Raw genomic sequence first — 61,167 nt, forward strand, 5'->3', positions numbered from 1 at the left:
ACTTAAAGAAGGGTAACCTTGAAGGTATGAGACGTGAATTAGCAAGATAGACTGGCAAATGATACTTCATGGGTTGACAGTGGATATGCAATGGCAAGCATTTAAAGAGCACATGGATGAACTACAACAATTGTTCATCTCAGTTTGGCAAAAGAATAAACCAGGGAAGGTAGTGCACCCGTGGCTGGCAGGGGAAATTAGGAATAGTATCAAGTCCAAAGAAGAAACATATAAATTAGGAAAAAAAAGCGGCACACCTGAGGACTGGGAGAAATTCAGAGACCAGCAGAGGAGGACAAAGGGCTTAATTAGGAAAGGGAAAAAAAGATTATGAGAGAAAGCTGGCAGGGAACATAAAAGCTGACTGTAAAAGCTTTTATAGATACATGAAAAGAAAAAGATTGGGCAAGACAAATGTAGGTCCTTTACAGCCAGAAACAGGCAAATTGATCATAGGGAGCAAAGACATGGCAGACCAATTGAATAACTACTTTGGTTCTGTCTTCACTAAGGAGGACATAAATAATCTTCTGGAAATAGTAAGGGACCGAGGATCTAGTGAGATGGAGGAACTGAGGGAAATACATGTTAGTAGGGAAGTGGTGTTAGGTAAATTGAAGGGATTAAAGGCAGATAAATCCCCAGGGCCAGATGGTCTGCATCCCCGAGTGCTTAAGGAAGTAGCCCAAGAAATAATGGATGCATTAGTGATAATTTTTCAAAACTCCTTAGATTCTGGATTAGTTCCTGAGGATTGGAGGGTGGCTAATGTAACCCCACTTTTTAAAAAAGGAGGGAGAGAGAAACCGGGTAATTATAGATCAGTTAGTCTGACATTGGTGATGGGGAAAATGCTAGAGTGGGTTATCAAAGATGTGATAACAGCACGTTTGGAAAGAGGTGAAATCATCAGACGAAGTCAGCATGGATTAGTGAAAGGAAAATCATGTCTGACAAATCTTATAGAATTTTTTGAAGATGTAACTAGTAGAGTGGATAGGGGAGAGCCAATGGATGTGGTATATTTAGATTTTCAAAAGGCTTTTGACAAGGTCCCACACAGGAGATTAGTGTGCAAACTTAAAGCACACAGTATTGGGGGTATGGTATTGAAGTGGATAGAGAATTGGTTGGCAGACAGGAAGCAAAGAGTGGGAGTAAACGGGACCTTTTCCGAATGGCAGGCAGTGACTAGTGGGGTACCGCAAGGCTCAGTGCTGGGACCCCAGTTGTTTACAATATATATTAATGATTTAGACGAGGGAATTAAATGCAGCATCTCCAAGTTTGTGGATGACACGAAGCTGGGTGGTGGTGTTAGCTGTGAGGAGGATGCTAAGAGGATGCAGGGTGACTTGGATAGGTTAGGTGAGTGGGAAAATTCATGGCAGATGCAATTTAATGTGGATAAATGTGAGGTTATCCACTTTGGTTGCAAGAACAGGAAAACAGATTATTATCTAAACGGTGGCCAATTAGGAAAAGGAGAGATGCAACGAGACCTAGGTGTCATTGTACACCAGTCATTGAAGGTGAGCATGCAGGTACAGCAGGCGGTGAAAAAGGCAAATTGTATGTTGGCATTCATAGCAAAAGGATCTGAGTACAGGAGCAGGGAGGTTCTACTGCAGTTGTACAAGGCCTTGGTGAGACTGCACCTAGAATATTGTGCGCAGTTTTGGTTCCCAAATCTGAGGAAAGACATTCTTGCCATAGAGGGAGTACAGAGAAGGTTCACTAGATTGATTTCTGGGATGGCAGGACTTTCATGTGAAGAAAGACTGGATCGACTAGGCTTATACTCACTGGAATTTAAAAGATTGAGGGGGGGATCTTATTGAAACATACAAAATTCTAAAGGGATTGGACAGGCTAGATGCAGGAAGATTGTTTCCGATGTTGGGGAAGTCCAAAATGAGGGGTCACAGTTTAAGGATAAAGGGGAAGCCTTTTAGGACCAAGATGAGGAAAAACTTCTTCACACAGAGAGTGGTGAATCTGTGGAATTCTCTGCCACAGGAAATAGTTGAGGCCGGTTCATTGGCTATATTTAAGAGGAAGTTAGATATGGCCCTTGTGGCTAAAGGGATCAGGGGGTATGGTGAGAAAGCAGGTACAGGGTTCTGAGTTGGATGATCAGCCATGATCATACTGAATGGTGGTGCAGGCTCGAAGGGCCGAATGACCTACTCCTGCACCTATTTTCTATGTTTCTATGTTTCTATACTAGTTCTATTATAGTGAGCCCACTCGGGGATCAGCTATTCTGTTGTGCAATGAAACATAATTAATTATAGAGCTTAAGGTAAAAGAACTCTTGAGGTAAAGTGATCATAACATGATCAAATTCACCCTGAACTTTGAGAAGGAAAATGTAAAATTCAGATGCATTAGTATTACAGTGGGGTAAAGGGAATTACAGAGGCAAGAGAGAGGAGTTGGTCAGAATTGATTGGAAAAGAACACTGGCTGAACAGCAATGGCAAGAACTTCTGGAAGCAACCCAGAAGGCACAAGATATATAAACCCCAAAGAGGAAGAAGATGACACAACAATGCTAACAAGCGAAGTCAAAGCTAACATAAAAGCCAAAGAGAGGGCATATAATAAAGCAAAAATTAATGGGAAGTTAGGGGATTAATTACCAACAGAAGGCAACTGAAAAAGTAATTAAGAAGGTAAAGATGGAATACGAAAGTAAGCTAGTCAATAATATTAAAAAGGACACCAAAAGTTTCTTCAGATACATAAAGTGTAAAAGAGAGGCTAGAATGGATATCGGACAGCTGGAAAATGACGCTGGGGAAGTAGTAGTAGGTGAAAAGGAAATAGTGGATGAACTGAATAAGTATTTTGCATCAGTCTTCATTGTGGAAGACAGTAGCAGTATGGAGGAAGTTCCGGGTGTCAGGGGTAATAAACAGAGTGAAGTTACCATTACTCGAGAGAAGATTCTTGGGAAACTGAAGGGTCTAAAGGCAAATAAGTCACCTGGACCAGATGGTGAACATCACAGGGTCATGAAGGAAGAGGCTACTGAAGAGATTGTGTTGGCATTAGTAATGATCTTTGAAGAAACGCTAGATTCTGGAATGATTCTGGAAGACTGGAAAATTGCAAATGTCACTCCACCCTTCAAGCAGGGAGAGAGGCAGAAGAATGGAAATTATAGGCCAGTCACTCTGACCTCAGTGATGTTGGAGTCGATTGTTAATGATGTGACTTTGGGGTACTTGGAGGCACATGATAAAACAGGCCCTAGTCAGCATGGTTTCCCCAAGGGAAAATCTTGCCTGACAAATCTGTTGGAATTCTTTGAAGAAATAACAAGTAGGATAGACAAAGGAGAATTGGTTGAGGTTGTGTACTTGGACTTCCAGAAGGCCTTTGACAAGGTGCCACCCATGAAGCTGCTTAACAAGCTACGAGCCCATGGTATTACAGGAAAGATAAAGAAGTGGCTGATTGGCAGGAGGCAAAGATTGGTAATAAAGGGAGCATTTTCTGGTTGGCTGCTGGTAACTAGCGCTGCTCCAGAGGAGTCTGTGTTGGGACTGATTTTTTTTTGCATTATATGCCAATGATTTGGAAGATGAAATTGATGGCTTTATTGCAAAGTTTGCAGACATATGAAGATAGGTAAAGGTACAGGTAATTTTGAGGGAGTAGAGAATCTACAGAAGGACTTCAACATATAAGGAGAATGGGCAAAGAAATGGCAAGTGGAATATAGTGTCAGGAAATATATGATCATGTACTTTGGTAGAAGAAATGAAAGGGTTGACTATTTTCAAAATGGAGGAAAAATACAAAAAAAAACTGAGGTGCAAAGGGATTTGAGTGTTCTTGTGCAGGATTCCCCAAAGGTTAGTTTTCAGATTGAATCTGTGGTGAGGAAGACAAATGCAATGATAGCATTCATTTCAAGAAGACTAGTATATGAAAACAAGGATATAATGTTGAAACTTTATAAAGCACCGCTGAAGCCTCACTTGGAGTACTGTGTGCAGTTGTGGGCCCCTTATCTTAGAAGAGATGCGCTGAAATTTGAGGTGGTTCGAAGGAGGTTCACAAAAGTGATTCCAGGATTAAACAGCTTGTCACACGAAGAGCATTTGATAGACCTGGGCCTGTATTCACTGGAATTTAGAAAAATGAGTGGTGACCTAAATGAAACCTATTGAATGGTAAAAGACCTTGATTGAGTAAAATGTGGAGAAGATGTTTCCTATGGTGGATGAGTCTAAGACCAGAGGATACAGCCTCAAAATAGAGGGATGTCCTTTTAGAATGGAGATGAGGAGGAGTTGCTTCAGCCAGAGAGTGGTGAATCTGTGGAATTCTTTGCCACAGACAGCTGTGGAGGCCAAATCTTTACGTACATCAAAGGCAGAGGTTGGTAGATTCTTGATGGGTTAGGGCATGAAGGGATACAGGGGAAGGGGAAAGCAGGATATTGGGGCTAAGAGGAAAAATGAACCAGCCGTGCAAAGGCCTAATTCTGCTCTATATCAAATGGTCTTCTCTAGCTGCTAAAGTCCCTTTGGAATTTTTCATTTAATCTCTGGAAGTAGTCTAACAAACTGCTGTAGTTTCACCAGGACGTCTACAGTTTTTCTACATTGCAGTACTTGGAATCAGATGCAGTACATCATTTCAAGCCCATCATGAGTTCTAGGCCATTTCACATTAACTTCCAAATTCTTCATTCTAAGATGCTCTGTTGAAAACCTAAGACCCCTTATACCGTTCATCATTAATATCATTGTTGTGTTGTAGAGATTTTTGCTTTTGGATGAGGGTTGCATTATAAAAATATTAAAGTAAATAAGAGTGAAATTATAAAGGGAAAAGAAAACCGGCAGAAATTTTACACAATCCACCCATTTTATTTTGAAGTTACTTAAAAAGAAAATGGTTATTATTAATATTAGTTATTAATTAACTAATTATTATTTTTTCCCCTGATTTTGGCTTCTATATGATTAGGTCTGAATCTGTTTCATAGTACACTTCTTGATTTTAGTTTCATCTTTTGAATATAATCTTTTAGATCAAATTTTGTGCTTTGCTTTAGGCTCAAATGAATGACAGGGAAGCATGAAGTAGATCACAAGGGCGTGAATGCATCGCTTTTAATTAATATAGAATTTCTTATGGAGTTCTTCCATGCATGGCTTTGGGTCCCCAACCAATTTTATGTGATGGACTTCTACCATTAACTGAAGGATCTGTGGACCCAGTTTGGGATCCCCTGCTGCAAGGGAAGGAATGCTTCTGGGGTGAGGCCTGGGCAGTAACAGCCTTGTGGTAATTTCTGGTCAGTCACTGACTCTGCAGAAGTTCTTATAGCTGACAAGTGTGGAAGGTCTGAGCCCTTTCAAAAGTACTCGTAGTTGGAATTTGGGATGAACCCAGTTCAAGTAGATTTCATCATTTCTTAAACTAGAGTGATTGATCCATGAGATAATCTGCAAGGGGGTGGCAGAGTAGACTCCCTGAGAATTCCCTTTCTTTGCAGACCTCCAATGAACTCAGACGTACTGGCAGTTGTGCAGGGAATAGCCTACTTGTCTTTTAGCACTTCCAGATGCAACACCAGTATTATTATTCTTTTCCACCAGGAATAGAAACCCTTCATTCGTATTTTGACAGTCTAACATCTCATAATATGAATATGAACTGAAAAGTAACTTGCATGAAGTAAACACAATTACAACTCAATTACCTCTGAGTTACCACGGCAACTGGACCTTCATCATTGGGGATGAGAGGCAGCATCTTCTTGCGGCTCGTTAACATTCAGGTGCACCTCAAGGATACCCTGCTCTACTTTGTATACACATGTAATTGTGTGGATAAGCACAGCTCCAATACCATCTTCAAATTTGTTGATGACGCTGCGGTTGTTGGATGAAACACAGGCGGCGATGAGTCATCTTGCTAGAGTGATGTATGTTGTATGGTGATTCAACAACTTCTCACTCAATATCGGCAAAACTAAAGAGCTGATTAGTCACTTCAGGAAGGGGAAGGAGGGTGAACATACCCCAATCTAAATTGGAGGATAACCAGTGGAGAGAGTAGACAGCTTTAATTTCTTGGGTGTTAACATATCAGGTGACCTGCCCTGGGTCCAGCAGATAGATAAGGAAAATGCACCAGTGTCTTTACTTTCTTACGGGCTAAGGAGTGTTAGATCAGCACCAAACACTCACCAACCTCTACAGATATAAAGTTGAAGGTATCCTGGTTGCATCGTAGTCTGGTATGACAATTCAAATGAACAGGAATGTGTAAAGCTGCAGAGAGGAGTGGACACTGTCCAATACATCTTAGGCATATCCCTCCCATTATTTGCAGTTCTTGCAGAAGGCAAGAGCCATAATCAAAAATCTCCACCTTCCAGGCTGCTGTTAGCTTTTCTCAGTTTCCATTGGGTAGGAGGTATAGAAACCACTATAGAAACCACTCAAGTCCTGCACCACTTGATTCACGAAATGTTACTTCCTTCAGGCATTTAGTACTTTAACCAAATGGCAAAACTATAGTTTAGCAACTACTCTTTGATCACTTTGTAATAAAACAGACTTCGTTTATTTTTGTTGTAATTGTGTTCTTTCTTGTAAAATTGTGCATCATTTATGTTTAATTTATGGTTCTCTTGTGAATACTGCCTGTGTGATGCTGCTGCAGGTACTGTAAGTTTGATGTGCTGAAACTGGCCAGGGTCCAAATGTGGTTCACGAAAATGATTCCAGGATTGAATGGCTTGTCATATGAACAGCATTTGATGGCTCTGGGACTGTATTCACTAAAATTCAGAAGAATGAGGTGTGACTTCATTGAAACATATCGAATAGTGAAAGGCCTTGGTGGAGTGGGTGTGAAGAGGGTGCTTGCAATGGCAAGAAAGTTTAAGACTAGAGGACACAGCCTCAGAATAGAGGGGTATCCTTTTAGAATGGTGAAGCGGAGAAACTTCTTTAGCCAGAGAGTGATGTATCTGTGGAATTTATTGCCACAGGCAGCCATGGAGGTCATTTTTTCTGCATATTTAAGGCAGAGGTTGATAGATTTTGATTGATCAGGACATGAAGGGATAGAAGGAGAAAGTAGGAGATTGAGGCTGAGAGGAAAATTGGATCAGCCATGATGAAATGGTGCAGCAGATACGATGGGCAAATGGCTTAATTCTGCTCCTTTATCTTATGGTCTTATGAGATCTAGCTCTGCAGTAGAAATACTCATTTGTACAATCTGCCTCCTTATTGGTTTGGCGTGTTGAAAATGTACACAGGTTGCTACAGTGGTTCTGATATATAACAGATTCTCAGTGAGGGAACACAGAGGCAGCAAAACTGAATGTGTTGTGGATAGCAAAGTGAGATGTGATCATGAGATTCAACAACAGGAAATGACTGCAAAAGGAGAAAAGAGAGATGTATTTATTCAGCTTCCTCAGGCCATTCCAGAACATTTTCTTGACAATTTTTTAAAAAGGTTACCAAAAGCATTAGGTTCTTTGAGAAATGCTGAAAATACTCATTTGTGGGAAGAGAAACAGTACTTGTAGATATTTTCTCAGTTTCAGTGATGTTACCTATTCATTTATTTAGTCTAGACATAAAAGCATAAGAAAAATGAGCAGGAGTGGGCCATCCGGTCCTGTGAATCTGCTCTGTCATTCAATAAGATCATGATGGATCTAGCCGTGGACTCAGTTTCACCTTCTTGCCTTTTCCCATAATCCATAATTCCCTGGCTGTGATAAAATCTATTTACCCATACCTTAAATATATTGAATGAGGTAGGCTCTGCTTCTTCCCTGGACAGAGAATTCCATAGATTCACTACTCTGGGAAAAGCAGTTTTCCCCTCATCTCCATCTTAATCCTATTCCCTCAAATCTTGAGGCTATGTCCCCTAGCTCTAGTCTCACTTACCAGTGGACTCAACATTCTGTTTCTTAGATTTTATATTGTCTCTCACAATTGCCCTGATCTTGTCCTTAATTAAGAGCACTACCCAACTTCCCTTATATTCCTACTTATTCTTCCATAGTACCTTATAAACTTGGATTTTTAATTTCCAATCATTTCTACCCTACATTATATTTGTGATGTCCATCAAATCATACACCTTTCTACTAATTTGTACCACAATTCTTTAATCTTGACTCTAACCCTACAGACATTCTATGAATGTTTAGCTATTATTGCCTTTAACAAATCGTGAACTGAAATAACCCAGGATCAGCAGACTTATGCCCAAGTGTGAGTCAGTATCACTTTCTGTAGATTTGTTTTGTCAAGGCCTTTGGTATAAAATGTAGAAGCTGAAAATGAAAGAAGCAAGAAGACTCCAGACCTAAATTGTCAAATTTGAATTTAATTCATTGCAATTGAATCCCTGTGCCTGGTCCAACTCCCAAATCTAATTTCCATATTAGAGTAAACAAAGCACATGCAAGTAGCTCTTTCACTATAAATGAACCCAAATAAAGCACTTAGACAGGGATTTGACAACCAACATCTCCAGAAATGGTGTGCAGTGGGAATTAAGCCAGAGTGGGGGGAGGTACAGTTTTTTCACATTATCCAATAATTCCACTGTAAATTAGTCCAGGAACTTGGCAGTCCTGTTAGCAACAAGAATCTTGAAGAGTAACCAAAGAAAAATACTGCTGACACATTTCACATGCTCGTCTCTCTAAATTCTAGGTCATATTCTAGCAGCAGACTATAGAGTACAATCAAATTCACATTTATTTAGTTTAACAAGATGGTAGACAAGATGTAGAACATGATTAAATCTTATATGGAACTAAACATTCAGGAAAAGCTTCTCTTCTAAATTCAGTAAAATGGCCACAGGTACATGAGCATCAAAAATTGCATGGAACAGAAATAAGAAAGCACCACCTTGTGGCCCAGTTCTGGTTTAATTTTGCTCAGGTATGGGAAAAACACTATTGTTTGTGGTGAAGGGGAAGTGAACTTTCTGCTAGCCTTTTAAGTGCACCTGTTTTGGGGCTACAATTGTGAAGACAAACTCCTTAATTTTCCTCTTGTTTTGCACTGCCTTGTTATTCCTGGTAGCCTTAAAGTTGCATGGGCTCTGACCCAGATGTTTCCAGTTTAATTAGATTATATTTTGATGATGTCACATCATCCAACCCCTCTGCTAATATTACAGGTCATGTGCAAAATAGGAACAACATTCTTTCCCACTAACTCATTTTATAAAAGCAAGGTTAGGAGAGCTTTTAGGAAGTATTTTACAAATCAGTTTTTGATCTCTTTGTAGCCTTGTAAATTTTCTTTTCTAAATTTTAATTTTTGGTACTTTTGGCTCCAGGTGTTAGAGGAGCTAAACAGCCCTTTATCTGCCACCAGGGCAGATATACACTTGGATATCCATTATATGTGTCTTACAGCAATGCAAATGTTTAGAACATGTAGAAAACTCATCTGGGTGGAACAGGGAGAATTAATTCCCGTGGTAAAGGCCATTTTTGGCGCCTACCACAATTGGCTTAATGATAGAACTTTTGCCTCTGTTAGGTTTGGGCTGAACCCCAGCCTCTGAGAATTTGGATACAACAGCTCAGTGTAGCATTGAGGGTTTTCTGGATGATCAGAAATCCTGAACCTGTGTTGATGCACTAAATGGAACCTGGGTCTGCCTGTCTGGAAAGACTTCTCATAGGCTGACTCTCCAGAGTGCAAGGGAGTGATCAATGGCATGGTTGTAGATATTTGTATTGCATTCCAGTTAGACGTGAAGGGATTTGGTCAGCTTCGATCCATATGATACCAACAATTCATTAGACTGCAAATGTTCTTGGGCTCAGACAGTTTATAATTTTGTTACTTTACTTCACCACCATCTTAGTCTTGATTGTGAATGAAGAGTGAAAATTGTAAGCCTCTGAGATCCAAACATTCTCACTGGATCTGTGATCCTTTGCAAGTCCTTGATATACTGTAAACACTGCGCTTGAGAAGTAATGTTTACAGTACTTTATACTATTGACATATATGGACAACATGAATTACTGCAGATCTAAGCTATTTGATTCTTGATCAGTTATTACAGTGACATAAAATTACTGGACTATTAATGCAGAGATACATTCAAATCATATCATGGTGGTGGGATAGGTACTTAAATTTAACTAATCAAATGAATTTTGACTAAAAGGTTTGCCTGAACAAAGGTGATCATAATTCTTGTCTGGTTCACACAGCCCTTTAGGGAAGAAAAACTGCTGTTCTTACTCACATTGGCAATTATTTGTCTCCACTCCCAACAATGTGCTAACTGTCCTCAGAAGTTCAAAAGGTAATTCCAGGATAGACATTTTCAACCAGGAATGAATAACTGAATACAAAAATAACAAATGGCCTTTTATTTTCTTTCTTTGCTGAAGAATGCTTATCCATATTCAACCAGCCAAAGCCAAATTTAATTCTTGGGGAGGAGCACGGGACTGGGAAATGGAAGGGTGCTGGAATATGTTTGGCTACAGAATGCCTTTGGCCATAATGGTCATAGATTGGCATTTCACTTACAGACTTCAGTCTCGCTAAAGATCTCAGTGCTGCTAAACTACAGCAGTTCCTGGAATAATGTAAATTAATTTTGCTGTTAATACACTAAATAAATGCAACACAGGAGTGATGCAATCCTAACTCCATGAGAAGGTGCTAGGCCAAACTTGCCAGCTGAAATGTGGCTGTTTTCTGACCTTCCCTCCTTGCAAGATGTATATACAACTGTGTAACTGTAAAACAAGTTCAAGTTTTACTGTCATGGACACACACAGCCATGGTGTAAATGCCAGGAAAGTTAGTTTTTTTTTGCAGCAGCATAGTACATTACAAACATGACAAACATAAAAATACACAAACTCAGACTGACATAAATTGTACATAACTTACATGGTATAATAAACAAAAATTAGCGCAAGTTGAGGGAAATGTTGTCTAAAGTAGAATTAGGGACTTTCGAGTTGATTCAAGAACCTTATGGTGGCGGGGAAGAAGCTGACTTTGTGTTTACACAGTGCTGTGCTTTCTCTAATTCCGAGTATAAAAATCACATGTAGAAGTACTAGAAATAAAAATGACTTAAGTGAATTTTGGATGTAGGGTACAATGTGCTGACGTGACTAGATAGAAAGCTTATGACAACTGACTGGGTATGCTTTTCTAGGCATGCCTTCCTACTTACATCACTGGGTTTCTGATGTATAATTGCTAGTTAACACAGCAGAACAGACATTCAAACCTTGGCACAGTGCAATATTAGCCACCTGATCTAACAAAGTTCTTGACTAATAAAGTTTCAGGTTATTATTACCCTTTTCTCATGCCTCTCATTAGGATCATTTTGTTGATGAGTGGATTGACAGTGAAGCAGATGGTTTCCTTCCATTAACAAACAGCTTTTTGCTCTCCTGACTGAAGTGACCCATCTGTTACAACTGTAGATCTCTAACCAGAGTGGTGTAACATTGCAAATGAAACTAACTTGCTGACTGTCCAAAATTTTATGATATATTGAAAAGGAAAGTGGATTATTTGATTGAGGGTGGGAAAGCATTGTAATTAAAAGCCCTTCATTCCAAATATCCAACAAATATTTATATACATTAAGGTAAGACAGTCTTCACCTTTCTGTTTTTCATTTACTCAAAATTAAGATTAAAATTTGAAATATCCAACAGATATTTATATTGGGTATGACAGCAGTACAGTCTCTACCTTTTCTGTTTTTGATTTAATCAAAATTAAGATTAAAGTAATAACTTTGGAAAAGGCTGGAAGAATGCTTGATGTTACTCTATGGTTATGGGGGTGGGTTGGAATGGGGAGCCTTCTCTGATTCTGGGATAAGGAACATTGTGGCTAATAACCTGGGGCTATGCACTACATCTGGTAAATGTTCTGCTACACATAATAACACTCGGTGATGCTCGGTGCTGAGCTGGTGTAAACAGAATTAAATAATGAGTGCACAAGTCAACCAACTGAACTGGTTTGTGCATCAATATAAACTTGGATATTCGGATAACTTCAACAGGGCCAGATCATTCCAGATCCATTTGAGATCTTCCTGAATTTAATGTACTGCTTATTGAAAAATATCATATCAACGTTAGGAAAGGGCAAGTACATGAGCACATGTTGTCATTCTTGGGATCCCAACATCATTTTGTGTTCCTGTGTTTGGATGTGGATTTTATGCTTATGTTAAACTGTTAGTAACACCAGCACTTAATATTTGAGATAACCTGTTGTGTATCAGTCTAAATGGGATAATAAAATCACTTCTGACTGCCGACTTTAAAGAAAGTACAAAGGTAATGTCACCTGTTGAAAACCACTCTAGAAATGAGTATAAGTGCACATTGACTTAAAGAGTGATTAACTACATCTAAGTGTCTAACTCTCAGCCCCCTTGGCAGCATTTTGAGTTACATTATCTATTCTCACAGCGTGGCTAAACAATCCATGGGATTCTTTACATCACTCAAATAGCTTCACCAAGCTGAGATGTCGTTTGAATGTGGAGCCCAGGCAGAGTGTACTCCAGCACAAACTTCAGGTTAAAGTGTTGATAGATAGTTGAAGTTGACAAGGTTGTTCGCCCAGAATTTCTCTGACACGTTAGACTAGACATTGGATTGATCAGCTTCCTTCTCTATGTGCAGCACCCACAACGACTGAATTAATCATGTGAATTAATCACTAGCAATCATTTCCTGGTGTAATCATGCCCATTGGAAAATTGAACTGGGTAACTCTATTATTCACCTTGGCAGGTTTGATGTTCTTCTTTCAACAGTTGTATGTTTAATTATATCAGGCTTTGTACAGCATCTATTTCCTAACTTATCATATAAATTGGAACTCATAGCTACAAACTATGAATGTCAGTGGTAGAATAAATCAGAGTGTACTGTCTTACTGACATCAGGAGACATAATTGAGCATTGCAAATTTTTGAAAGACCTTGAAAAGATGAGGAAGTGTGCTACAACCAAGAGAGTCCTTGCTATGGCATTTATGTCTTGAAATAATTATTTCCATTGGTGGATTGGTTGTTAAACTCCACCAGCCCTCAAAGAACAACTTCTCCAGGAGGCGTATTAGACAAGTCTGCAGTAAAGCCAGCAGCTGCCATACAGTCATTCATCTTTTAAAGGTATGATTTGCCCAGGTGAAGATGTTTTCGACCAGAGTTGAGCAGTCAAGCAACAAAAAATGACAAGTAATATAAAAAAAACAGAATTTAGATCTACAGTTTAAATGTATGCAGTTCTCCAAGCTGTGGTCCAACCAGTGTTTTGAACAGTACAAATGTACCTTCACTGTTCTCTGGGAAGTAGTTTTAAGGCAGTAATAATTGGAAGATAATAAACCTGGGCAGAGTCAGCATGGATTTACAGAAGGGATATCCTGTTTGGCAAATCTGTGGAATTTGAGGTTGCAACTAATAGACCAGATAAGGTTAAACCATCTGGCAATGCATTTGGACTTCAGTAAAGTTCCAAACAAGTGATTTTTAAACAAAATTAAACTTTAGAGTAATATGATGATGTGGATTCAAACTTGATTAATGGAGTAAGTATAACTGGGCCATATTTGACATTGGAAGTTCTGACCTGTGGGGATCAAAAGAAATCAGTGTTGGAACCCAGCTGTTCACAAACAATATGCATGATTTGAATGGCCAGGATAAGCGTTATGTATCAAAACTTGTGATAAAACATAAAGTGGCAATGTTAGCTGTGAAGAAAATGAAAAAATTCACCAAGACTATTGACAGGCTAAGTGAATGAGAAAGAAGGTGGCAAGTGGAAAGTGTGGGTTTGTTAGTTTTGCTAGAATGATATAGAAAGGCAGACTTTTTTTTAGCAATTGAAGGGGGTAGATTTTCAATGGGATGTAGGTGTTCTTGTAACTGAAAGTGATATATTGTTTCAATGGGCAATTATGAAGACAAGTGGTGGAAGTGTTGGTGAATTAAGAACTAAATAGCTAGTCATTTAGAGAAAATTAATGTCAGCAGGGTTTTATAGAAGGTAAATTATGTTTGACAAATTTGCTAGAAAAAGGATCTGGTGAGAGAGGTCTTTGAGAAGGGGATTCAGATTTTCAGAAGGCTATTGATAAGGTGCTACATAAAATACTGATTTGCAAGGTAAGAGCTCTTGGTATGAAGGGAAGTGTGTAACTATGAACTGAAGATTTCCTATTGTGTAGAAAATAGAAGTTAGAAAAAAATGGTCCTTTTCAGGTTGAAAGAATGTTGCTATTAAAGTGATCTAATTCATGGCCCTGAATAATTTAATACTTGTGTTAATGACCTGGAGGAGGGGACAGTGTAAAGTATCCAAATTTGCTCATGATAGAAAATGGGTGGGAAGGTATGTTACAATAGTCAAATGAAACAGCAAAACAACAAAAATGAAACAGTTCCATCAGTCACACAAGGCACATTAAACTATGATAGCAGAAAAAGTTACAAAAACATTTAAAATAATAATACAGTCCAAGTCCCTGAGTGTCATGGCCTGAAGATTGATGGTGCATGGATATTGCCCTGGAGCCATGTTACTGCAAGAACAGCCCAGAACAGCAGTCCCAGATGAACAAAATCTAACGTGATTTGCACCAAGTGAACACTAGAGGGCAGCACCGGTAGGAGCAGCCAGTGCCTAACCCAGTGTAGAACCCGATGGCATATAGCCAGCTCCAGCATTCTCTTCCTTGGCAGGTGTAACTGGCAGCACAGAGCATAAATGAAGGCCTGGTCTACACCACAAATGAGGTAACGAACCTTGGTTGTGGCACAGTTAACCACTTTCAATTTGTTGGGAAAACAGGATACTTAGAATTTATTTAAAAAAAATAGTAACTCTAGCTGTTGAAATAATCAGTTTTTACTCAGTGAAGAGAAAGAAGAAAGCCCTTAACTCCAGGTGAAGTCATCGGGACGCTGTCGTGACTTTTTTTTAAGCAGGCTTTCTTGTTTTTACAAGGCCGAGTTGCTTGTTCGACGCTCAACCCAGCAGGGATGGAAAGTGTGCAAGGGGCCTGCTGGATTCAAAGATGGGAGCCTTCGCTCCAAAGTCCAGCGCTGATGCCACTATGCCACCAGCCGGCAAAGTGTAGCAAACGGTCACACTAAATCTTATTATACCGGACTTTTAGAAAACAGCTGAATGGCTGTCAAGTCTTCCTACAATGTCTTGAGTTCCAAACAGGTGTTTTTAAACTGTCAAATTAGCAGCAGTAAACTGGGCAAAGTGAATTAATAACAAAGATCTTTCAGGATTAAATTTAGCTATTTCACTTAGCTCTTTATTCCAAGCTTGTACTGGCCAAGTTTACAAAATAATTGCATTGCATTCAAGGAAATTGAATTACAGTGCCTTTAAGGATCTATCATTTCATTAAGATACTTTCAATACAGGCAGGCCCCCTATTAAGAGCTAATTAAAAACCAGTTACTTGCAAAAGCTGCTCCAGGCTTTCTAATGTTTCAAGCTTAATATTAAGCCATATTCAGTAATCTATATTGAATTACTGCATGATTTGCCAAGACTTCACTTGTGCTACTAGCTTTACAGTTGGGAATATCAGATGCACTAATAGGAAAATTCCATAGCTGCTTGTTGTGAAATGCTAGCTGATTAGTTCATCATGTTACAGAGTAAATTTGATAAAGGGTTTAACTGAGTTTCCAAACTATTGTAACTTCGGGTTACAAAGTATCTTTTTCATATATATGCCTTACTAAGGAGTTTGGAGAGAGGAACCATGTTCTTGTATTGAAAGCAATGGGACTGGCCTTTGTTTATACAATCAATATTTTCCTGTCCATGTAGGCTGATTGATGCAACAGAAACCTTCAATAGTAATAGTGAGATAGCCATCTAGTGGCAGAGAAGAACAAGCACAGTTTAACAAAACAATTACAAAGGATTCAAACAAATCAAACTATTCCCTGTACCTCCAGTTGGGACAGATATTTGCCACATTCTAACTTTGCTAATTTATGAAGATTAAATGTGTTCCAATAATGTTTTCTTAGAATTTACTCCTCTGGATTGAGTGCATATAAATCTACATTTTTGAGTTTTTATTATCATTCAGTTTTGTTTTCATTGTGAATATTATCACTAAATTCCCATGCCTGCATGCAGTGCATATGAGAGATAAAGACCAGAATTATGGTTCAATGCCTGCTTTCCCTGATTGCATTTTATTTTTTTTATTAAAAAGAGGATGTTACATTCTCAGATGTTTGCCTGAAGTACTCTGCACCTATCTGTAAGATATCTGTAACTTTTTCTTTGATATTTTACTTTGCCCTTTGATAACATGCTGAGTGATGAAGCTGGATTTCAATAATGGTAACTAACATAGGAAGATAAAACATTCAGAAATTCTTGTCCAAGTATTGCATTATGACAACTTTGGTAATAAAGATGTGTTTCTCTTTTCACTGTTGCCTGACCTGTTGAGTGTTTGGAGCACTTTCTGTTTTTATTGGCAATATGGGAACCAGCTATGAATTGAATTACTGTCTTTTCTGTTTATCATATTGTCATTGGAGATTTATGAGGCAGATTGTGGTATGTGCTTGGAATGCACTGCCAGGGGAGGTGTTAATGTAGATATGATAGCACCATTTAAGAAGCATTTAGACACATGCAGGGAAAAGAAGGATATGAACTATCTATGGGCAAGTGGGATTAGTTTAGATTTGCATCATGGTCAGCACCGAAAGGGTGGGCTGAAGGGCCTGTTCCTGTGCTGTACTGTTCCATGGTCTATATTCCATGCTCTACATAACTAGAGAAAAATGTCTTGGTTTATACTCAAATCCTTTTCTAATGAAGACCAATATACTATTTACCAGCATATTGCTTGTTGAATTCAAAGTTAATGCTATTGATTCACGTGTAAAAAGGCTCAGGTGTTCAATCCTCAAACTTTTTATTAAAAAAAACACTCCATCTTTGTATTTTCTGAAACAGTTCAAAATTTTAGCCCTTGTACTATTACTGATAGTTTGGCATGTCTAGTCAATATGTAGGTTTGTCCCTCATTGCCGTTATCAACTGCATCTCTAATTACAATATCTGCATTATGCTTTCTATTTCTAGTGCTCTTTGGTGGTCTGCTTGCATCTCCAGCCAGGATTTTTCCACTACTTATTCCTTAAGTCCACTCAAATAGTGACTATTTCTTCCTACTACTTGACTTGCTGAGCCTTTCTCTCTACAACTTTTATCCTATTTTTGTTTTAAATAAGGGCTACCCCATCTTTTTGACTTTTACAATAAGTGATCCAATAATCATTATAATAGAGCAGTTATATGGTGATGAAGATGGTTACCAGATCCATGAATACAAGCACTCTTTTATAATGATTATTGGATTATGCCCAATTACCTCAATGTGCTATTTATTCACCTGCTTTGTTCAGATTGCCATATGCAATCTCGTCTTTGTGTTATTCCCCCCCCCCTCCCCAGAGTATAATTGGGAATATAACTATATTTTTAAGTTTGTATGAGCCTTTCAACGTTGACCAGTTTGCTACCCTGCTTGGTCTTTAAAGTTCTAAATTTCCACTTCATAGAATCCTACAAGTAATGTGTGATTATTCTGCCAATCATTTTTATGAAAGTATTTTCTTCTAAGCTGGTGATGCGTATGCCACAGGTATGTTCAATTGGTGAAGCATATGCCTCCTGGGGAAATAGGACAAACATTTTATGTGTGAACACATTTTTACAAGATTGTAATGGATACTTCTCACCTCAAGAACGACCAGCTCACAGAACCCAGTGGAACCTCTGGACATCTATAATTGAGATCTGAGTATTTTATGAATCAATGAGTATATTTTTAATCCCATGGGGATGTAGAGTTTACAGGCAAGCATAACCACAGAAATATCAACACCATATGTGCTTTATAGTTATGTATACAATATTCTTAAACTAGAGTTCACATATCCATATTAGATTGGAAAAGGATGAGAGAAGAGTTGCATCTAAATGCTTCCTTCCACGTGTACCTCTGTTATAAAGTGGAATAAATACACACTTCAATAAAAGGAATCTATCTTTTTCCCTTATTAATATTGAGAAAGATGTTTGAAAAATTGTTGCAGGGGAAGTTGAATAAATTGCATAAAGATAGAATGCCAATTTTTTTCTTTCAGCACTGGCCTCCCTAGGGTCGCCTCCAACTAACATTTGGACATTTTGTTCTCTTTCAGTCCTGCTGTATGAGTCATAGTCATAGAGCATGATGGCCAGAAATAGGCCCTTCAGCCCATCTGCTCTGTGCCAAACTATTATTTTGCCTCTGTCCCTTTGACCTATAGAGTCATAGAAAATGACGATTTGCAACTGTGTAATTGATAATGGGAATCTTTCTGTGTGCAACACATGGGTAGTTAACTAAAGATGAAGTAAATCCATTTCCAGTGGATGCTAAGCAATCTTGCTCTGAAAGACATTAATTGTTAGGTTATTTTGGTATAATTGAAGCAGAATTGTGCAAGAGAATTGTACTCATTTCAGCAAATGCACTGCATGAGCTAACGGAAAGCAAATGCACAATCCAAAAACACATTTTGTATATACTAAGCTTATATTGATTGCATTTAAATGAAAACAAATGAACAATATTTTTAAGATCTTCTTTCCTTGTTGGACATGCTGTTAACTCTATTGCTACAAACTATAAACTGTTGATTATGGCAAATTCAACAGTTTAAACAACATAATCAGGAATTTGTCCACAGCCATTCACCACTGTTTCTAACTCATGATTAAAGGCAAAAGTTGATGTACTATGCACTAAAGATCTAAATGGTCTCAAAATTGATTCCTGATCTTCTTCAGATCTTCGCTGTTGCCTTTAAGGCAGAGAAGGGAACAGACATGGCTCATGCTTCAGTTCACCATTATTTGATGACTGCAAGAAAGAGACGATCTTCCTTTTTACTAAAGCCACGACAGGCTGGTCAATAAGGTTCCCATGTGGTTTAGTCTGACTGTAATCTGGAATGTACTACTTGAGAGGCAGTGTAGGCAGATAACCTCAAGATTTAAGTATCTGGTAGAACACTTAAATTCCTGAGGCATGGAAGGCTATGGATCAAGTGCTGATTAATAAGTCCATAAGATATAAGAGCAGATTTGGACTACTTGGCCCATCGCGTCTGCTCCACTATTTAATCATGCTGGTTGAATTTTCCTCTCCACCCCAATCCTCTGCCTTCTCCCTGTATTTCCTCATGCCCTGACTAATCAAGAATCTACCAACCTCTGTATTAAATATACATACAGATTTGGTCTCCACAACTGCCTGTGACACAGAATTCAACAAATTGATGGAGAATTCTTTAGCACTCTCTGGTTAAACAAATTCCTTTTCATCTCCATTCTAAAAGGACACCCCTCTATTCTATGCCCTTTGGTCTTAGACTCTCTTACCATAGGAAACATCCCCTACACTATCGAGGCCTTTCAGTATTCAATAGGTTTCAATGAGGTCACCTCTCATTCTTCTGAATTCTAGTGAATACTTGCCCCTCCACTATCTTCATGTCATCTGCAAACTTTGCAACAAAGCCATCAATTTCATTGTACAAATCATTGATATATAACATTAAAAAGAATTGGTCCCAACACAGACCTCTGTGGAACATCACTGGCCACCGGCAGCTAACCAGAAAAGGCTCCCGTTATTCCCACTCTTTGCCTCCTGCAAGTCGGCCACTTCTCTATCCATGTTAAAATATTTTCTGTAATACCATGGGCTCATAGATTGTTAAGTGGCTTCATGTGTCAAAGGTCTTCTGAAAATCCAAGTACCAAACATCAACCAATTCTGTTTTGTCTGTCCTGCTTATTATTACTTCAAAGAAGTCCAAAAGATTTGTCAGGAAAGTTTTTCCCTTGAGGAAACCATGTGACAATGGGCTATTTTATCATGTGGTTCCAAGTACCCTGAAACCACATCTTCCCAAATACTGAGGTCAGACTAACTGGCCTATAGTTTCCTTTCTTCTGCTTCTCTCCCTTCAAGAGTGGAGGGACATCTGCAATTTAAGCCTTCTGTAACCATTCCAGGATTTAATGATTCTTAAAAGATCATTACTAATGCCTCCATGATCTCTTCAGCCACCTCTTTTAGATCCCTGAAGTGTACATTATCTGGTCCAGGTGACTTATCTACCCTCAGATCTTGCAGTTTCCCAAGAACCTTCTCTGGTAATGATAACTTCATAGCCCCTGACACCCGGAACTTCCAACATACTACCACTGTCTTCCACAGTGAAGACTGGTGCAAAATACTTATTTAGTTTGTCTGTCATTTCATTGTCTCCTATTATAACCTCTCCAGCATAGTTTTCCAGCAGTCCAATATCCACTCTCACCTCTTTTATACTTCATGTATCTAAAGAAATTTTTGGTCTCCTTTTTAATATTATTGGCTAGCTTTCTTTTGCCTTCCATCTTTGCCTTGATGAATTTTTAACTGCTTTCTCTTTGCTTTTAAAATCTTCCCAATCCTCTGACTTCTAATTTTTGCTCTATTATATGTCCTCTCTCTGGCTTTTATGTTAGTTTTGACCTCTGGTTAGCTAAGGCTGTGTCATCTTTTAAATCCAGCTTCCTCTTTGTGATGTATATATTCTGTGCCTTTCGAATTGCTTCCAGAAATTCCAGTCGTTGCTACTCTGCTATCATTCCTGCCAGTGCTCTTTTAAAGTCAGTTCTGTCCAACTCCTCTCTCATGCCTCTGTAAATCCCTTTACTCCACTTTAATACTGATTACTGATACAGTTGACTTTAGCTTCTCCTTCTCAAAGTTCAGGGTGAATTTGATTATATTATGATCACTGTCCCTTAAGGATTCTTCTACCTTAAGCTCTCTAATCAATTCTGGTTCATTGCACAGCAGACTAGCTGATCCCCTCGTGGGCTCACTATAATAGGACTAGCGTAGATGGATTTTAGATGGTTATTGTCCACATGGTGAGCTTAAAGCTCATTGATCATAGTCATGAGTACTGCAGCATAGAAATAATCCCTTTGGCCCATCTAGTCGCTGCTAGCCTGGTCTTTTACCTATTCCCATCTACCTACATACAGATCATAGCCCTCTATTCTCTCTCATCCATGTACTTAACCAAGTGTCTCTTAAATGTTAGAATTGAACCTGCATCTATCACTTCCAGAGGCAGCTCATTCCATGCCTGAACCACCCTCTGAGTGAAGAGCTTCCCCCACAGATCTCCCTCAAATATTTCACCTTTCACCCTAAACGTATGACCTCTAGTTCTAGTCTCACCCAAACTGAGGGGAAACATCCGCAAGCATTCACCCTAAGTCTCTCTTGATCTTATAGAGGAATACAAAATTATCTCTCATTCTTCTGCACTCCACTGAGTACAATCCTAACGTGTTCAACCTTTCCCTACAGCTCAGGTCCTCAAGTTATGCTAATATCCTTGCAACTTTTTTTTCTGTAGTCCTTCAAGCTTAGCTGCATCTTTAATGTAGGTAGGTGACCACAATTCTGAGATGAAAGAGGACCACTTGTGGACCTGAACTCTACTAAAAAATATGTATTCTCATGCTAGTCAAGCACAAGCAACTGTACTTCTCAGCAAGTGCTGATGTTAGCTGACATTGACAAATGCACTGTTTCTAAGAGTCTTGGTAAATTTAACATCTCAGTTCAGGAAGGAATAAGGATGATAGTGTTAAATGTTCTCCAGCCTGAAAGTCAGAAACAATTACCTTGATGTTGCCCTTTGCATTCATATGTAAGCAACTGATTCTAAATTCTGTCCCTTATTGCTAAAGGCAACTGTAAATAACTCATTATTGAAAATGGGCTTGGTTTCTATTTAAAATGTTCAGTTATTTGACAGAAATGAATTGAACAAGACAAATAAATGGAAAGAAAAACAAGCAGTGAAACTGAAAACAGAACTGTGTCAAATAGCTAAATATTCCATTTAGAGGAAAGCAAGACCTTATATGGCGTATAATCTTTTTTTTCGGAAGGAATCAAAAGACTATCCAGTTGCCAAGTACATATATTCATCTATAAATCACATTTTCTTCAAAGTTCGACAAACAACACAGTGTGACCTTGTTCATATATTGTTCATCCAGAACATGCTAAGATGATATGCAATGCTCTTTGCTGTCAATGACTATTTCAACATTAGCCAGCAATAATTTGTCATGCTACCTCAGCTGTTTAACTAATTTCAACGCAGTCCGGCCTAACCTTCCTTATTCCACCCTTCATAAAACTGTAATTAACCAAAATTTAGAAAAAGTTGTAATTTACACCAAATTCAATCTGCCCACCATTCTTTGATGGTCTACACTAACTCAATGTTGTTTTCAACTCCATTATGATTCTAATGTTCCCTACCTCTGTCAACTGGAGGGACATCAATATTGTCCAATCCAAAAAGCCTAGGATATTGATGATCCTCCAATTGTTCCCTCTTTGGAACTTGAATTTAATTACACTTGTGGTCCTAATCTCAGAAAGTTGTTCATTCACCCATCTTTCCTCCCTTTTATCTGTTCTGGTATTTAATGTGGCTGTACTCTATGGCTTGAGACCTAAAGTGAATTTTACACTAAATGTTTTGAGAGGCCTAGTTGGGTTGGAGGACTGTTTGTGGGTGTGAGGGAGGAAAGGGGCCTGCTTTTGTTATTTTGTTGCCTGTTGTGTTCTGTTTTTTCTGTGTTCTGAGTTCTTCTCCTGAACATTGTGGGGATGCGATGTTGGCACTGGAACATTACACCACTTGCAGGCTGCCCCCAGCAAACCCTTGGGTTTCATTGGTTGTCTATGGGGTGGGGGGGGGGAAAGCATTTCAGTGTATGTTTTGATGTACATGTGATAAATGAATGAATCTGATAAAGCTGTTGTGATTTGAACAGAACAGGTGCATACAAGCTATCAAATCCAGATTTGATGAGATTTGTGATAGTGTTAAGTGTGGGAGAATGTATTTAAATTTAGAGTGCTCAGTATAATTTCTGACAGTGATTGCTAGTAGTTAGGGATGGGAATGTGGTGCACTGAGCTATTGTGAAGGCAAGGAAATTCCTTGGAAGGTGCATTCACTAACCTTAAGCACTCGTACACTGGAGCTGAACACAAGAACATAATCTCAATACCTTTCCACTCGCTCCTGTCCCACTTGTACCTCTGGATGTTATATTCACCCAACTAATTACAACAGGCTTTTTGACAATTTCCATCCTCCTTCAGTGGACACTTATTTGGAGGGACAAATATTTAGATCTGCAACTGTGCCTTAGTCATGAGCCAAATGTAAAGGAAAACAAAAGCTAGGTGTTGTAGTGGTAAGGTAAATACTTATGATATTGGAGAATGAATAAATGGATGGATTTGATGAGACCAAGGTTAATAATAATAAAAGTTTATAGGACTAAATATATCCTTTCTGATAGGGTAAGCATATAAAAATATATTATCTCTGTTCAAGTTTTGTCTGGATGAGTGCTAACATTGTGCTTTGCGGCTTCAAAGAATCAGTGCTTTACAATATTAACACATCTGGATTTCAAACTCCTTGCAGTTGGTTTCTTCTAGTTGCATTGATTTGTGCAGAATACTCAAGATTAAAGGTTCATTTTGCAATGAAGTATGCTAAGCTCATTGTGTTTCTAAAAACGCATCAATGAGTTGAAAGCATATTCTTGATAATGCATTTATAGTTCATAATGAATCACATGTGCATTTATGTTTAGAACCTGGAACAGTCCCACCTCCCTACACAATGTCCATATCCCTTTACTTAACCTTGTATTCATGTGTGTAACTAAACACCCCTAAACGTCTCTACCTCTACCACTACTCCAGGCAGTGCATCCAGGCACCCACCACTCTCAGTGTAGAAAAAATAAGTTTCTCCACACTTCTGCTTTGAAATTACCCCCTCTCACCTTAAATGCATACCCTCTGGTATTAGATATTTCAATACTGGAAAAAAGATACTGTTTACTCAATCTATGCCTCTCATAAACTTATAAACCTCTATCAGATCTTCCCTCAGCCTCTGCCACTCCAGATAAAACAATCCAAGTTTGTCCACCTCTTGTTTATAGCACATGACTTCTAATCCAGCCAGCATCCTGGTAAACCTCTTCTGCAAACTCTCCAAGCCTCAACATCCTTCTGATAATGGGGCAACCAGAACTGTATGCAATACTCCAGTTGCGGTCTAGCTAGGGTTTATAAAGCTACAATGTAACTTCTTGACTTTTGAACACAACTAGTAAAGGTATGCATACCGTATGCCTTCTTAACCACCCTATCTACCTGTGGAGCCAGTATCAGGGAACTCTACTCATCAACACTGTTAAGGGTCTTGCCCTTATAACCATATAACAATCACAGCACGGAAACAGGCCAGCTCGGCCCTCCTAGTCCACGCCGAACTCTTAATCTCACCTAGTCCCACCTACCCGCACTCAGCCCATAACCCTCCACTCCTTTCCTGTCCATATACCTATCCAATTTTACCTTAAATGACACAACTGAACTGGCCTCTACTACTTCTGCAGGAAGCTCATTCCACACAGCTATCACTCTCTGAGTAAAGAAATACCCCCTCATGTTTCCCTTAAACTTTTGCCCCCTAACTCTCAAATCATGTCCTCTCGTTTGAATCTCCCCTACTCTCAATGGAAGCAGCCTATTCACGTCAACTCTATCTATTCCTCTCAAAATTTTAAATACCTCGATCAAATCCCCCCTCAACCTTTTACGCTCCAATGAATAGAGACCTAACTTATTCAACCTTTCTCTGTAACTTAAGTGCTGAAACCCAGGAAACATCCTAGTAAATCGTCTCTGCACTCTCTCTAATTTATTGATATCTTTCCTATAATTCGGTGATCAGAACTGTACACAATATTCCAAATTTGGCCTTACCAATGCCTTGTACAATTTTAACATTACATCCCAACTTCTGTACTGAATGCTCTGATGTATGAAGGTCAGCATTCCAAAAGCCTTCTTCACCACCCTATCTACATGAGACTTAATAGTGTACTGTCTCATTACTTTGACCTGCCAAGGCAAAACACTTCCCATCTGTTTGGGTTAAACTGCATCTGCCATTTCTCTGCCCATATCTGCAACTGATCTATAACCCACTATTATTTGCCAGTCTTCTATGCTGTCCACAACACCATCAATCCTCATACAAACTTGCTAACCAACCCATCTACAATTTCATCCAGGACAGTTATATAAGTCACAAACAGCAAAGGTCCCAGTACAGATCCCTGAGGATTACCACTAATCATAGACTTCCAGCTAGAAAAAGTCCCTTTGACCACAACTCTCTTTTATGGGCCAGCTAATTTTGTATCCAAATGGCCAATTCACTATGGATCCCATGAATCTTAATCTTCTGGATAAGCCTCTCAAGAGGGACTTGGTCAAATGTTTTACTAAAATCCACCTAGACAACATCCATAGCTCTATGTTCATCAATCATTCTCGTCACCTTGTCAAAAAATTCAATCATTAGTAATAAATGACTTGCCCCACACAAAGCAATGCTAGCTTTTCCTAGTTGGGCCATGGTTTTCCAAATTCTCATTCATCCTGTTCCTAAGAATTCTCTCCAGTAACCTCACTACCACAAATGTAAGACTCGCTAGTCTGTAGTTTCCAGGATTATTCCCATTTCCCTTCTTGAATAATATAACAACATTAGCTAGCTGCCAGTCCTTCAAGACATCACCTGTGACTCATGAGGACACAAAGATATTGGTCAAATCCCCAGCAATCTTTTCTCTTGCTTCTCTTAACAATCTTAGGTGTATCCCATTAGGTCCTGGGACCTTATTTACACTAATGCTGTTTGAGACCCAACACTACCTCTTCCTTACTTCAAAATCCTCTACCATATCAATATTCTTGGCACTGATCTCCCTATCCTCCATATCCTTCTCCTTGGTATATACTCAGTAAAGATCTCACCCACATCCTCTGCATCTAAGTAAATGTTCCCTCCACCCCCATACACTTGAGTAGTCCTACTCTTTCCCTAGTTCTCCTCTTGCTCCTGATATATGTATGGGGTTCTTGTTAATTGTAGTTGCCAAGGAATTTTCATGGTCCCTCCTAGCTTAGCTTAGTCCCTCCAATTCAGCTTAATCAAACCAAAGGTTTGACTGAAAGGTAGTTAAAAGCACCAACAGTTTGAGGTTAGGATATCATTTAATTCATTGTAAATAATTTCCCACAAATGACTAGTCTTTAATGTAACTTAAAATAATCTTCTTTTCCTCAAAGTTTTAGAAAGCTATTTCCTACCATTGCCCACAAATGAACAATGGATGTATTACTAATGCAAGATGACATTAATAATGCAGGGAGAGCTTTACTTTTTTTTCCTCCCCAGAAGATCAGTTCTGTTACATAATATTATTAATAACTGAGTTTGGTATATGAAATCTGTAGGGGGAAAGGATTAATTAATTTGGGAAATGGAAATATTACACTGCTGCAATGCTGAGGGGATTTTATTTTAGTTGTAATTAAAGTGTGTTTCTGGGTGAGAACAGAAACAGATTTACTTCCTAAATGTTCAATTATATTCCTGACCTTGAAAAATAAATGAACCCCAGCAAACTGATGATGACATGTCATTTTTCTGACCTTACGAGAGAGAATGGAAAAACACTCACATTTTTAAAAAGGCAGTTGACAGGAAGCAATAGAAATAAATGGTATAATTCATTCGGACTTTCTTGACTGAATTCTAAAGGACATGTAGTTAATTTTCATGAAGGATCTTCCATTTTTTACAGCAGTTTGTCACATCTTCAGGAAACCATGGTAATTACAATGGGAGAAGTTGTTATATCCTTAATTGCAGAAGATGGAAAGCAACGCACTGGAATAGTAAACCTGCTGTAGCAGAGAGATTTGGTTTCAAAATCAATTTATTGTCTGAAATATTTGTTTATCTGTCATAATTAAAATCACATAATGAAATTTGATGGTATAATATTGCAAATTGACCCTCTAAGATAATCCAATTTTGGACCAATTTTATATAATTTATAATGATTATAAATGCACTGCCAAGGAAGCATGGAAACATTTATTATAAACACTAAAGTGTTCATGGTACATGTTACAACAAATGCTGATATCAAGGGTTCTCAGGACTTTCAGACTCCTAAACATAAATACTAGTATAGGTTGCATATCCCTTATCCTAAATCCAAAAACCTCTGAAATGCGAGTATTTTTTGAGAGGGGACATGATGTCACAAATGGGGAAAATTCCACAAGGTACTGGGAAGGTTCGCAGGAGATGCACACCACAGAGGATCTGAAAAGTGATGTACAGAATTGAACAAAAAAAATAGAAAAAACACTGCATACGGCAAAAAAGGAAGATGTTGTTTGTTCAAAAGGTTCAAAGATTTATTTATTATCAAAGTATATACAACTCTGAGAAATATCTTCTCCAGCCAACCATGCAACATAGAAAACCATGGAGCCATTCAAAGAAAAATATCGAACTCTCCTCCATCACAAAAAAACAAACAAATCGCACCAACTGGAAACAAGAAGGAATGGCAACACGTTCATCAAACCCAGCCCATGCGGGGGGGGGGGGGGGTTGGGGGGAGTCACAACAGAAACAAGAGCAACAAGCCTCCTGCCCCCCCCCATACAGAAAAACAAATCATGCAAACTGCAAAAACATCGAATTCCAACCACCCTCATTCCCTCCAACCCCCGCACAAACAAAACTTGTACATTGTGCCAAAATTAAATTACACAAATAGCAACAAGAAAGAATGGGCAAAAGCACAGAATATAGATGACATAAAACTGAGTCCAGTCTAATTCATCAATCGCAGAACTTCGGTAACATTCTCCAACAGCTTTGAGGGAGAGGGAGACCACTTGAACGCAGAATCAGAGTAGTAAGGGAGATAGGCTATTACACACAGACATTTTATCCGTCAGCAGCAAGCCATAGAGTATCACCCACAGACACCTTATCCAGCAGCAGTGTGAGATCTATCACAGCAGCGAGCAAGAGGCGGGTAGTGGGCACAGAACACCCGCTTGTCTTCTGCAATTGCCTTGATGTGTCACTCATTCATGGATCTTTAATTGGCAATTAATGGATGCTTTAATCAGGGAAATGGATTTGATCATGGGTCTGCACCCTATCTCTAAGCTTTGCCTCAAACCCCCTGTGCTCATCTCCTGGAATTTTCTCAGAGACTGCAGAGCACTAGATTACTCAATTTATCTCCAAGCTGTAAATCACAGGCTCTAAGGGTTCCAGAAATATATTTAAGACAAAAAAAAAGACATACCAGAAGTGAAATAAACAGCTTTGTGGACTATCCAGAAGACGTGGCCTGAGGAATCATTGTTTGCTGGTGCCATCGTAACCTGAAGCATTGAAATTGTGTATTGAAAGAGTAGATTTGTCAGCGATTGACTGAACGTATGCTGCTTAGTTGTATGCTGATCAAACAAGCAAAGATTTACAATGACAAACAGAAAATCTAAGGTAATTGTGAATATTCAGTAGACTGATTTCAGAAATTTAAGAAAAGATTGCATTGTACATAGTGTAAAAGTCTTGGAATGTTGGCACGTGGCCAAGTGGTTAAGGCATTCGTCTTGTGATCTGAAGGTCACTAGTTCGAGCCTTGACTGAGGCCGCGTGTGTATCCTTGAGCAAGGCACTTTACACACTGCTCTGCGACAACATTGGTGCCAAGCTGTATGGGTCCTAATGCCCTTCCCTTGGACAACATCGGTGGTGTGGAGAGGGGAGACCTGCAGCTTGGGCAACTGTCGGTCTTCCATAAAAAAAGAACCTTGCTCAGGCTTGCATCCTGGAAACTTTCCAAGGCACAAATCCATGGTCTATTGAGACTAATGAAGGCCTACTATAAAAGTCTTGGGCACATAGCTGGGGTACTTAAGACTTTTGCACTGTACTGTAGTAATTTTATGTATTGCTGTCACAAAAAAGGCAAATTTCATGATTTGTGTGAGTGATGATAAACTTGTTTCTGATATGGGTCTCCATTGTGGACAGATAGTAGGAAGGGGGGGGAGAGAGAGAGAGAGAGAGAGGCGAATCATGGTTGGGAAAAGAAAGGAGAGGGAGGGAGCGAGAAGCACCAGACACACATCTGTAGTGATCAATACGCCAATTATTTGGAATCAAATTACCTTGCCTGGTGTCTCACTGGGTGAGTCTGCACCAGTGTCACCACCACCCTTGGCACTCCTTCTCTGCCACCTGTTGCATACTCCTCCCACAGTGTACTAGCCTCACCATTCCCAACATCCTTTGCTTCTGCCAGATTTACAAAATCTTTCTCTGCTCCACATTAATAAATACAGAATTATACAAATAGTCTTGGGCACCATGGCTATATATATAATTTCTCTAAGAATTTTGCATAGTGCTGTATGTGTGAAGAATAAGTGTAAAACAGACTGTACTTGTAGTGCATAAATCCAGAGTTGGAAATGATGGTGATCTCATTATGTTCAAGACCCGAAGCATTTTGGATAAGGGGCAATCAACTTGTAATATACTGTACTTTATGGATCTGCCAAAGCTTTATTAGATCAATGGAAGAGTAGCATTTTTTCAGTACTATAGGGACAATCTTGGATTTTGGGTGAAATTGGCAGGGCATGAATGCAAATTGCCTGTCTCATGTCATCAATATAGAGCATTTTCCCTTTATTTGGGGATAAGCCTCATCTTTCCTCTAATGGTGAGTTTCTCTCACACTTTAAGCCATCTGATGATTGGAAGGCACCATAATTCAGGCAGCACCACCACTATGGAGTTCTGGCAGTGGAAGTATGTTGACGGAAGTTTATGAAGATGTGTGAAGGGCCAGACAGCAAAGTTATCTTTAATAGGTGCATGTTGAGCATTAACTATTTGCCAGACCCAAATGTGCAGTACCATTTAAAAATCTTTAACAATGAGAGAGGTGGGAGCATTCTGCAGCAGCCGCTTCTTGGATTACAGGTCGATCCAATTTAAAAAAACAACAACTACTACATAGTCTTTTCATGTTGCGTGCTCCTGTCACTGGTAATGTGAATGTTGCTTCAGCTATACTGATGTCTAGGATCAAATTGGAGCTTTTTGAAATCAGAATCAAATGCAACATCTTAAGTTAAACTGTCATCTCGGTTCTGCTATCTATCTGTAATATTTGTTCGGTTTCTTTTCATAAGTATGAAATTCTCTATAGATGCTGCCTGGCCTGCTGAGTTCCTCCGGCATTTTTTGTGTGTTGCTCGGATTTCTAGTGCCTGCAGATTTTCTTCTGTTTGAAATTCTCTACAAATCTGCATTTCCCTCTCTAAGTTCCTTCATCTCATTTTTTATATTCCTTTGGGAATGTTTTCCTCTCCCATGAGCTGTCCTCATTAATCTTACAACTAGGCAATTTCACCACAGGCAACTTTAGCTTTTACTCTATTAAAACATTCCCTTTCTCTTACTTATCATTTCTTCAGCAAAAACAAGCTGCTGGAGTTGATCAACGTATCAGGCAGCATCTGAGAGGTAAGTGGATAAGTCAACATGTTGAGACCCTTCATCTAGATCAGGGGTTCTCAACTTTTTTTATGCCATGGATGTTATCATTATCCAAGGGGTCTATGGACCTCGTGTTGGGAACCCCTGATCTAGATAGTCCGAATTCCTCCAGCAGCTCATTTTTTACTTCAGATCCCATCATATGTAGCCTCTTGTGTATCCCTTCCCCTTCCTGTCTGCCACTTGTTTTCGCTTCCACAATCTGAAATAATCACTGTTTCTCTTTCCCCACATGCTGCCAGAGAGTTTACTGATTTTTGTTTCCATTTACCAGCTTCAGCTGTTTTGACTTTTTCATTTACTAGGATCATTTAATTTGTGTTTAATGGATAAATATCACCTATATGAATGGTAGAATCAAAGGGCATTGATAAGTGCAACAACACTGCCTTAGTTGTATTTCTTTTCCGAGGGGTGCCACGGTAGCATAGTGTGGCTCTGTTACAGTTTGAAGTTCAACTCCAGTATCCTCTGTAGAAAGTTTGTACCATGTGCACGTGGGTTTCTTCCGAGTGCTCCAGTTTCCTCCCACAGTCCAAAGACCTAATAGTAGGTTAATTGGTTATTGTAAATTTTTTCCATGATTAGGCTAGGGTTGAATCAGTGGGTTGCTGAGTGGTGTGGGTTGAAGGGTTTAAAGAAAGTACTCAAACACCGGTCATGATTTGGTGTGAAGTGGAGCACAGGGCTGGCACAGTAGCAGACATGCAAAACAGATAGTTTCAAAATTTGAGGTCAGCTCTCAGCCTGTGAGCTGTGGTGCTGTGTCAAACAAGTATTGCATTGTAGCTCTTCCTCACTGCACCTGTGCATGTAACAAACTCCTCTTGGACACTCCTAATCTCCTGATCCGCATACTTTAAAATATAGAAAAGTTTACTATAACATTTGAAACTTCAGATTGTAGTTCATGGACCCTAAAAGGAATGTCGTTTGTTTGACAGTTTAACTCCAGATAACATGTAGCAATCAGAACATTTGCTAATTATCAGAATCAGTTTTCTTATCACTGATGTAAAATTTGTTGTTTGGTGGTTGCACAAAGATTCTCAGTTGAAGCTAATTCATATGCAGATCATCAAGCAAGAGTGAGAATGAATAAATGATGTTTTGGGGTGGGGGGGGGTGAAGATGCCAGAATGGAAAAAGTGGGGTTGTGGACTCCTTCCTTTATATTCTGGCATCTTCCCCCTTCTCTCCAGCTCTGATGAAAGGTCTCGGCCTGAAATGCTGACAGTTTATGTATTTTCGGACTGACTGACCTGCTGAATTCTTCCAGCTTTTTGTATGTGTTCGAGATTTCCAGCATCTGTAGAATCTCTTCTGTTAAGAGCAAGAATACTACAGCAGCATGTGTACACGTAAAGTAGAAGCAGATTTAGACCAAATTTAGACCTACTTTGTCATTAAGATCATGGCAGTTACTCCATTTGCCCTGGTTCCTTTAATATCTTGAATTCTTCTGATCTATAGTGTGTTTCTGTCCAATTTGAATAATTTACCACAAGTGTCTGGAATTGTCTCAAGGAATGTCATAAAGATGTTGGAGTCATTTTGGTAATGTTGTGGAATATATCCTAGTTCAGGATTAAACTTAGCACGACAATGTAACACAACTCATCTCAAAAGTTTCCTATCTAGAAATGCCAAAATATGAACCGTAATTAAAAATATCTTGGATGAGGCATTTCCTGAGATTGCACAAAAAATATTAAAACAAAGGAAGTTGAGAGAACACTCTTCATTTGACTGCTGCCAATTTTTATCTTTCAATTGACTTTAGTTTAAACTCTAGTCCCTTAACTAATGTTGTGAGAAAATTAATACAATGCACAAATTACTGCAGGTTTTTTTTAGGGGAAATGCCATTAATAACCCTCTAATGACCTCAGAGGATGTGTAATAAAAGCCTGTCTTGTTCCTGTCCCATAGTTTCCAATTGATTTATAAAGTATAGATTTAAGGAGCCAGGGCATAGACAAGAACAAAAATCATGACCTCCTTCAAAATATTATGCAATTGTACAATGAATTTGGGCATGGACTTAAATGTAACCAGTACATTGCAATTACTGTAAACAAAGGTTGTGTTGCTTTTTGCCATAGACAACACATTTCAACACTATTGTCTGGCTTGGTGGAACTTCTTGGTTAGTTCTTAGTTTATACAACTAATTATACAGCTAGCTCTTCAATAATCGCTTCTCCTTCCATCACTACTCATGGCATCACCACAGAAGCCCCAATTGGATTAACTAATCCAAATTTACATGCCATTTTCCTGGTAAGGTTATCTAGATACAATTTGTCACATGTGATGGGTAATTTTGACTTGGCTTACTTTCACTCAAATTATAAAATGAAGGAATCATCTCTTGTAGAAATTTTAGTAAATGCTTAAGATGACATTGGATAGATTTTTGTACAGTAGGGGAATTGAGGGTTATGGAGAAAAGGCAGGTAGGTGGAGATGAGCCCATGGCCAGATCAGCCATGATCCTATTGAATGGCAAGGTAGGCTTGATGGGCCGGATGGCCTACTCCTGCTTCAATTTCTTATGTTCCTCATTAACCACAATGAATAGGGGTATGGATTTCCCACAAAATGAAGCTAAAACCTTTCCTTTGTACATAATACACTCCCCAATACACTTAATTATGGTCTATAAGTATGAAAAGCATTTATACACATTAAAACATTTCAGTTGATAAAAAAAATTGTATTAATAAGCTATTCCCATTAAATCTATTGATGCATACAACAGTAATCACCAGTATAGCTGTATAAATATAGGCTACGCTCAACTCATAGTATGCAACAGGGAGTGTAGGCGTGTGTGTGCGTGTGTACACAAAGGTTCTGCAACATATACATGTTATAAATGTACATAAAATCAATGGATAATGAGTTTTTCAAAATTTTATATGACAATAGAAAACATGTTTTCTGATATCACTCTGTAATGGTAGCAGGATTTTTACAAACATGAAAATCAAGTGGTTTTGAACATTGATGACACTGACGAGGTAGCATTTTTCTGTCGTCATTAAGAGTCAGCTATGTTGTGTGCAAATTAGACTCTCATGGCTTCCCTCCCTGCACAAGACTGATGTATCAGTAAGATTTCACATCAACTTAACATATGTCAAGATGAGATTTCACAGCATTTCAACAAATTTTATGATGACAGCACCCTACAGAACACCAATTCTGTTTTAAATGTTGATCTCACCAAAGTAAGACTTGGAAATGTAAACAAAAATTTGATGATCTGTAAAATATGACTTGCTGAGTTGCTCCAGCATTTTGTGTGTGAGATGCAAGGTTTCCAGCATCTGCTGAATCTCTTGTGTTAGAAATTAAGTATTTCACAGTTCCATGGTTTTAACTAGGCTGCAGAACAACATGTTACCAGATGATGGCACCATGATATAGAAACAGAGTTTTGGCATTAAACATAGAATCTTAAATACTCATTGGACAATACAGCAGACGTATTATTAATTTCACACACAAACATTGCTTTTCCCCTCTCTGATTTTTTTTTTAAGAAAACCCATGGGAAGAAGTGTTTCTTCTAAAATGGTAATTAACCGTAGCCTGATCCAGTGAGTGGGATATAGACACTGAAGGGCTTTCCCCTTGTGTGACTGACACTGATCCTCTTTGCTATTCTGTACATTAAGCTAAACCTCCATCCTCAAAACAAAGCTTCAGAATCTCAGAACATAACAATTATTATTCTATTCTGACAACAGGGAGCCATTGGATTTGTGAGTCCCTGGTAAAGATTCTGTGGCTATGGTCATCCCCGACCTTCTAATGCAGAGGTAAGAGCTAGCCGAGTCACGCCATGTCATCTGTCAGTTTATTATTTCCTATGCGTATTCAACAATTAATTCAATAAAAAACTGCTACATTAATTAACACTTCCTCTTTTGCCATGATGAGGCCATTCTCAGGGTGGAGGAGCAAAATCTCATTGTGCCTAGGTGGTCTCCAAAATAACAGCATGAACATTGATTTCTCCTTCCAGTACTTTTTTTCCCATTCCCCCTTGCCTCTTCTATTCCCAACTCTGGCCTCTTACCTCTTTTCCCCACTGGCCTATTACCTTCCCCTGGTGTCCCTCCTCCTTCCCTTTCTCCTATGGTCCACTCTCCTCTTATCAGATTCCTTCTTCTCAGCCCTTTGCCTTTTCCACCTATCACTTCCCAGTTTCTTGCTTCAATACTCCCTCCCTCACCCACTTAGATTCACATATCATCTGCTGGCTTGTCCTCCTTCCCCTCCCCCCCCCCAACTTTTTATTCTTGCTTCTTCTCCCTTCCTTTCCAGTCCTGATGAAGGATCTTTGCCAGAAATGTTGTCTGTTTATTCATTTCCATTGATGCTACGTGATCTGTTGAGTTCCTCCAGCATTTTGAGTTGCTATGGATTTCCAGTATCTGCAGAATCTCTTGTGTTTAGTCGCCACTTAAACTGAATTTATAATATGGAGGATCTGGACCAAAATAAAGAATTTTCCCTCCAAAGTAACAGCTTAACACAAAGGATTCATAGGGAACACACAGATGGTTCAAAATGGGGTGTGTATTGTTTTTTTTAATTCACTATTTCTTGTCCATGGACACTCAACAGTTGGACTGATTATACTTTGCCTTTTGAATATAATTTTAAAAGACTGCAAAAATATTGGCTATTGCTTTAATCTGTATCATTGGGTATTAACATAAATAGATTGGATTTACTTTTTAAAGCTGGCTGTTTTTTCTTTAATTTCCGTTGAAAGTAACTTAGGATGTCACATACACAGGTTCTAATCAGCATCTTTCATAAATGCCACATAATTGTGTGTATTTTCACTATGATCCTTGAGAGTTATTTTACTTCATAATTCACATTAGTGTGAGGTGACTTGGTAAAGGCAATTATTCATTACGTCAATGAGAGTTGGTTGAAGCTTGCCCTGGGTTGCACACAATGATGCACATTAACACATTAGCATATTAAAATCAAAAAAAAATTATGTCTGAGAATAACAGAAATATGTTGATTTCAGAACATTGTCACCTATGGCATTACTTCCCAATGGATTCAATATACTGGTCCATTGATATAATCAGGGCATTAAGTTGCTTGCAGAATTACTAAAACTAATGTCAACATTCCAATTAACTCAATCTTCTAATTATAGGGCAATTATTTGTGTGGGTAGCAGCAGCATTGTCTAGTAGGGAAATGTTCACAGCTCTATAAATGAAAGTACTTCGAGTTTAATTTTATTCATTAGGTAGACGTACCTTGTGAAGGGCAAATCTCTTTCCAAGTGGGGAAAACATCAAACCATGAAGTGAAATGAAAGCAGAAAATACTCAAGACAATATTAAATGGAGAGGTGAGATCCCAGCACTTGAACTTGCATTTGGTTTCATTGAAACAGAATTGGAGGTCAAGGACAGAGAGGTCGAGGTGTAACTTGACTAAGGATATTACAGTGGTAGGCTTAGAAGCTAATGGCTGAAGCTAAAGTTGTCGGTCAATGTGTACCGCTGACATTCAAACAACACGCTCGCTGTGTGAATGCTCAATTTTTCACAATCCTGCAGTAACCCTGATTTTCATTAAACTTGCTTGCAGAGGTAGCTCATGTATTATACCAAAATAAAATAATTTATTATTTGTATTGGATTGAGAGTTTAAGAATTATGAGTTGTTTTGAAATTAACTGATGCTATTGTACACAGTGCCGATATAATGGTGAAATATGTTCATTTAATTTGCGACATAATTTTTAATGCAGGAAATTTGCATTGTATTAATATTGGTACTCCTAAAGGAGAAGACAGCAAATACAGTTTATGCTCCCAAATTATAAATTGCTCTTTATGTTTGCAGTATAATATTTCAGAAAAAGATGGACAATTTTTCCATTGAAACAAATACTCCGTTAACTGTAAAACAAAATGCTGGAGGAACACCAGCAATTAATTCCAGTCCCCATTAAAGGAAGGCAGATGAAGAGGTGAAGAGGACTATGTTGATAGGAGTATTGTCAACAGTTTTGGACCCAAATATCTCAAAGGATGTATTGTCATTGGTTCACAGCATGATTCTGGGAATGAAGGGGTTAACATGAGAAGTATTTGGCAGGGTTGGGCCTGTACTCGCTGGAATTTAGGAGAATGTGTAGGGTTCTCATTGAAACCTACTGACAATTGGAAGGACTAGATAGGGTGGAGTTCCTACTGGTAGAGGTATACAGAATTAGACAGCACAGACTCAAAACTGAGGGGCAACAGAAGTTACTTCTGTTTTAGAACAGAAGTAAGGATTTTTTAAAGTCAAAAGAGTGGTAAATCTGTGGAATGACAGGCTGTGGTGGTGGCCAAGTCTGTGGGTATATTTCAAGCAGAAGTCGATAGATTCCTGAATGGTTGGGGCATCAAGGGATATGGTGAGAGGGCAAATGTATGGGGTTGAATGGGATCTGGGATCAGCTATGGTGAAATGGCGGAGCAGACTCAATGGGCTGAATGGCCTAATTCTGTTCCTATGTATTATGGTCTTGTGGGTCCATGGCATTCTCAAGGGTAACAGTGAGCAGCCAGAAGTCTTGGTACATATTGGCATCAATGACGTGGGTAGACAAGGTGAGGAGGTACGGATGAGAGATTTTGGGGAGCGAGGTAGAAAGCTGAAAAACAGGACCTCCAGGGGAGTAATCTCTGATTGCTGCCTGTGCCACGTGCCAGAAGAATAGGAATGATTTGGCAGGTAACTGTGTGGCTGAATAACTGGTATCAGGGTTTAGAGTTATGGATTATTGGGATCTCTTCTGGGGAATGTATGGGCTGTACAAAAGGGCCAGATTACACCTGAATCTGAGGGGGTCCAATATCCTTGCGGGCAGGTTTGCTAGAGCTGTTCGGGTGGTTTAAGCTAATTTTTCAGGGAGATGGGAACTGGATTGATAGTGCTGAGGTGGTTTACAAGTAGAGGAAATGTATAGTGAGATTCCCAACAAGGAAAGGTTGATGATGGGGAAAAATTGGAGTTAACAGGATAATTTGCAATGTAAGAGAGGCAGACTAAATCAAAAAGGGTGAATACAGGACTGATGGTGTTATTTAAATGTGTGCAGTATATGGAATAAGGTAGATGAACTTGTAGCACAATTACAGATTGGTGTATATGATGTTGTAGACATCACTGAATTAAGGCTTCGAGAAGATTACAGCTGGGATCTTAATGTCCAAGGATTATAGCTGGGATCTTAATGTCCAAGGATACACATTGTATCCAAAGACAGGCAGGAAGGCAGAGGTGGTGGGGTTGCTCTGTTGGTTTAAAAAAAAATTGAAGTCAAATCATTGGAAAGAGTTGACATGGGGTTGGAAAGTGTTGAATCATTGTGGATAGAACTAAGGAGATAAATACAAACCGCCTAATAGTAGTAAAGCTGTGGTCTTAAAAATTACAATAGGAGATAGAAAATGTAAGATGAAAGAACAATGTTATAATACACATGGAGGAGTTAAATATGCAGGTGGATTGGGGAAAATCAGGTTAGTGCTGGATTCCAAGAGGGGGAATTTCTAAAACACCTGCAAGATAGCTTTTTGGAACAGCTCATGGTTGAGCCCACTAGGGGATCAGTTGGGTGATGTACAATGAACTGGAATTGATTGGAGAGCTTAAAGTAAAAGAATCCTTGGGGGAAAGTGATCATAACATGATCAAATTCACTGAATTTCAAAAAGGAGAAGCTGAAGTCAGATGTATCAGTATTGTAATGGAATAAATAGAATTGGAGGCATTGAGAGAAGAGTTGGCCAGAATGGATTGGAAAAGAATACTGGGAGAGATGAAGGCAGAGCAGCAATGGCTGGAATTTCTGGAAGTGCTTCAGAAGGCACAGGATATAGACATTCCAAAGAGAAAGAAGTATTCTAAAGGCAAGATGATACAACTGTGGCTAACGAGAAGTTAAAACCAACATAAAAGCCAAAGCAAGAGCATATAATAGAGTAAAAATTAATGGGAAGTTAAAGGGTTGGGAAGCTTTCAAATACCAACAGAAGACTGAGTCATTAAACGGTAAAGATGGAAGGAGAAAGTAAGTAGCCAATAATATTAAAGAGGACACCAAAAATGTCCTCCATACCCCTATTACCCATGTCCCTATCCAAATTTCTCCTAAACATTGCGATCAAGCTGGCATGCACCACTTGTGTTGACGGGTCGTTCCACACTCTCACTACCTTCAGAGTGAAGAAGTTTCCTCTCATGCTTCCCTTAAACTTTTTTCACCTTTCAGCTTTGACCCTTGATCTCTGGTTGCAGTTCTACACAACCTCAGTGGAAAAAGCCTGCTTGCATTTACCCTATCTATGGCTCTCATAATTTTGTATACCTCTATCAAATCTCCTGCCAATCTTCTATGTTATAAGGAATGAAGTCCTAACCTATTTCATTTTTCCTTATAATACAGGTTCTCCAGACTTGGCAATTTCCTTGTAAATTTTCTTTGTACACTTTCAACCTTTTACATCTTTCCTGTGACCAAAACTGCACACAATACTCTAAATTAGGCCTCACCAATCTCAACCTAACATCCCATCTCCTGTACTCAATAGGCCAGTGTGTCGAAAGCTTACTTTATGACCCTATCTATCTGTGACACCACTTCCAATGAATTATGGACCTGTATTCCTAGATCCCTTTGTTCTGCAGCACTTCTCAATACCCCACTGTTCACTGTGTAATACCTAGACTGGTCGGCCGTACTGAAGTACAATGCCTCGCTCTCGTCTGCCATTTTTCAGCCTATTTTTCCATCTGGTCCAGATCCTGGTTTCATAATCTTCCTCGCTGTCCACTATAGCCCTAATCTTGGTCTCCTCTGCCAATTTGCTGAAGATCCAGTTAATCATCCAGGTAAGTAATATAGATGGCGAACAACAATGGGCACAGCACCGATTATTGTGACACTCCACTAGTCATGGGCCTCCAGTCAGAGAGGCAACAGTCTACTGCCACTCTCTGGTTTCTCCCACAAAGCAAATGACTAGTCTACTTTACTACCTCATCTTGAATGCCAAGCAACTAAACCTTGAACAACCTGCCATGTTAGAACTCATCAGCTGCCTTGCTAAAGTCCATGTAGACAACATCCACTGGCTTGCCTTCAACTTTTCTTGTAACTTGCTTGAAAAACTCTAGGAGAATTGCTAGACATGGCCTACCATGCTGACTATCAGTCCACATCTATCCAAACACTCATTTCTGGAATCTTAGAATAACTTCCAATAACTTTCCCACCACTGATGTCAGGCTCACTCTCATAATTTTCTTGTTTATTTTCAGAGCATTTCTTAAACATCGGAACAATAGCTATCCTCCAATCCTCAGGTACCTCACCTGTCGCTAAGGATGTTCTAAATATCACTTGTACTGGCAGCTCATTCCACACTTCCATGACCCTCTGAATGAAGATGATTTCCCTCATGTTCCCTATAAATTTTTCAGCTTTCACAGTTAATCCATGACCTCCTGTTTGTAGTCATATCAACCTCAGTGGGGGGGTAATGCCTGCTTGCATTTACCTTGCCTCATAAGTTTGTATACCTTTATCAAATCTCTCAATCTTCTACCTGTAAGGAATAAAATCGTAAACTATCTAACCTTATATCTCAGGTCCTCCAGACTGGGCAACATCCTTGTACATTTATTTCTGTAGGTAGGTGACCAAAGCTACACACAATACTTCAAATTGGGCCTTACCAATGTATTGTACAACTTCGACGTAACATCCTATATCTGTATTCAATACTTGGATTTATCAAGGCCAGTATGCCAAAAGTTTCTTTACGACACTATATACCTGCATACCATAGTTGCTTCTACTGAAGTGCAACACCTTGCACTTGTTGGCGTTAAATTCCATCTGCAATTTTTTTCCAGCTGATCCAGATCCCTCTGCAAGCCATGATAGCCTTCCTCACTGTCTACTACACCCCTAATCTTGTGTCATCTGCAAGTTTGCTGATACAGTTAACCACATTATCATCAAGGTCACTGATACAGATGACAAACAACAATAGACCCAGCACTAATCCCTGTGGCATTCCACTAGTCACAGGCCTCCAGTCAGAGAGGCAGTGATCTCTTTGGCTTCTCCCACAAAGCCAATATCTAATTCAATTTAGTACCTGATATTGAATATCGAATGGCTGAACTTTCTTGACCAGGCTCCCAAGCGGGACCTGTCAAATACCTTGCCAAGGTCCATGTAGACAACATCTACTGCCTTGCTCTTATCAACTTTGCTGGTAACGTCCTTGAGGGAATCTATAAGGTTAGTTAGTCATTATCTACCATGTATGAAGACATGCTGACTAACTTTAATCAGTCCATGTCTATCCAAACACTTGGATATCTGGTCCCTTTTGAATATAGTCCAATAACTTTCCCACAACTGATGTCTGATTTGCCAACCTATAATTTCCTGGTTTATGTTTAGATCCTTTTCTTAAACGATGGAACAATATTAGCTGTCCTCCAATCCTCTAAATCTCCTCTCACTAAAATTCTCTGCTAGGGATCTGCAATTTTGCACTTGCCTCCCACAGCATCTGAGGGAATACTTTGTCAGGTCCTGGGGTTTTATCCAAGCTGATTGCCTCAGGACAGTAAACACCACCTCCTCTGTAATTTGTATAGGGTCCATGAAGTCGATGTCGCTTGCCTCACTTCTACAGACTCTGTCCATCTGAATAAATACAGATGCAGAAATCTTATTTAAGATCTCCCCCATCTCTTTATGCTCCAAACACAGATTACCATTCTGATCTTCTAGTGGATGAAGTTTGTCCTTTACAAACCTTTTGCTCTTAACATATCTGTAGAATCCCTTGGGATTCTCCTTCACCTTGTCTGCTAGCGCAAGCTCATGCCTTTTTTTTTTAGCCCTCCCAATTTCTTTCAAGTGTTCTCGTGCATTTTTTATACTCCATAAGCACCTCATTTGTTCATATCTGCCTATACCTGCTTTGTACCTTTTTTTTCTTAACCAAGGCCTCAATATCTCTTGAATACCAAGGTTCCCTAAACTTATCATCTTTACCTTTTATTCTGACAAGCACATTCAAGCTTTGTACTCTCAAACTTCCATGTTTTGAAGACCACCTACATACCAAGTACACCTTTGCCAGAAAACAGCCTGTCCTAATCCACACCTGCCAGATCATTTCTGATACCATCAAAATTGGCCGTTCTCCTATTTAGAATCTCAACCTATGGACCAGACTTAACCTTTCCCATATTTACTTTGAAACTAATGTCATTGTGTTCACAAGATGCAAAATGTTTCTCAACACACACTTCTGTCACCTGCCCTGTCTCATTCCCTAATAGCAGATCAAGTATCAGTTTAAATTCAGTTAATTAAATGACTGTCAAAAATAATCATGTAACTACCAACTTGTTAAAATCCCATTTAGTTCACATGTCTTCATAGGGAAGGAAACTTTCTGTGCTAATCTGCTCTAGACTTTAGATTTTTGCTGATCTATAAGTATCCTAATTGAATATGAGAACATAAAATGTAGGAGTTGGAGTATGCAATGTATCTCTTTGAACCTGCTTCACCATGCAGAAAAAGTAAGGCTGATCTTATCCTAGCCTCCAGTCTACTTTTTAAAATTATTTCCAATAATTCTCACTTCTTGCGGCGATTGAATTTTCTTATGAAATTGACATAAAATACTCTGTTCAAGGGCAAATGGGAATGGGCATTAAATACATAATGTTCATACTCTCTGAATGAATTAAAAAAAACAGGTGTGAAATATTTTGTGTATGGCTGAAATATATGAACACTAATTTTTCAATGGAACTAATAAAACTAAAGCTGCTACAAGGTCCAATAAAATTGTGATAACAGGAAGAGGTTGCTAATGCATATGGTACTGATTTTTTTTTCAATCTCTTGCCAAACGCATCTTTAAATACAAATGGAAAGTAAGTTCCGTTTCTGCTTCGTTGAAACAGGTAAAATTAAGGAGTTCTGCACTATCTGCATTTGCAATGATATTTCTGTTATTCCACAAAGTTCTTGTATGGATTCCAAATTAGTGCTTATGTGAAGATGAGTTTTCAAATCATAAATCATCTCTAATCACTGCAAATTCATGATTTATGGGTTCATTGAAAATTGCTCTTGCATATACTGTAGTATATTTATGAACTGTTGAAGTGGATACTGTATAGTCATCAAAATCTTATTATAATCACCAATAGCCTATCAAACACCATGATGCTATGACCAAAGAACTTTTGGTAAGTTTTCATCTCCTCAGAGGTCTAAAAAAGCTTGACATTTTCCTTTTTGACCCTCTCAATTTTTATCAGGGTGCCATTTTTTTTAAAAATCATCCAACCTGGATGCATCATGGCCTGGTATGGTATTTGCTCTGCACTTGATCACTATGAACTGCAGACTATGATGTAGACACAGCTCAGACATTATGGAACCTAGCCTTCACTGTATGGACTCTGTCTATACTTCTCACTGCCTTGGTAAAGCAGCCAGTATAATCAAAGATCCCACTCACTCCAGACATTCTCTCTTCACTTCTTTCATCATAAGATACAAAAGCCTGAAAGCTTGTACCAAGCTTTCAAGAATGGACAGCTTCCATTCTGCTGTTAAGGCAAGAGAATGGTTCAAGAAGATGGACTCTTCACCTCACAATCTAACTTGTTCTGACCTTGCATCTTGCAGTCTGCCTAACCTTCACTTTCTCTGTGACACATTATTCTACCCTGTTATTGTTTTTCCTACCTCAATGCACTGCTGTAATTGACGTATGGACAGAATGCAAAGCAATTTTTTTCACTGTACCTCAGTACATGTGACAATTTAAAAATTTCCAAATTCAAATTGTGTGAAGTGTTAGCATTCATTTTTAATGACAATACAAACTAAACTCTTAAAGTAGCAGGCAAGGAACTTCAGTAGAACATATGTGCATTTTCTTTTCAATTTTCCTCACTTGTATAACTATAAATAGAATTCCAATTTATTTGTTGAAAAAAAGACTTTTTGCTAGCTTGCAGTTTTTATTAACAGACATACTTCATTGATTCCGCGGGAAATTGGGTTTCATTACAGTCGCACCAACCAAGAATAGTGTAGAAATATAGCAATATAAAACCATAAATAATTAATAATAAGTAAATTATGCCAAGCGGACTAAGTCCAGGACCAGCCTATTGGCTCAGGGTGTCTGACACTCCGAGGGAGGAGTTGTAAAGTTTGATGGCCACAGGCAGGAATGACTTCCTATGACGCTCAGTGTTACATCTCAGTGGAATGAGTCTCTGGCTGAATGTACTCCTGTGCCTAACCAGTACATTATGGAGTGGATGGGAGACATTGTCCAAGATGGCATGCAACTTGGACAGCATCCTCTTTTCAGACACCACCATCAGAGAGTCCAGTTCCACCCCCACAACATCACCGGCTTTACGAAGGAGTTTGTTGATTCTGTTGGTGTCTGCTACCCTCAGCCTGCTGCCTGATGCACCATCAATAACTCTGAGATGTGAGTTAAGGTAGGCATTTATTGGCTGGAAGAAAGCACAAGCAGCAAGTGACCACCACACAACATCCTGGAGACTGAGGAAGGGGCTGTGCCTCCAATCACCTTTATACCGGCGTCTGTGGGAGGAGCCACAAGAGCAGTCGGTGGGAGGGGGGGGGCGTGTCCAGACAGGTACATGTAGTTCACCACACTGCCTCAGCACACAACAGCAAACATTGATAGCACTGGCCACCACAGACTCGTGGAACGTCCTCAGCGTCGTCCGGCAGATGTTAAAGGACCTCAGTCTCCTCAGGAAATAGAGACGGCTCTGCCCCTTCTTGTAGATAGCCTCAGTGTTCTTTCACCAGTCCAGTTTATTGTCAATTCGTATCCCCAGGTATTTGTAATCCTCCACCATGTCCACACTGACCCCTTGGTTGGAAACAGGGGTCACTGGTGCTTAGCCCTCCTCAGGTCCACCACCAGCTCCTTAGTCTTTTTCACATTAAGCTGCAGATGTTTCTGCTCGCACCAGGTGACAAAGTTTCCCACCGTAGCCCTGTACTCAGCCTCATCTCCCTTGCTGATGCATCCAACTATGGCAGAGTCATCAGAAAACTTCTGAAGATGGCAAGACTCTGTGCAGTAGTTGAAGTCCGAGGTGTAGATGGTGAAGAGAAAGGGAGACAGGACAGTCTCCTGTGGAGCCCCAGTGCTGCTGACCACTCTGTCTGACACACAGTGTTGCAAGCGCATGTACTGTGGTCTGCCAGTCAGGTAATCAATAATCCATGACACCAGGGAAGCATCCACCTACATCACTGTCAGCTTCTCACCCAGCAGAGCAGGGTGGATGGTATTGAATGCACTGAAGAAGTCAAAAACCATGACCTTCACAATGCTCGCCGGCTTGTTCAGGTGGGCGTAGACACGGTTCAGCAGGTAGATGATGGCATCCTCAACTCCTAGTCAGGGCTGGTAGGTGAACTGGAGGGGTCTAAGTATGGCCTAACTATAGGCCGGAGCTGCTCTACAGCAAGTCTCTCCAGGGTCGTCTTGATGTGCCTATATATTGTTTCTTTTTGAATTGTGCACCTGTCTTGTGAAAATTCACTTGTTAAGCTGGTCTCCAGAAGCTTCATGTAATATAGCAGCACGTTGCGCTTGCTTCCAGTGTGAAACATTTACAGTCAATGCCATTAGCAAAGCCCAATTTATGCTCCATAGTTAGTGAGAATACCAAATTTAATTGGACAATTAAAGCAACACACACAAAATTGCTGGATAAATACAGCAGCTACAGAAAAGAGTAAACACGCGACATTTTGGGCCGAGAATCTTCGTCAGGACACCTTTACTTTGATTTCCAGCATCTACAGATTTTTTTTGGCATTGGGGGATTACTTGATCCTGAGTAAAGAATGGAAATTTACAGTAGCTGGAAGTGTGGCAAGGAACAACCAAGTGGAATTTGCAATTGGTTGATCCACAGGGTCCAGTTGAAAGCTCTCACTCAGCTGTAAATTACTGAGTCTGTCAGTACCTCCAGTTGAACTTTCTCCTTGTGTGTTTTCCCCATCCCCCACAGCTGGCAGCCTGTGGTTTTGTATTGCTATGTGCTCCTGTCTCTGATCCTGCTCCACTCTGGCTCCTGTATTACAGAGTACTCCGTCTCTCACCTGTTTCTCATTATTACCTGTATCGCTGCCACTTCTGTCTCATTGTGCTCCACCTATCATCTGCCTCTCTGTTTATTGCTCAGTGTATATTAGTCATTTGTTTTCACTTGTTAGTTGCCAGATTGTGGCAATGAATTCTCCTGAGCCTTTGTAGCATTCGTGTCTGTACTCTGTCTGTCTGAATATTGACTCTGCCTGTTTCCCAATTCTGGTTTTTGGATTTTTCTGGATGTTTTGATTTCTGCCTGAACTTTGATGCAGACTTTGTTGCACCTCAGGATTTGTTACTCAATTAATATCACTGCGTGCACAGTACTGGGTCTGCGATTGGATCCCTGCTCCAGTGCCCTGACAGAGTCCCCATTTCTGTTGAACGTGTGCTTACTTGAGCTAAATGTTCTTTTCTTTCTTTTTAAATCTTTTTATTAGTTTTAAACAAACATAAATGAAACATGAATACAAAGTGTTTGAGAGTACATAATTAATAGTTTAAATAGACATTCAGATGTATAATAATAAAAATATATAACCTCTCAAGCTCAGAACATTAATGAACAAAGAAGGAAATAGAAAAAAAAAGAACCCCCCCCCCCAAAAAGAGGAAAAAAAACAAAAAAAAACTAACCAACATGGGCCATTGAATAATATTAAGTACATATACAGTAGTGCCAATAACTCCGAACCTCCATCCAAATAATTAAGGATAATATAAGTAAGGTTTAGGAAAAGACAATTCAACTCATGTGAAAATGTTGAATAAAAGGTCTCCAAGTTTCTTCAAATTTAACTGAAGGATCAAAAACCACACCTAATTTTTTCTAAACTCAAACAAGAAATAGTTTGAGAAAAACACTGAAATACAGTTGGAGGATTAATTTCTTTCCAATTCAATAAAATAGATCTTCTAGCCATTAATGTAACAAATGCAATCATTCATTGAGATGAAGTGGATAAACGGTTATTATCTGTCATTAGTAAACTGAAAATTGCAGTAAGAGGATGTGGTTGGAAATTAATATTTAAGACTTTTGAAATAATACTGAAAATATCTTTCCAATAATTTTGTAAACAAGGACAAGACCAGAACATATGAGTCAATGAAGCAACTTCAGAATGACATCTATCGCAGGTTGAATTAAGATGAGAATAAAATCGAGCCAGTTTATCCTTAGACATATGACCTCTATGTACAACCTTAAATTGTATTAGGGCATGATTAGCACAAATAGAGGACAAATTTACCAATAATAAATTTTTTTCCCATTGCTCAGTAGATATAGGACAATGCAACTCTTCTTGCCATTCCTTCTTGATTTTTTCTGATACATCTGACTGTAAATTCATGATCATCTTATAAATGATGGCTACTAAACCCTTTTGATAAGGATTAAGGGCTAAAATTCTTTCTGTAATGTCCAATGGACATTCTTTTGAAAAAGACTAACTCATTATACAAAAAATTTCTAACTTGCAAATATCTAAAAAAAAAAAGGGTTTTAGGTAAATTATATTTATTAGATAACTGTTCAAAGGACATAATGTTATCACCCAGAAACAGATCACGAAAACATGTTATACCTTTTGTTTTCCATAAAAGAAAAGCTTGATCGATAGATGAAGGCCGAAAAAAATAATTAGATATTATAGGACATGATAAAATAAATTTATTCAAACTAAAAAATTTACGAAATTGAAACCAAGTTCGTAATGTATATCTGACTATAGGATTAGTTATTTCTTTATTCAATTTGAATAAAGAGAAAGGAAGCGAAGATCCTAAGATTGAAATCAGTGAAAAATCTTGCAGATTTACATTCCAAATTTACCCATTGTGAGCAAGTAGCTATAGTCAATTCTTGTGTCCAGAATATTAAATACCGTATATTAACTGCCCAATAGTAAAATCTTAAGTTTGGTAAAGCCAAGCCGCCCTCCTTCTTAGGCTTCTGTAAATATTTTTTGCCCAATCTAGGATTTTTGTTCTGCCACAAGTAAGAAGATATTTTAGATTCAATAGCATCAAAAAAAGCTTTAGGAATAAAAATTGGTAATGCTTGAAATAAATATAAGAATTTAGGTAGTATCATCATCATAATAGCATTAACTCTACCAACTAATGACAAAGATAATGGAGACCACCTAATAGCAAGTTGCTTAATTTGATCAATTAAAGGTAAAAAGTCAACCTTAAATAAATCTTTGTTTTTTTAGTAATTTTAATACCTAGTTAAGTAAAATAATCTAACAATTTTATATGGTAAATGTTTATAAATTGGAATGCATATTTAATGGAAATAGTTCACTCTTGTTAAAATTCAATTTATAACCAGAAAAATTACTAAATTGAGCAAGCAAAGACGAAATAGCAGGGATAGATCTTTCAGGGTCAGATATATATAATAACAAATCATCAGCATATAATGATACTTTATACGTCCTCTCCCCACGGGTAATACCCAGAATATTAGGTGATTCACGATTAGCTATAGCCAATAGCTAAAGCGATGTCAAATAGTAAAGGACTTAAAGGGCAACCTTGCCTTGTACCACGAAATAGCTGAAAAAAAGGGGATCTTTGATTATTGGTAAAAACCGAAGCTAAAGGTTTATGATATATTAATTTAATCCATGATATAAATTTTGAACTAAAATTAAATTGTTGCATTGTAGTAAATAAATATGGCCATTCAACTCTATCAAATGCTTTTTCAGCATCTAAAGAAATAACACATTCTGGTATTTTAGATGAAGTATAAATAATATTAATTAATTTTCTAATGTTAAAAGATGAATAGCGATTTTTAATAAATCCAGTCTGATCTTCAGAAATAATTCAAGGTAATATATTTTCTAATCTAATAGCCAAAATTTTACTGAAAATCTTAAAATCCGTATTTAACAAGGATATAGGCCGATAGGATGCACATTCAGTAGGGTCTTTATCTTTTTTAAGAATTAAAGAAATAAAAGCTTCATAAAAAGATTGTGGTAACTTACCTATACTTAATGCATCTTTAAAAATTTTACAAAGCCAAGGAGAAAGTATAGAGGAAAAAGATTTAAAAAATTCTACGGGAAAACCATCTGAACCAGAAGCTTTACCAGAATTCATTGAAAAAATAGCCTTTTCTATTTCAGACTCCGTAATAGGTGTATCTAAAATTACGTCATCCTGAACAGTTACTTTTGGAATATTCAATTTCCTTAAAAATTCATTTATTATAGAAGAGTCCTTAGTGAATTCTGATTGATATAAGGAGTTATAAAAATCTTGAAAGGCTCTATTTATCTCTTTGTGGTCGACCGTCGAGCTAAATGTTAGTGATTGTGGAACTCCAAGCTTTTATAAGAATAACTACAACAGGTTTTCAAGGTCTATGTTTAACAAAAACTACTTTGTGGAGAAATGGAGCTCAAGTCCTATTTTGGGCCATTGTTTGTACTGTAACAAATACATGTTTCCTTTAGCTATTTTTCCTAAAGCTATTTCAGCTTTAAGTTTAGCATGTCAATATCCATTCTGATTGGGACAATGGTGAAGCAGTTATCAATTCAATAACTTCAGCATCATGGGCATTAGGAAGATTGAAATTGGTCTCCCAGCTTTGTAAAGTTTGAACGTATTATTTCAAGGCTGCTAATCCATTTCTTTAACTGCATCATATAATACTTTGTATGTTTCCTTTATGGTGGCATTCTTAATGTTTTTACTATGGAGAAAAGCTTAAAGACTTCAGAAGTAGGAAAAGTAAATGAAGATATCTTGCAGTTGGCTATCATTACAGTAGAGGAAGAGCTGGCTGCCTTAAAAGGTGCAAAGGTAGACTCTTCTGCAGGTTAATCCAAGAACATGCTGGCAGGCTAGAGAAGAATTTGCTTGTGCACTGGCTGAGATATGATCATATGTGAGCTGTCTGTAAACTGGGAAGTAACAAATGTGCTTTTATTTGAGAAGATGGCAAAAAAAACCTAGGAACTATAGATCATTTAAGTCTAACATATGTGTTGGGTAAGTTAATAGAGCAGATTCTGAAAGATAAGCTATACCTTCATCTGGAAAGATAAGTGTTTATTAGGTGTATTCAGCATGGCTTTTGCATGGGAAATTGTGTATTAGGAATTTGAGTTTTTGGATGAGGTGACTAAGAAAGGTGGGGGTGGGTTGAAATGGACCTCAGTAAAGTCATTGTAAGGTTCCACCTGACAGGTTGTGCTGAAAGGTTAGATCACATGGGATCCAGGGAGAGCTGGATAATTAGATACACAACTGGCTAGATGGCAGAAGGTTGTTTCTTGAAATGGAGGCCCATGACTACTTGGGCCTCAATGCTGGGCCCATTGTTGTTTGTCATCTAACCATTTTATTGGCATGGCACTTGACCCTGGAACATCTGGACAGTAAAGATGCATGCAGCAGAATGCTCTTCATTGACTACAGCTCAGTATTCAATACTATCATCCCCTCAGAATTAATAAATAAGCTTCACAGCCTTGGCCTCAATGCTCCCTTGTGCAAATGGATCCTCTAATTCCTCACTTTCAGATCCTAGTCAGTTTGGATTGTCAACAACACCTCGACAATCTCCATCATCATAAAGCATCACAAGGCTATGTGTTTGCCCCTTTGCTTTAGTCGCTTTATACTTATGACTGTGTAGCTAAGTACAGCTCCAATGCCGTATTTAAGTTTGCTGATGACAACCCTGTCATAAGCCAAATCAAAGGCTGTGACAAATCAGCATATAGGAGGGGGACTAAAAATCTGGCTGAGTGATGCCACAACAACAACCTCTCATTTATTGTCAGCAAGACCAAGGAGCTGATTATTGACTTCAGGAGGCTGAAACCAGAGGTCCATGACCAGTCCTCATTGGGAGGATCAGAGAATGAGAGGTTATCAACATTAAATTCCTCAATGATATTATTTCAGATCTGTCCTGGTCCAGCATGTAACTACCATTAAGATGAAATCACAGCAGCGCCTCCACTTAAAAGTTTGTGAAAGTTCAGCATGTCATTATAACTTTGTCAAACTTCAATAGATGTGTGGTGGGAGAGTATATTGACTGGTTGCATCACAGACTAGTATGAAACACTAATGCCCTTGAATGGAAAATCCTACAAAAAGTAATGGATATGGCCTAGTCCAGGGGTCAGCAACCTTTACCACTGAAAGAGCCACTTGGACCCGTTTCCCACAGAAAAGAAAACACTGGGAGTCGCAAAACCCGTTTGACATTTAAAATGAAATAACACTGCATACAATGTTTTGTTTTGCCTTTATGCTATGTATAAACAAACTATAATGTGTTGCATTTATGAAATTGATGAACTCCTGCAGAGAAAACGAAATTACATTTCTGCATGCAACAAAAACATTTTGAACTCCGAAAAAAAGACGTTGGGTTGAAGGTTACTTTTAAGTAAAATACTCAACGTCTATTTGAGTCCTTCTTGTATTTATGAAAAACGCCAAACTTAAATTTGCCGCCAGCAGCAAACCAAAAATAACGTCAGCCAGCTGTCAACCTGAAAAATAAAAGGACTGTTTCACTGAACAATGAAAACATATGAATATACGTAAAATAATAGGCAATTAAAATATTTATCATACTTGGTCAGGTTGACTCACACCTGACAATGCAGTCGTATTCAGTAGGGATGGATCGATGCTTAGGGGAGTGACCGGGAAGGATAATGTGTTTTTTTCCTCTCTGAACTCACAGAAGCGTTTCCCAAACGATGTTTGCATTGCGATGATTGCAGAATGTAAATACTCCGAATTTATCATGTTGTGACCTTGTTTGAACTCTCTCAAATTGGGGAAGTGAGACAATGTGCCTTTCTGTAAATCTCTGGCAAGCACTGTCAACTTGCGCTCGAATGCCAAAACATCCTCCAACATGTGCAGAGCTGTACGTCCTTACCCCTGAAGAGCTGTGTTCAGCGTGTTCAGGTGCGCTGTCATGTATACCATGAAGTGTAGCTTTTCCAGCAACTCTGGCTGTTCCAGCTCAGGAAAGGTGAGCCCTTTGCTGCCCAGGAAAGTTTTCACTTCTTCCAGACACGTGACAAAGCGTTTCAGCACCTCCCCTCTGGACAGCCAGCGATTAAAAACACGTTGTAGCGGTGTGCTACACGCAGTCAGTAAACTGCAGTCAAAGATAGCTTTATTCGAACTAAACAGCCTTGCTTTTAAGCCTCCCTCAACCCGCCCCCCCATGGGCGCGGATGCTGCAAAAGACACGTACTCACAAACCCCCGTAGGCTATCTCCCTTAGCCTGAACGCTGGCTAATTGTGAGCTGGTTCGGATGTGTCAGGAAATGGGTCGCCACAACGTCTTATTTAGATTGTACAAGATCACCATAATCTTCAAATTTAGAATTACATTTCAAAAACTAACAAACTAACATAAAATACATTTTAATTAAATACTGACCAATTATTTCCCAAAGCAACAGGGAGCCGCAGCACAGACGTAAAAGAGCCACATGTGCCTCCGGAGCCGCGGGTTGCCGACCCCCGGCCTAGTCCATCACATGTAAGGCCCTCCCAACTGATGAGCATATTTACATAATGCTGTTGCATAAAGGCGGCAGCTGTTATCAAGGACCCCCACCATCTCTTATTGCTGCCATCAGTAAGGGGGCACAGGAGTCTTGGGGGACACACCATCAGGTTCAGTAGCAGCAACTTCACTTGCTCCATCACAGAACTGTTCCAATAAGCAATGGACTCACTTTCAAGGACTATTCATCTCATGTTCTCGATATCTATCTATCTATCTATCTATCTATCTATCTATCTATCTATCTATCTATCTATCTATCTATCTATCTATCTATCTATCTATCTATCTATCTATCTATCTATCTATCTATCTATCTATCTATCTATCTATCTATCTATCTATCTATCTATCTATCTATCTATCTATCTATCTATCTATCTATCTATCTATCTATCTATCTCCTTTCATCGATTCTATTTTTTAACGTGATTGCCCACAAGAAAATGAATCACAGATTGTATATGGAGATATATGTACTCTGATAATAAACTTCCTTTGCACTTTGGTCTTGTGGTAGTGAGTTGAGTAGCCCTTGCTCATGAACATTTCCTGGGTGTATATTTTGCTGACTGCAGCTCTTCATCTATACCAATGGCTGAGATGCACAATTGTCCCTATTGTCCTATACTTGTAGCTAAAAAGAAAGCTCAGGGCACAACTTGAGTGCCATCATGGGCCTGGGTGGAAGTACAATGTTGTGCAGTGTATTGGGAACATGTGAGTGGAACAGAACAAACTCTGCTTCCTTGCTCCACCCATATTATCCACCCCTTTTCTCACTCCAGCCCAGAACATCCACCCCCACCCCTTGCTCCTCCAGAACAAGCTTCTCTTCCCCCACCCCCAGATTGGCACTGCAGAAAACACCTTCGGCTAATGGAAAAACCTGATCCCCATCTAGCAGAGATGTGAAGATTTTCAATATTTCTGTATATCTGTGAAATTTGGAAGCATTCAGGAGATATTGAAGATGAAACCATTACTTTGAAAAGAAAGTGCATTAAATACTTTAAATATTTAAGCACATCGCTTTGAACAGAAACAATTTAAAGAAGTGATTTTGAGATCACAAAGAATATTCTGTATAATTTTAGGACCAAACTGGGTCACCCCAAAAAAGATCATGACAGAGATAAAAAAGAAATAGATAACAGTGTTAGTGTGTTTTCCATCTAAAGAGAACTACTAACCTATGATCTGTACAATTCCTAAAAGGAGCAAGCTAGATCAAATGCAGCTGCCAATTCTTAGCTATCTGAAGAGCATTCAAGCTTAAAGGCACACTCCCCATGATTACTAGCCAAGAGAAACACACAAAATAATGACTTAATGAGAGGCAACTTGGCAAAGAAGAGAGCTTTATGAGAAAGGTGCCAGGAGAGACGTCTTTGCATGCATAATGTCTCCCACAGTGGCAACGATTCCTTGACAATGTAGGAATGCTGAAAGAATTTCATGACCTAACTGAATATTTTGAAAAGAAATGTTGTCTTTCATCCTCACTCACACCCTCCCTCTCACTTCCACATTCACCTCTCACACTCGCGCTCTGTCTCTCTCCCCATCACACATCATACCTCTAAATGAAAGTGAATGGAAAAAGTTCATTCTATTTCATGTTCTCCATTTTGGCTAAAACAGGAGGAAGGTCTCCCAGATAGGTAGGGAGGTACAGATTACATCAACTGTGACTGGAGGAGACAGCCCTCATCATGGGCTGAAGGATCACCGTGGCTAATTAGCTCACGAGTAGAACTGTCAGCAATAGTTGTCTATGGTTCCTTCTACAGCATTCACTTTATGTTGGTTCACTGTGTAGGTGGAACAGAAACAGCATGTTTCTGATTTGAATTTTGCCCATTGTGGGAGGTGGCTTCCTTTCTGCTTTTCTGATCCCCAAACCCTGTGTTCACTGAATCAACCTTTTCCTCTTCTCATGCACTGTGTAGGCAAGGATGACTTGCTTCCTTGCCAGTTCTCTAGATTCTGGGGTGAGCAAGGAGTCCCAAATGAGGCTCACGGATTCTGCTGCAGCTGAGGAAGAAGGATGGCTGGGTTGTTGGGCTGTTTGGGTGCTCTGTGCTCCTTCTACTCTTAGTGCATGACCTACCATTGCTCAGTCGTAAAGTCTTGGGCTCCTCTTCAAATGCTGTTCTCTGAGTGAAATAATGGGTGTAGGATTCTTGTGAACTAGTGATAACATTGCACCTTTCAAGGAGAGCTTAGGAACATTCTTGAATAATTTTTCTGACTCCCTGGATATTTCTTCCCAATACTATGAGCTTGAGTGGCTAATTGAGACACATGGCAGAGATCAGCTGCTGACGAGTTACTGTTTGCTGTGAGCACTGTGGCAGCAATTGAATGAACTGCTCAGTAATTGTGTGCTAATACAAACACTCCTTACAGTCTGACTGCATTCTAAGGAGTATGGGAGATGATCTAACAGTATTGGAATTATCATGTCAACTGCCTGAAGGTCAGTAGAGAGATTCTTTAAATCATAACTGAAAGACAAATGCAGCACAGTTTGCTCCTTGCATTTTTATGACTTTTCAACTGTAGTTATTTTGTTTGATGTCTTTTAAATGTTGCTAATGTGCCCACCTCAAACACCTTTTCTCTCAGGTTATTTCAAATATGTACCACAATTTGTATGAGGAAGCTGCCCGAGATGTCCCTTTTTGGATTTCTTGCCCCTGAACTTCAACCTGTGCCCTTTAGTTTTTAGTAACTTCTCCCCAGAAAGAAGGCTGTTTATACTTAACAAGAGAATTAAGGGGTAGGCCACCTAGCCCTCAAGCCTGACCGTGATTGGTCTACCCCAGATTACCTACTGAAATTACAGAACCTGCTACTTGGATCTCTAATTTTAGATATACCTATAATGCTTGTCATGTTATTAACAGTGGGCATCTTAATTATTGTGGACAACCTTGGTATCTGAACTAGAACCAATAATCAAACTATTTTGCAATAAAGAAATGGAAAACTTAAATGACATCTAGCCTTGGCTGAGAGTGCCACACAAGCTTATCCCTGATGGAAAACTTAAGGATCTCAGCCAATTATTAAGAGAAGCTCTGAGCAGAGGACAGGTGGATAGACATTAGTTTGGAGGAGGGACACCAGAGATCCTATTTTGAGCAATCTCTTTGTACTTTCTCCCTATTTAAGTACTGAAGAGCTCCACATGCAGTTGTTAAATGCTTTGCTCTACTGTATATACCAACATTGATCTTATGGCAGAAGCACCCAAGGTCATATTTCATTGTTCTTACTATACAAATAGGTCTGTAAGTTTATTTAAGTGTTAGTGCCAGAATTAATTAAATTAAAAGATGTACAGTTACATGAAGATTAATGACAAGATAATCATCCACTGGACACTATTAAGTTCATAGGAGTGGAAGAAGTAGCTGCCTGGGTGAAACCTATCCTCTGCTTGCAATGCCAAACAGTCGCACACCTTATGACACTTGCGAAATTTGGTTCCATTGGATTTGCAATGAATTATGCAGTCATTTGCCAATGTGGTGTCAATACGATGCCACTGCCAAGAGTACAGTGTAAATCTCAGTGGAATGAGTATAAAAAGGATTGGTTGTAAGCCTGTTTGGCAGCTTAGCAGAACTATGCAGACAAACAAAAATGAATGTCTACAAAATGCATTACAAGCTGTGAAAGAAATTATTTGATCTATTATTGAAGTAACATTATTGGGCAGGAAGTTGGGGAAGCCTTGACATCTGTCTGAATTTGATCAGAATTGAACTTGAACCTGTAAGCATCACAAAACTTTGTACATCACTGACTCAAATGCTGGAGGAGGGGATGCATGAGTGCTTTGTTTCAAGGGAGATTAATTTTTCTGGAGGATTATAATAAAGTGATGAGTTTTCTAATTGGCTCTTGTTCAAATAATGGCACCCAACCTATCAAAATCCACTAATAGCTGAAAAATAGTCTTAAATGGCATGAAATTTAGATCCAGGAAATTGAGTGTGGTGAACTACATATACTTATCTGGACATGCCCCCCCTGCTGACTGCTCCTGTGGCTCCTCCCACGGACCCCGGTATAAAGGCGATTGAGGCCTGAGCCCGGCCTCTCAGTCTCCAGGATGTAGTATGGTGGTCACTCACTGCTTGTTCCTTCTTCCAGTCAATAAAAGCCGATATCTCACCTTTACGTCTCAGAGTGAGTTACTGATGGTGCATCATTGAGTATTACAACAAGACCAAATGCATACGTGGCTGTAAGGCACTGTTTATATTTTTTAAAAATAGCATGAAATAAGAGGAAATGGCTGATAATTGTATGTTGATGCAGCCTGTTAAGCAATGAGATAAACTTACAAAACAGCTTTCGATAATGCCCTGGAGAAGTTGGGCTCCTTCTTGATTTTTACTTGAAAATTAAAGTTTTATGTTCATTGAAGAAAAAAAATGAAAAGAGAGTCGTTCAGCATTTCTCCTCACTCACTTTAGTTGAGATACAATCAGAATAAGTACTGAGGTTTGCCTTTTTATAGATTTTACTGTCACTTCCTGCTGGCAACTCATCTCAGAGAGTTCTCTTTTATCCTCTTAATGGCCTTTCTCAATTCACTTCATTCTCACACTATAGATGATCCTTGTTAGTCAGGAAAGGGTGTTCCACATTAATACAGTAAGACTAGGATAAGGTATGCTGGCATAATTAACCGGCAAAATCAGCTTCATTCATCCTCTGCCCACAGGTAGCTGGGGTAAAGCAGCGTAGTTAATCAGCCAATGGAGAATCTGCAGGCCACACTCAAAGAAGTGGCTGAGAGAAATATTTTTTTTAAGATTCCTGTGGGTCCAAGGAAATATTTCCATCCACTTGTAACACTCCCATACTCTTCCTCCCATATGCCTGATTCTCTCACTTAATCCTGTCTATTGTGATTTGGTTCCTTGGACTGCACGCCAATATTTCTGTCTCCCCTCTCTGATCAAAAGTTTGTTCATTAACCCTGGTTTAGCATTCAGTTTCCTATTTGCAAACAGCTTAGACTGGCTATTGTGATAGCTCAGATTTCTTGCCAAAAGTGTCAGACAGGGAATGCAGAAATGTCAGAAGTTTAAATTGGAATCAATCTCATATTTGCTTCACCAAACTGAGCCAGGCAGAAGGTCTAATACTGAAAGTGCCAGTGGTTTTGGTTTTAAACTGGATAGCTCTTTAAAAAAAACATTTTTATTTACTCCTTGTATTTAACTGGTGGTCTCGATCCCACTGCATTCAGTACTTTGGATTCCTTCTGCTTTGATATAGTCAGGATGCTTGTGCAATTGGTAAAATCTTCCCTATATGCAGCCTCGTCTGCATAATTTAAAAAGTTTGAAGAAACCAGCAGAGATACAGAGAGTAAGGCACATTTTGCTCTTGGTGATAGAATACCTTTAGTTGTTCCACTTCAGGCTCACTGCTTCAGCAGAGATTTACAGTTCTGAAGAAATTTTTGATTTAACTGCCTGAAGGCAAAATTGCTTTTATACTTTGGTGTACATGCATTCTGGGGGGAAAAAAAGGGCCTCTGGTTAATTATAATTTGGGATTAACAGGAATCAAGTTTGTCCAGTAAAAATCCACTAAAATATGCCAGAGTACAGTTTAAAATTTACTAAAACAGATTTGTATTTATCACAGCTGTAAATTTAAAATGCGTAGCTGCAAAGAATTGTATAGTGGTACAGCAGTGCATGCTCCGGCCATATAACTCCATGAACCTAGCCTTGATCTTTATCTCCTTTGCTTTACATCAGGAGCCTGCGCTAGCACCATATATCCATGTGCATTTCCTCCAAGTGCTGCAGCTTTTCTTTCATCCATTAAAATTACAGTCTGATAGGTTAATTGCAACAGCAAAGAATCAAATAAGACTGGGGTGATGTGAGGTTGTGGATAGTGATTGATGGACCTGATTGATAGGATTGCTCTGCTGTGAACCAATACTGAGCTGATGGGCTGAGTGGCTTCCTTCTGTAAGTACATAATAAGTCCTGTAAACCCATTCTCTTCAGGTTAGAACAAATTTAATTCAGAAATAACTTCAAATCTTGTGCATAAGACACAGTAACTATTTATTTTATGTATTTGAAGGTCCCAGATGAAATGTCAGCTACATTAATTGATGTGGGAAATGGCTTAATAGTGGCTTATTTTTATATGTATCTAATCATTGCCCTGTTCCCAGCAGGTGGAGGTGGTGAACATCAGTATTGACTATCCACAGCAGCAGCAGCAAGAACTGCTGACAAGGATCTTTGAGATGCTTGTTATTCACAGAATGTATGCAGCGTGTGTGTGAACCCAAGAGACTATCCCATACTATTCATCAAGTGAAGTAGCTGGATTTCAGTGCATCCAGTTTGATCTATAACCACCACAAAATGATTATTCATGCAGCTACCTTGTTGCTAGGGATTCCTACAACTGTAGCATGGTAAGGAATCACAGGTTTCATAAAAAATTCACTTGACAGGAAGGTGAATGGTTTGCTACTTTTGGATACACCAGTGTGTATAGGATCTTTAGTACCAGAAATGCCCAAAGCATTTCACACAAAATAAATGGATGTCAAGAAAAATGAAGAATTGGGGCGGGGAAAAAGAACTGATGGTACAGTCGATTTTAAAGAATCAGAGTTGGGTTTAATATCACTGACTTGTGTCATGAAATTTGTTATATTGCAGCAGCAGTACATTGCAATACATAATTAAACTATCAATTGCAATAAGTACTGTCTATATATAAAAATTTAAATAAAATAAATAGTGCAAAAAAAAGGTTAAAAGTACTGAGGTGTGTTCATGAATTAATTGTCCATTCAGAAATCTGATGCCAGGGAGAGGGATGCAGTGCCTGAAATGCTGATTGTGAACCTGCAGGCTACCAGGCTCCTTGATAAGTAGCAATGAGAAGAGAGTGTGACCTTGGTGATGCGGGGCCTTACTGATGGATGCCTTTTTTTTTTGAGATGTTACCTTTTGAAGGTGTCCTCGATGACGGTGAGTCTTGTGCCTATGATGGAGCTGGCCGAGATTCCATCATTCTGCAGCTTTATTCAATCTTGTGCAGTGGCCTCGCTGGTTAGAATGCTCTCCAGGGTACATCTGTAGAAATTTGCGAGTGACCTTGGTGACATACCAAATCTCCTCCGACTCTTTAAGGTTTGGCCACTGTCTTGGCTTCTTTGTAATTTCATCAATATATTGTGCCTAGGATGGATCTTCAGGGATGTTGACACCCAGGAACTCAAAACTGCTCACCCTTTCTACTGTTGATCCTCTGAAGACTGGTGTGTGTTCCCTCAACTTCCCCTTCCTGAAGTCCACAGAAATTTACAAATGTAAGGTTGTTGCAACACTGCTCAACCAGCAGATCTATGTCACTTCTGTATGTCTCGTCTACACCATCTGAAAATATGCCAATAATAGTGATGTCATTGGTAGATTTTAAAGGTGACATTTGAGCAGTGTCTAGCCACACATTTGTGGGCATCAGAAGAGTAGAGTAGTGGGCTAAGCACAAATCCTTGAAATGCACCAGTGTTGATCCTCTGCAAGGAGGAGATGTTATTTTTGATCCGCACTGACTGTGGTCTCCCAGTGCAGAAGATGAAGGTCCAATTGCAGAGGAAGGTACAGTGTCCCTGGTTAATTAGAACAGAGGGCATGATGGCATTGAATGCTGAGCTGTAATCAATAAACAGCAGATTGATGTAGGTACTACTACTGTGCAAGTGATTCAAGGCCAATTGGAGAGACAGTGAGATTGCATCCACTGTAAATCTATTGTGGCAATAGGTAAATTGCAGTGGGTCCTAGAAACCCTAGACTGAGAGACTCCGGCAAGGAGGTTCAGAGACAAGACCAAGCACAGTTGAAATTTCTCCTATCAGTAATGAAGTGAAATATGACAACATAGAAGGACAGAGGACAGTGTCAGAGGATTGAAATACATGAATGAACTGAAATGGTTCAATGGTGAATAGGGTTGGAAGCATTAAACTTTGTAGGAAGGTGGAAGTCAGAACTCGAATCTTTCAAATTTGCAGAAGATGGAACTGTTAAGGTTAGCAAGAAGAAAAATGATAAAACTTAAATGTATATCCTGATGCCACCATGATGGGAGCATCATGAGTGAATTAGAATTTGTACACAAGGAGCATAGACCAGCAGGGAACATTAGTATTTCTTTTAGTTCAACATTAAATGCTAGATCACAATTAGCTCCCACATGATTCCATATTAGAACTCACTTGAGGCTTTGCATCGGTATCCAAGTTTTTCTCCAAGTATGGAAAACTACCTCAGTAGTGATGGGCAGTCTCCCTGGCTCCCCTGTGTAACACTGTTAAATCTAATGGACCATCTGGCTAATGCTGCTTTCAAATTGTTGTGTGATCAGAGAGCACTACAAAGAGATTCCCGCTGTTGTCACCAGTCCAATTTCAGGGGTGATAAGGTTAATTATATCCCTTTTATCATTGACAAGGAGGTCATTAATGCATTATTTAATGGATGTTTCCAGGGAGTAATCCTTTA

General features: G+C 39.0%; 1 long non-coding RNA gene across 2 annotated transcripts; it reads left to right on the top strand.

The window, feature by feature from the left end:
- The first annotated feature begins 14,751 nt into the window (after positions 1–14,751).
- On the top strand, positions 14,752–59,392 carry LOC132402486 (uncharacterized). Of its 2 annotated transcripts, none has more exons than XR_009514917.1 (4): positions 14,752–14,844; positions 34,506–34,577; positions 36,041–36,145; positions 58,815–59,392. It is a non-coding gene; the product is annotated as an uncharacterized LOC132402486 (long non-coding RNA). The 2 variants fall into 2 exon arrangements; XR_009514918.1 differs by having other exon boundaries at positions 58,818–59,392.
- Positions 59,393–61,167: the final 1,775 nt, after the last annotated feature.

The sequence above is a fragment of the Hypanus sabinus genome, chromosome 12 (assembly GCF_030144855.1).
Source record: "Hypanus sabinus isolate sHypSab1 chromosome 12, sHypSab1.hap1, whole genome shotgun sequence".
In the NCBI taxonomy this organism is placed as follows: domain Eukaryota; kingdom Metazoa; phylum Chordata; class Chondrichthyes; order Myliobatiformes; family Dasyatidae; genus Hypanus; species Hypanus sabinus.